This window comes from Aphelocoma coerulescens, chromosome 3 (genome assembly GCF_041296385.1).
Source record: "Aphelocoma coerulescens isolate FSJ_1873_10779 chromosome 3, UR_Acoe_1.0, whole genome shotgun sequence".
Taxonomy (NCBI): Eukaryota; Metazoa; Chordata; class Aves; order Passeriformes; family Corvidae; genus Aphelocoma; species Aphelocoma coerulescens.
Genome location: NC_091016.1, coordinates 23,568,146 through 23,640,234, shown reverse-complemented (window position 1 = coordinate 23,640,234; position 72,089 = coordinate 23,568,146). Strand labels below are relative to the sequence as shown.

The 72,089-nt window shown below is 41.3% G+C and overlaps 2 long non-coding RNA genes across 2 annotated transcripts; both read right to left on the bottom strand.

Annotated features, from left to right (window-relative positions):
* Positions 1–40,898: 40,898 nt before the first annotated feature.
* Positions 40,899–44,325, bottom strand: LOC138107795 (uncharacterized). The gene is made up of 3 exons (XR_011149704.1): positions 44,268–44,325; positions 41,226–41,284; positions 40,899–41,105 (listed from the first exon to the last, which is right to left on the bottom strand). It is a non-coding gene; the product is annotated as an uncharacterized lncRNA (long non-coding RNA).
* A 2,452-nt stretch (positions 44,326–46,777) lies between these two features.
* On the bottom strand, positions 46,778–58,007 carry LOC138107796 (uncharacterized). Its single transcript, XR_011149705.1, has 3 exons — positions 57,945–58,007; positions 48,168–48,278; positions 46,778–46,850 (listed from the first exon to the last, which is right to left on the bottom strand). It is a non-coding gene; the product is annotated as an uncharacterized lncRNA (long non-coding RNA).
* Positions 58,008–72,089: the final 14,082 nt, after the last annotated feature.

The following is a 72,089-nucleotide window of genomic DNA, read 5'->3' as shown; positions in this document are numbered from 1 at the left end:
AGTCTTTGTGAATACAGGGCATTGTTTCTGTGCTGCTGAGGCAGAATTGTTTGTGCATCCCTGAAGACTGTGAAATGTCTGCGCTGGGGCTGCTCATTTAAACTCTGTGCACTTACTGTACCCTCTCCGGAACTCTCTTCCTGGAGAAGCCAGCAATGACCTTCTCAGAAGTAATGTTAAACACATGCTGAGGAAGCTTGGCTCCTAGACAGGCCCTTTTAATTATTAGTTGTAAATTAGCAAATCTTTTTTTTTTCAGTTTCATATCACTGTCTGCTTTGCTGTGTGTGGGATCCTCCAGGTACACAGTCCCCATGTGTTGCCTGAAATATATATTGGCAGACTTACCTAGTAATGTCAGCATTTGGTGCTTTTTAAATGTATGTGATTATTCCACACACAAAAACTTCACCCCTTTGGAGTAATGACAGAGCAGAAATTAATGCAGAGGGTTAATTACAGTTAATAGTCACTGAGTGTTTTTTGAATGTCTGTCAAGTTCATGGGGAAAATCCCAGCTGTACAGAACACTCTGCTCACTGGAGAGCAGAAGGACAGAGGAGTAGCTTCATCCAAGGTTTACATACAGGACACAAAAACGTAGGAGATTTTGTCCTGCAAGATGCTGAGCGCTCTCTCCCTGGTCTTCCCAAATTAAGTGGACTCAATGTCTTTAGTGAAACTAAGTGGGACACACTGACCTGAAGAGACACAGAAATCCTGTGGCAAATTGAAGGGTCAAGTCTGGATTTCTTAGGCCTCATTGTAGTCTTATCTCCATCTTGTATGTGGATATCAATGGGTAACAATGGATAAGGCCCTGAGCAGCCTGGTCTAGTGCAAGGTGTCCCTGACCAGGGGTGGGGGTTGGGACATAGATGACCTTTAAAGTCCCTTCCAACTCCAAACATTCTATGACTCTATTATCTACTTCTATTGTCTTTATTCGTTCCTGGGCCTTGCTAAGATTTTCATAAATGCAAAGGGTGTTGCTGACATTCATAATTTTACTGAGGATGCTTGCCAGTTTTTTCCCAAAGCTCCAGTTTCTGGAACCACACTTATACGACAAACTCAGCTGTCCAGGAATATAAATGGTTTCTGATCCTTCAAACAGAAAGCCTGGAAAGACAACTAGGAATGCTGGAAACCCAGAGAGAAAATGAAAACACCTCTAATACATTTCCATTTATAACAGTCTCACTATTTCTAAGTCAAGATTGTGTACTTTTCAATTATGGTGTGGAAAAAGCTGGTTCTTGACTTTGCAATGTTCATCTCATAAGTAGCATCTGGAGGCCATGAAGGCTCGGGAGAAGGTGACCTGAGGTGGGTGATGGTCACGGCAGATGGGTCCTGTGGGAAGCCTGCAGTTTTCTAACCTGCCGTGGGGCTGCTGTGGGTGTGCCAGGCTGTGGAGAATGACAGTGGTGAGTGTGGAAGCTGCCAATGGACAAGGCAGGAAGCTCCTTTCATGCCTTGAATGAGGGCAATTCTTCCAAATTGTTCTCCAGAACCCTGAAGCTTTGTGTGCCACTCAGGGCATATTTGCATTTCTCCTTCTTTTGCTGTGTTCAGAAGGAGCCTGGGTTGCAGTGCAGAGAGGCTGACAGGGACTGAGGGAGGTGCAGGCAGCTGGACAGATGCTGCAGCATTAGCACTGGCTGATTGGGATGGGACGATGGCTCCACAATGATCACTTTTGGGGAATCTTCAATCTTCACACTCGCCCAGAGAGAAGGAGAGGGGGAGAGCAAACGCAAAAAGTCAGGAAGTATTGCAAGGATGTCAGCATGGTTGCAGATGCCAAGAAGAATGAGGAGAGAGGCATCTCACAGGGCTAGAGGGGACTTTGTTTAACACAGTCAGCACATCTGGAGATACATCACAGTCCAAAATACAAGTGCAGGTGTGAAATTATTCCCCAGATGTCTCTGCAAGCAGGGCAGGAAGGAGGCAAATCTGGATCCTTGCACTATTGGTTTTTACTGCCTCCATGGGCAAGTATATCTGTGATCTCCTCAGATACCTGCTGGAAATCACTGTTGGTGTGACCAGACCCTCAGGGGACAGCGTGGACATGGAAGATCACAAGCCAGCTGCTCTCAGAAGGAGTGAGCTTGATGCACAGGGTGGTCCAGGGACTCAACCTGTGAGACCTGGGATGTGGGAGGCAAAACAAGCCCCTGGACTCTGGAGCACATTCACAGAGCCTTTCTTTTTAACTTCAGTTGTCTCCTGGCTGTCTGGGACATCATCAGAGGTCTCCTCTTCTTCAGTTGCATTAAGAGTGGTCCATTAACAGCTTAGCCAGTCTCCATGGGTCAGGACCAAAGGAAAAAAAATTGTTTTAAAGCATGTTTTTAGAGATATGTATATAAAAACATGTATGGACACACATAGTGTAGCCAGCCATAGGACTAGGGAAAGGGTACCACAAAAACCATATCAAAGGACTATTGTCATTTTCCATTCACTTTTCACATAAAATAGAAAAAAGTGTTACCAGCTATGTTATGTAATTTATTTCTGATCTGGATCGCAATCCCAGTAATTAGATTTTTCTTCTCTTTAGTTTTTTTGTTTGTTTTGTTTGTTTGGTGTTTTAGAAGCATGCATAAGGAAAGATACACTGAGAACAGGCATCAACTCTGAGGCTTCCAGGACTGTGGTTGGCTAGGAATAGTCCTTTGCTTTCAGCTTTAATATTTCTGCTTTTATTGCAAAAGGAGCTCAGAAATGCCTCCTCAAACACAGAAAAGGTGCAGTTATTGTGGTAGGAGGTAGATGACTGCTCACTTGTACAGAATATTGCCTGTGAATCAAGATGCAGGAGAGCAGGTGAAGCCAGGGGTGATGAAAAGCAGGATTAATTATGGATGCAGCTAAAACTTTGTGTGAGTCTTTGTCACGCTTGCAGCAATTAATCTCCACAGTGATGAGAGACTGCAAATACAGTTCTTCAATGAGAGATGGAATTTGATTGGATAGGCAGGAGAGATAGATTGCTGCAACATGTTTTAACTGCTGTCTCCCTGGGTGCTTGCAGAGGGAAGGGGGGAATATTTTTCACAAACAAGTAAAGAATAAGAAAATTAATGAGATCAGTCTTAACAAGGCAGCATTAGAGAAGCCCTTTGTATGGGCACAAGTGAACAACAAATTTGGCTTGAGGTTGATGCATGATGATGACCCAGGAAAGGGAAGCGGTTAATATAATCTGAACTGAAAAAGCTGGATGGGTTCAGATTTCATGCACGTGTGTTTGTTCTTCCTCTCTCAACATACTTCTTTATAGCTGAATTTCAAGCTGAATAATCATACTCCAATGCTGTAACCATTTGATAAGCCTCTGCATTGCTTTGTGTTGGACCACAAAAAGCTGTCCAGGCACTAAATGAACTTTGCATAAGATGTGAAGCTGGCCCGTTTTACAGTCCTTTCTAGGGGAAATGAAGCACAAAAATTCTAGAGCTAATGAAAGCTTTTCTAAAGAAAAGGGCTAGTTAAAGGTTGCAGGCAAGAATTGGCCAGCTAGCAAATGGCACCTCAAAATTTTCTCTAGAAATTGCTTTTTTTTTAATGTCAGATCTTGATCTTTTCTGAGGGTGCACATAGAAAGATAAAAAAGACATGAGAAAAATCATATGGTACTTTCTAGTCCAGAGTGTTAGCTCAGTTTCTGAATGACTCAAAGACAAACTCCGAAGTAAAAGCCAAAACTGCTGCTTAATCTTCTCTGTGAGTGGTTCACCAGACCATACTTTCTACTTTCATTCATTAGTACTCATTGTACATCATTGCAGTTGGAAACTGGTTTGTCTGTGGCTTGTATATTTTCCTGTGACAAAGTTGAGGGGAAAAGGCTTCTTTCTTTCTCATTACAGAAATCTGTGTCCTTTCTATTGCGAAAAATCGGTGTCTGACGCTAAATCAACTTGGTCAATCCTTGAAGATATATATGTGAACATATGTATGTGACTGCTCCCAAAACAGATATTGCCACTGTCACAAAAAAAAAACTATATTAAATTATGACTTCCTGATGAGAAAGGCTCTCTTAAGTTTGCATTCATCATGTTAACTCATCATTGTAAGATATACATTATGTTCTTAATACCATGGAAATTTAGGGGAATATTTACAATTAGAAATAGTTGTTTAAAAGGTTATGTCTGAAGAATGCAGAGGAATGCAGCTAAAATCTCAGAAGAACTTTAATTTGCTATCAAAAACCAATTTATTCAATGTCTCCTTCCAGAAGAATATCTTGTTAGTTCAGCTGCAACTTCTTAACTTCATCATATTTTATGTATTTTGGCCATCATGCATTGCCACAAAGTATATTATACAGTGTGATTTAAAATGTGTTCTGATTAAGCACACAGAAATGATCGTATTCACCATGCAGTGAATGAGGGGGACATCATAAGTACCCATTGTTAAGGTGTAGATATATTTAACGATCATTTGTTAACTAAACCTTTTAATCTTATGCCTTGATTATGTTATAACTTTATTTATATTGTAAGGTATTATTTCAATTGCAGACATGAAGAGCAGACAATGTCTTTCATCTCCCCCACTCCCATCACAGAACCATTGGAAAGAAAAATACAGGAAATGTGTCTTCATGGAAGATGAAAATGAGAAAAAAAAGGAAGGCTAAAAAAGCAACAAGAGAAATGGATCAGCTGAAAGATGGAGTGAAAGACCTGGAGAGTGAAATAAGGGAGTGTGCTGGGAGTAAGCTGTTATTTTTACTGCTACAATGGTACTTATCCAGGACCAAAAATTTTGTTGCATCTTAAAAAATTACAGGTAATTTAGTAAATGTAGAGAAAAGGGCAGTATAGGCATTTGGAATCTTCTCTACAGGGAGGGATTATAAGGTCTTGTGCTCTTCAGCTCAGAAAAGAAATGGCAGAGCTGGAATCTGCCTGATCCCTGAGAAATGCTGAAGCTGGCAGAGAACATGAAGGAATGATTAGCCACAATGTGCTCGTACAAGCACCAGTGACAATGTGAGGCAGCAGTTCCAAAAGCAATGGAGGAATTCCTGGCTGCTGGCCCTCACAGAGACCAAAAGCACTAATGAATTCTGCTAGGGATGAGACAAATTCATTAAGGATAGGGCAACCAGTGACTGTTCAAAGTGATTGGCCATGTGTAACCGCTACCTCAGGAAATCCCAAACCATTGCTTCTCGGAAACCAGCCCAGTGTAATGGGGATGAATCACCCTGTGACACGTGCCCTAGCCTTGTGCTTTACCTAAGCAGCTGGTCCTGGGCCATGTAAGAAGTATAACACTTAGTCACATACACAGAGATTGAACTGACCGTGTTGAACGAAAAAGTCTGAGCCCATGTCCTGTGTTGACCAGTTTCTGTCGGTGATGTAACCACAGGAATCCTTCCCCTTCACAAGGAGCCTGTGTCATTGAAACCTTGAAGACAGGCTTGTATGATGAGCACTCCCTTCAGTGAAAGTATTGATGGGAAAAATATTAAGTAAGAAAGTATTGATGGGAAAAATATTAAGAAAAATGAAGCAAGCACAGATTTGGCCCTAGTGAGAGAGGCAGAAGTGTGCTCACACTCACAATGTGAGTGTGTGAGTGAATTACTATCAATATTTTAGTAAATGTGACAAAGGATATCTTGGTGCCCTTGCCAACTTTTTAAAACACAGAGAAACTAACCCCTTCTTCCCTGAAAATCTCCAACGTCTAAACCAGCAATCAAGACTTACAAGGGAAGAAAAGAGATTCTTTGGGAAAATTGTCAAAATAATTTCTTAAATGAACCTTAGGCCTTATCTTGCATGTCAGCCATGTTAATGCAGATGTTTCCAATTTGAAAATGAAGAGTGAGTTTTGTCTGAAGGCTATGTCTGTGGAGAGCCAGCTCTTCCCATAGGAATTGCCTCCATTTTGCAGATAGAAATCAGAATCCAGGAGGGTTAAGAATAAGAAGAGATCAGTGCTTAAGTTCTGATAATGAGAAAGGAATTTGATGAGGTTGGAATATTCGGGAAAGACATTACCATGAAGACAAAAGAAGAATGCAAAAATATGATCCTCATTGTTAGAAGCCTGTCAGATGTGAAGAGCAGCTGAATTAGACATTGTGAGATGGAGAAAGTGGAATCCAAAAACCTGAAATCATGAACAAAGACTAGAATTAATTGTCTCAGAAGAAGGACCCTGGTGTTCGACACCTAGGCACAATATGGGCTCCTCACAGCTCAAGCAGATGTCTCTATTGATTCCAGCCTCATGTAAGAATGTGGGAAAGGGGAATACTCCTGAAGTTATTGTGTGTAAGCCACCACTAAAGCTCTCTGCTATCAGTATGGGGCACCGTTGAAGGGGACAAACCAAAAACTCTGCAAATCTGCATCAGTCCCCAGAGATCCTGGAGACCCACACAAGGGAGAGCTTTCTCCATGTACTTACAACAGGAGCATAGCCAACCCAGGACAGGACAGTGCATTCCTAAGCAAGAGCTGCCCCTCCAGCTATCCAAAGACTGTGCTCTGGGTCACAGGGAAAATGGATACTGTCCTGTGGCTGCTGGGATCAATAATGTGGTTGCCTATTCAAAGAGAAGATAATGAACTTCATCTTACTCATAAATTAGGTATACACAGTAAGAAAGCAAAGAAAATTAGTTATTCCTCTCCAGCTGAAAATTCCACCCATTTCTTCCCTGCTCCAGGCCTTCCAGCTTTCTAACCTGATGAGTTATGGACAGTCATTCTTTCCAGCGTTGGCTGAATTCTTTTCTAATTATACATGTTCTGAATAGCACGAGGCAGACCTGCTGGTAGAACATTTGGTGCAGAGAGCATAATAAATTCCGCAGAGGGCTTGACGTGCTTCACCATAGATGCAATATTCATTTTCATCACCACAGAAGAGATGAGATCCTGAGCCAGAGTTTAAAAACACATTGTGCTCCTTTACTAGGATGTGTGGGTGGGATTAACTTTGTTTGTTCAGTTAAAAGTCTGTGTTGTAAGACAACTTCAGCAGAATTAATACCTAGGCATTTGTAAAGAAGATTTTACTAACACAAAAGCATGGAAGATGCAAATAAAATCAGATCTATAAGGTACAGAACCATCACAATTTTAACACCGTTTTGGGATAAAGCTGAAAATAACACATAAAAGCATAAACTATGTCAAGAAATTTTATCATGTGATCCTTTACTCAAAGATCTTCTGTCTGGAAATTAGGTTGTAAAGTGCTTACAATAAAAAGTAGCTCTGAAAAGAGTGGGGGTTTATTGTCAGGCAATGATTTACAGAACAAATATATTCAGATTTCAAGTAAAAACATTTCATTTTTTCAAACACCAGGCCTGCAAATCCATCTTGGGACCTCCAAGCAGATTCTTTTCTTGCTTCTCATGGATAGTAATAAAGTTTCTAGAGAACATCTGTGGAAAAGGCCCTACATGTATACTGAGATTGCAAACTGAGTATTTGGACTTTGTAAAAAGATGAAGAACATATGAACAGAAGAGGGAATTTAACTTCTTTTTATAAGTTATCATATCCCAACTAATGAGATGATGGGAGAATATTTAGAGAACAAATCACAAAAGAGCAGCAGAAGAAGGGAAAGAGAGGGGGTGTCTGTCTCGTGCCTAGTGCATTAGGATATGTTACCTGATAAATGTACAGCAGGATGTTGGTTTTAAGGAAGACCTCCCTTCAAGGAGAGGGAAGAATTTCAGCTCTTCCTTTCTCTCAGTTGCTGCTGTTTCCATGTATCACCACATGTTCCAGGGAATTTGGAGACTTGGAAGACATAATTTACTTTAGCGAACCGTGGTCCATATGACTGTGATTCACATGACTCTGCTTTGCACTGGATGCATCTCTACATTTTTGGCTTGGTCCTGTGGCCAGGGATGCAAGCAGTTTCCTTGCATGGCTGCTATCAGCAAGGAGGCAGCAGGCACATTTCATCCTCTCATAGAGATGTTACTTTTGTTCCCTCTAGCTTTGTTGTTTCCCTTTATATATAATACGAGTCATTCAGAGTCAGTGTAAATGTTTGTTCAGAATAGGGGATGGAAAAATGTAAGAATAATTCTGGTAATGGAAGTAGAATATAAACAAAGAGCTTAGAGAAAGTGGAGGAGCAGTGGGGAGGTTTCCTGTTTAAAAAAGGAAAATGGAAAAGTTAAAATGGCTACTTATGGAAAGGTAGAATAAACCTTCGACAGCTTAATGTAAAAGGAAGAATTTGGATCTGCTCAGAGGTCCAAAGGTATTTTAACAGACAGTGGCAAAAAGGATAATCTTTCTTCTATTGGAAAAATGACTTTTGTAGTACTTAAAGACACAGGATTTTCATACTCGTGAAGTAGAGTGTAAGTACTTGACAGCACAGTGGAGACACGGAGGTGTGTGCAGGTTCCACCACTCCTGACAGCTCTGGAGTGGGGAAGGAAAATGCACACATTTCTTTTAGTCCTTGCCATTACTGCTGGAAAGGAACCTCTCAGACACAGGCATGAAGGATATCAGTAACAGAATTCCAGCCATGGGTCCTTCCTTCTTTCTCCCTGATGTCTTTGGATCACAGAATCATCAAGGGACCTTAAAGATCATCCAGTTTCAAATCCTTGTCGTGGGCAGGGGCACCTTCCACTTGACCAGTTTGCCCTATCCAGCCTGACATTGACCACTTCCAGGGAAGGGTCATCCAAGATCCTAAGATCCTCCCAAGACCTTAGCCTTGCATCTCTGCAGGCTCGTAAGACCCTTGTTTTGGAGGCTGGAATGTGTTTAGGAGCTTCATAGTCACTCTGATATTGCTGTGTTGACTGTTTCTAATGTGCTAAAGGAAAGAACATTTCCTAGGATTATTTTTTTGCTTAAGTGCATGTGTTTCACTTGTTATTTCAGATTTATTGGTGTTTACTTTTTGCTGAATAATGAGCCTGAGGGTAATGGAAATCTTAATAGGTTAAAAAATTGGAGCCAGTGTCATCAAAAACTTCCTGTTCTCCGCTGGTGTAGTGTTGCCACTTTATTTGCTTACTCTGCAGGACAAATGTGTTTGTTACAACATTTTGGCTGAAATACTGATCACACTTTGAACAGGGCTGAGATTTCATCCTGTGAGCTCTGCCTGTGGGAAAATGTGAGGGAGGAGGCTGTCCCTCAGCCTTGCACCAAGCAGAGCTGTGGATATATGTCACCACAAAGCTCCAGGGATGCACTAAGTGATTGGTGTCACACAGCAGTGCTGAGCCCATGTTATCCTGAGCAAAGCTGGACACTTCAGTGGTGCTAGACAGGCCCAGGGGAACATGGTGTGAGTTGTGGGAAACCCCTGTGATGCAGTGGGGGCATGCAGAGGGTCATGTCATGGCTCACATGCTCTCCTGGTTGATGCTACCGCAGCCAAAATGTCACACGTAGGCTACAGATGTTCACCTGGTCAAGTCAAGGGGAAACTCAAATATTTTGAGGGCTGAATGGTAATTTCACCACCTGCTAAAGGCAGCTGATCAATATCTCTAAAAGATACTTCAGTTTCAGTGCTGCCATTGGCATCTGAGGGCGCTTGGTTATTTTACCTGTGTGTGTTTTGTGGAGATCACCAGCTCGCCACAACATGGCAATGACTTCTTGCAGCCAGCTGTGACACAAAGGGGATGTGCCCTGCACATTGCTTTGTGCTCCTCCGGGCTGGCTGACACCCCTGGGATGTGGGTCTCTGTCAGGAGGTTTCACTGCACACCTGCACTTTGGGTGCTCACTGGGGTGTCAGAGCAAGCAGTGCTCCCACCTGGCCCTGTGCACTGTGGCAGTTTGGTCTCCCAGAGGGAAAAACACAAACCCTTCCACCCATTCCTCTGACTGATCCAGTCATTTCCATTTGGTGGAAGAGACAGAGAAGAGGAAGAGTATACTTGCAGTCCTGAGATGAAAATTACTTTAGCCCAAAATTTTTTAACACATCACCCAGAGTGTATTTTCTAGCCCCTGGAGTTTCAAGTCTCTGCTAGCAAGAAGGTCTTCTGATGAGCAGCAGGAGTGCTTTGTGAAGGAATTTGCAGGCCAGAGGTGCTCACCATAAATTTCCTTCTGTCTACGATTACTATCATTGCATTTTTGAGGCACTTTTAAAATAAACTATGCAATGATGTAATGCACACAAAAGGGCTGGGGTGGGAGTGCAGAGAAAGGAAAAGAAGCAGCATCTGGATTTTGCCTGGTATCTTCCATAGAGCATCTTGATGTCTGTAATTAGTGTCATGTTATGAGAGCTTAAAAAAATAAAGGCGCCAGAGTTCCAAATAAAACATAAAATGGCTTTGATAGAATAAATGTTACTATCATTGTTTAAAAATGTTGTGACCTGTCTGCTATAGTTTCTGAGAAAGATATTTTCCAGTGCTGCTGCTCTTACTCTGACTCTTTTTAAAATTCTATTATTACAGATAAGGACAGAGGAAAATCCTCAAGACAGACTTGTTTTAAATCTCTGTAACACAATGCCAGCATTGTCTCTCCTCAGGCTGAACTTCTAAATTAAAATAGGCATGATCTTTAACAGAGCTCTGAAACACTCTGTTCTACAGACACTTTATCCCCTTTATTAGAGAACATTAATAATTCAAATGTTATGGCTTAGGTTAGGCAGACCCATTTGTCTGGTGTTGGAATAATTTAGCTGCACTCCACTCTTCAGAGCTGTTTTGATAGCCAGTGGGCCAAATTCTGCAGCCTCTATAAAAGTCATGGGAATTTTACCTGCATCTTGGCTATGTATTGGGGATGGGGACACAACTAAGAAGTCTTGGCAACCTTTTTCTTGACCTTTATCATTCTCAGAGAACATACAAGCATGCTCTCCCACCCCAATTTTTCAGACTGCATAAGGCAACATTTTCAGTTCAGCCAGCTGGATTTTTGCCTGAGAAAGGGTTATAGTTTTGGGATCTAAAAACTCTACGTAAATACACTTGAAAAAACATATGCAGCCCACCTTAGCAATAAGACTTCCCCCCAGCTTTAATTTTACCATGTGTGAAGCAGGATTTCTGCAGTGTGCATGTATGCCTCTGAATGCATCACGTTTTCAAATCACAGGGATTTACTGTGACTTTTTTGTAGACTTTAGGAGCTGAGCCACTTTCTGTCTGCAGGTTAGATGTAGAACTCATTAGCAACAGTGATTTCCATGGCTACACAGCTATGAAGTCTTGGGTTTAGCTCAAATCTGCATGTAGTGGCAAAGAGATCAGTATATAAGCTTAGTTTTTCAAGGTGGTATATTTCTTTGACATGAGACCACCTCCTGTATTTGAAATACTTAGGATATAGAGCTGTCTCTAACACTAATAAAACACAAGCAATGCCCTGAAGCTGTCTTGTTTTATCTCTTTCAGAAGAAGCCACATGGCTGGTGGAGCAGGAAGGAATAGATTCTGATCCTATTCTACAATTTAGCTGGGGTGAAAGGGCCATTAAAGCTCTCCTAATCTATGCTGGCCACTACATGAGATGGTGCAAACACCCCTTCCATGTAATTTTGAACCCTATTTTCTGTTGAGACGTTCTGTTGTTTCATGTTGCCATCCCAAGAGAGGTGAAATCATTATAAATAAGGGATATTAGCATTAGCTGTCTCAATATAGAAAGGTTAGAAACATATTAAATGTTACATAATATTATCTTATAATTTTGTGCTATCTATTACAGGGATTTGTTTAAAAGAAATGAATTTTTAGCTTCACCAATGTTCCACCAGAGCAGATAATTTATCTGTAATATAAGTGCAAGAAAACCAATCAGACAGACTTTCTCTTACCTGTTGGGCTTCTACATTATGAAACACTATAAACAACATACAATTACATTAGAAAATGAGGAGGAGAGCAAAAGTAGCCACATGTTTATTATTACATTCACTGAAGCCAGTCTGCCAAGTGCAACTTACAGAGAAATTTTCTCTATAATTGTATGGTAGAAAACCCATTTGGTTTTTAGTGCCTTCCATTGGATATAAGAAAACAGTATTCAGCTACTTTCTCATCCATGTGTTTAAGTGGCACAGACAAATGTCAAGCATAGTTCCAGCCAGATTTTGAAAGAGATTTGGGAACTTCAAGTTACAGTTGATTTCTAATGGCCCAGTTTGAAACCTACTGATGTTCTTGAAAATCTCTCCTGATACCTTTAGGTAGTCAAACACATTCATAATTTGACCCCATATTTCCCTGACCTGCAAAACTGAAGATAGCATTCTTACTTATTTTAAAGGTATTTTGCCAAGGAAAATATGTCAAAGCTGACTAACTGTTTCAACCATGGTAATAGGAGATTTAGACAGAAAAAATATCCTTAAAACCCTCACATGTAGTACACCAGCCCAAATAAAAACCTCACAGTAATGAAAATGATTCCAAGTTAGCCCCTTTCTGCATGGTTTAGCCAGACCTAGGGCCTGAACACATAATTAAAAGTTTAAATAGTTGTGCCTGGCACACCTGGCATAGGAGGGAAGGCTCCATGTGGAATTGCTGAAATGGGGGCAGGTCCAAGTGTGCACACCTGCCTTTTGGGAAGAATGTGTTTGACTGGCTGAGGTTGTCCACTACACGGCAGTAGATTGACAGAGCCTGACAGTTATGCTTGAGTGGACTCATTGACTTTTGTGTGACTTTTTAAAATAATGTTTCCACCTGTTTCTCTGAAGAACATCAGCTCTTCTCTGTGTGTTAACCCTCATTTCTGTGCCAGGACTTCTGGTGGGTTCTTTCTCTAAGTTGCAGCAAAAGCAGTAACATCAAAGTGCTCCTGGTGGCTGGGGCCACCAGCCCTGGGGCTGACTGCTGAGCTTGCCAGTAGCCCAGGCAAGGCTCCAACCCACTCCTCACCATCCTATGGTGCAGCTGAGGGACTCCTGCAGATGAGTTGACACTTGTGGCAATAACACAGAAATGTATGATGAGGCTCTGGTTGAAGAAAAGCAGCCACTGCAGTGGTGGAATGAAGAGGAAAGGGAGCAAGTGAGACCCTGAATTTGAGCCATGGTAGCCCTGAGGCCTGATCTCAGCCTGCCTGGTTCCAAGCTTTCCTGGGCCTGCTTAACATGTTCACTAAATTTCTCCATCCCTCAATTCTCAAGGGTTTTTTTAAACTAAGCCCTCCATTAGTGTGTGTGAAGTGCTGAAAGTGCATGGTTATCACATGTAAGCCTAAACACATGGACAGTAGGGAAAGGAGGCTGACACTTGCATATGCAATGTATAAGTCTCACAAATGAGTAGGCATATGCAGTTCTACTAAATCATTGTGGCCTTCAAATCTATTTAAACAAAACCTCTCATAGTCTGTTCAGCTGTTCCTCATAAATCATCATTTTAGTTAAAAATGAACTTCATATTTCTTCTGGGGCTTTGTTGTCCCATAGCCACATTCCTGGAACTGTTACAGCCTAAGGGAGTCTTCCCTGAGGGAAAAGAAATCCCATCCTTGGATCTGGGGACTGGACTCAGACTCTGGAAAGCACTCAGAACTGGGGAGGAGAACTCTGGGAGAGGGAGAGAAATGGGAAGGACACGGTGTTAGAGCTCTTATACAGAGAAACCTGTGTAATCTGCAGTGCTGTCTTGCAAAATGCCTGTAGGTATTTGGTAAATGGGATGATCTGATGGAAAGAAAAACACTTAATAAAAAAGTTAGAATCAAGCCTTTGTCCTGTTTGGAAGAGCCAGGTACATTTGCCAACTTTCCCCCCAAAACCTAATTTAATGTTTGTTTTGCCTGAAATTCTGTGGTTGTTTTGTGACAGCTGTGTCAAGCAAGCTGTGTTTGCACTTGTCTCTTTCTCTCAATACTTTACCCTGAAGTGATTCCCTGACCTGGTAGAGGCACTCAAAGCCCTGCCCACCTCCCATCTTTCTGCTCAGAGACCCACTGAACTGCCTGAACAGCCTCTGGAAGACTCATTCCTCAGCCAGGGAAAATGACTTCGTTTCCAGAGTCTTCAGATTTATTTGTGAACACTTACAAGGTTGTCAACACCACTGTGTTGCTCCTTCTTCTGTGACCTTTTGAAGGATAAGACCACAAATCACTTTCTCTTTGGTCAATCTGAGGTCATCGGTTTTTGTTCCTTAACCCAGGCCGATGTAAAGAGAAGAACTGGTCATTGTCCCTAGGGGAATCAATGCATTTTGCTGTGGCAGGTTACAGGACTTCTAACAAAACCTTTCCAATAAAATAACAATGGCTCTGAAACTGCATCACTAGCACACAAGTCTTGGGATCTCTCAAGACCGTGTAAAAATCCTGGTGTGCAAAACTCTTTTTGTATGAAACTCAGTCCTAGTTCCACAACCATGATGTCACTTTTCCCACTGGATTTAATTAGTTCTGTAAGTCAAACTAAATGTGCGTGCAGGAGCTGAGTTGCTGGCCTCCTTTGAGAGATGATGGAGCTGGCATGACAGGAGTACCAAGAAACCCTAGTGTGGTTCCATTCTGTCAGGTGCTCTATCCATGGCCACGAGCAATCACTAGTCTGAAGAATTTACAACCATGATGCTACAGCTGTTCCTGTCCTTCATGTTTACACCGATAATTTCAAGTGATGCTTGTTTATTGTCAACCTAACTCTCCTTCACACTTGCCAGTGCTTTTCACTGATTGCAAAACTGCTGATCCTCAACTCCTTCTTGTTGAAAAGTGGGTCCAGGTGTAAGTGCACCAAGAAATGAGAGCTTGTCAGGTGCCCTGTTTGGGGAGAGAGATGGAGCAACTTCTTGCAGCAGTTAAGGAAAAATCTAGTTAGTAAGTTCTTTGAAAATTTTGCTATATTACCCTTTATGAAGATGTGGCTCTCTGAGGAGATAAAACAGAAGTAGTATTAATCAGCCATATAAATGGTTGAAAATTAATCAGCACAATTTCAAACAGAGGTATTACAAACATGGCAAATATTGTGTTCTTCTGCAATTTCCATAGCTCTCATGGACAACCTCTTTAACTGCTCTCTTGTCCTTCCCTGCAGGAATGTCTCAGGTGCAATGTCTGCGAGTTGCTTCTCTCCAAACTAAACCATGAAATTTACTTCTTGCTCTGTTTCTGTTGCTCCTCATGTCCTTTGGCCCTCAAGCTTGACTCCATAACATGAAGGACTCAGTCCACAAGCCCTCCACTCTTTGTGGCTGTGGCTCTCAGTGAGAGACATCAGGTGGTCACTCTAGTGGTCTCCCAATTCTTGGTTCTCTGCAGCTCTTTCCATAGACCTCCCACTAAGCAAGTTTCCTCTTTCTTTATTTATTCACCCCCAAATGCCGCCACATAGTCTTAATTAGGTCCATCTGGGAAGCATATGTTCAGTTGCAGTGACTTTGGACCCACATTAAAGGGGCAAGTTCTTCATGACAGAACAAGTTAGAGACCAGGTCCTTAATGTTTGGAGGAAGACGAATGGGGGAAAGAAGAGTTGTCCTTTTTGCTGACAGTCAGGCATTCTCTGGATGAATATATGCCTCTGCTATCAAATAAGATGGATACAGATGAGTGAGAAGAACTGGCAGCACTGTCTCTCTGATGGCACAGTACCTTCAAGATCTCTTGCTCAATAACAATTCTGTCTGGTGTACAAACTTCGGCAAACAAGATCAAGTCACACAGGGATGTTCACTGACCCTGAAGGTTTTCTGTAAAAGCCCACCAGACTCTTCCAGTCTGGCTCTGTTAATAGCTATTACTAAGAAGAAGTCTACCTATGACTTCTAGGATGACAGGCTCTTCAGACTTGGTACATTGCTGCAGTTTCTGCTTACTTCCTCTTGTCCTATTGCTTGGCATGGTCAACAAGAGCCTGGATCCATTCTTGACATCACCCATTTGGATACTTATAGACATTGATGAGGTCCCCTCACAGTCATCTCTTCTCGAGGCTGAACAGGCCCTGCTCCCTCAGCCTTTCCTCATAACAGAGATGCTCCAGTCCCTCAATCATCTTTGTCACCCTACACAGAACCTGCTTCAGGAGCTCCATGTCTCCTGCACAGAACTTTTGCAATATAATTACTTTAAAGCAGATGCCTTGGCTATCTTTAGGAAAGTTTCTTCTGGTGAAATTCAATTGCCTTAACATCTCCAGTACAGGTGCCTACAGAGTAGTTTCCTACATCTTTCTAACCTCTTTCTGGAGCGGTATGGGCTTTATGAAGGCATGATTCATTTGGTCAATCTGTCTTGGAGAGATTTAAGTCGTGTTCTGGAAGAGCCTTTTCCCCATTAGGTTGATATTATAGGCTCAAGGAGACTAGTTCAGGGCAAATGTACCCTACCCTGACCTTCTAAATCAGCCTTCAAGATCAGCAGGGGTACAAGGATTTTCTACACATCTTCTCAGGCAAGGCATTACCAGGAATGAGTGCCTGGCTTTTCTGACCTCCAACACATTACAAAGCCTCTCTCTTTGTCTTGGCTTCCCTTAAAAAATAAGGTGGAGTGAGGAAGGTGTGAGTTTTTGTGGGATAGAGGGAATTCTTTTTTTCAAAGTCATCATTGGATCTATGTAGGTGTTTTCACAAAAAAGTGTGCTGTTAAAGGTCCACAAGTCTCACTTGAAGGGTTTAGTGGGTGATGTATCCATTACAGCTGCAAAATGCGTATCTTGATTTTGCAGCCCTTGGCATCATGAGCTGTCCTACACAGTGGGAAGGGACAAACCTCTGGCACTCTACCCTTTTTTATCAGCTGAAGGACTGGCTATATGTATGGTTAAGAGCCAATCACTGTGAGTTAGGGCTGTGAAATCACCTCCCAGAGAATTTTGGGAGAAGCCTCTTTCCAGTCTAAAGAACTTTCCTTAGGTCAGGTAGGAAAGCAGAGAGGGTAGAAAGTCCTGAGCCCACCCGCAATCACATTTCCTTGTCCAAGAACATCAGAATTTTGGGATATAGGCTGAAAAATAAAAACATCCTATAAGGAGACTGTTTAATAAGTTGAGGCAGCCAAGTATGTGAAAACTCCTGTGATCTTCTCAAGCCTTGTTGGGATTGGCAGAGAGGTTTCCGAAGCACATGGAGGTGGTCAGACACTTGAAAAGAACTGAAGTGCCAAGGGCCAGGTGGAAAAAAAAAATCTGTTAAATGTTATCACAGTATCTCTTCTTGGTGAGGTAAATTTCCAGGCACTTGTGACTTATTGTACGGTAACTTCATGCGCTGATTCTAGCCATGAGCAGCCTGTCTTTATTCAGCACGTCTGCTTCCGGATTTTATGCAATTCCATGTGAACTCATTCCATGAACCACACTCCATCAATATATGTGCTCTGCATCGTTTAAACCAGTGCTTTGTGGCATCTTATTCCGAAAAATAATTGGGTAGCAGATAACATCTTTCCTGTGTCTGCACTGCCATGATTTCTCTACCTGTCTAGAGGCTTGCAGAAACAAATGTGTAGAAGGAACCCTCTTTTCAGCTCTTATGGCTTTTTAAAAACAACCACAGACCACCTGAAACTGATGCTGCCTTAGATGAGCTGAGCTAAGCAGTGCAGTGTTCAGTACAGATGTGGTTGTATTGTATTAACCTCATCAATAAGGTAACAGCTCCCTCTTCACCTAAAAGTCTCCATGCCTTGCACATCAAAAACTCCTTTGGGCACTGCCAGGCAGTTGTTGTCTAAAGGCACAAATCCCAGTACAGGTGCTACCTTTCTGACTAGATCTTGCAGCACTTTTCTTTATGAATCCTCTGCCTAAATCTGCAAGATTTAATTCAGGGAAGACCTGTGGTAAGCACAGACAAGAAAAATAGACTCTGATGACTGCAGTTTATAATTAATGGATCTGTGAAAGTTCGTGAGGCTGTTTAATAAGTTGGAATGGTTTTGGTGTTGGTGTAGACACACAAGTTGTTCAGTCCTTTTACTGTAGTCTATATTGGTATGTAGTCTACGGGCAAGAACACTGCCCAGAATGCAAATTTTAAATTATAATTAAAGTGCTGAGAGTCAGTGATGGTATTTATGAAGATACAATGAATCAAGGAATTCAAGAAGCCATGAAAGTTACTGGCCTTAAGGAATTGGTTAATTCTCTAGTTTCGTGATCTTGATTTAACACTAGCCTTTCTTGTGCCTTCCTTTTGCAAAGATGAGGCCATCTTACTGAAAAGAACTGTGAGCAATACAGTTCATCAGGTTTTGAACACATACAGAAATTATACAAATTCAACAGTGCCTTAATAGCATTTAAGTTACTCCATGCTCCATATCACATTTTATTATTTATAATTTATTATTATTAACATATCACATATGTTTTAAGGTCTGGTTTCTCTGGTTCAGAGACAAGTTTAAGATCACAACATACCTCTCTTGAGATACTTGCACTGTCAGGATGATGCATAAACTGATCCTTCTCATAGAAGATAAAACTGGCTCTGTGGATCACAGTGAAATTCACAGGCTCAAATGCCATTCTGGTATTCAGAGGCACCCCTGCTGGAGATCCGACCTTACCGTGGAAACTGGTGTTTGCTATTTTCAAAGGGGAAAGCCTGTGCCGTCTAAAACATCTGGCTTGTTGTTGTAAACCTTAAAATTCCAGAGAGTAAAAGCCATTTTCAGGTACTCAATCACAAATCAGATTTGGGGTTATCAGTGTGTACATGTAAGGTTTAGGATACCTTTTAATCTATGTAAACAGTGTGCTCAAGAGCTGCATGTATTTATGTAGAGATCAAAGAGGTAGCAATGTCTATGGAGAATAAGCAGCAAGAAAAATCATAGGAATGGTAAATGATCAGTTGTGAGAAGGAAAACTTGAAAAACTTGATTCTAGATATGGCAAATAGGTTGCACTAAGATGTGGCTCTGACATGTGCACATGGGGGTGGCGTATCACCCACTGCTTGCAGCCTCTCATTACTGCGGCTCACTGCACTAAGTCCTGGGAACACAAAGCAGCTCAGCCTTCAGCTTTCCCCGACCAGCAGCTTCCTGCCTTTTCACCAGCTGCTGCCTGAGACATGCAGAGACTAGATGCACTCTCCCATGCCAGGGCTGGGCTTCTTTTCACCACCAGCTTTAGCCTTCTGTCCCAGAAGCATGAGCAGCTGTATGGTCTCTTCCCAGAGCTCCCACTTTTTCTACTGTCCTGTCTTCCACACTCACACTTTGAACTTGACCAAGGGCATGCTGAAGTCAGTGAGGAATCTCCTCTGGCCCTCAATTCCTTTCTCTGATGACTTTGGGTTGGTTCTGCAGTGGCCTGAGAATGTCCAGTAAAGCATCCAGCAACCTCCACATCCACGGAGAGCAGCATGCTCCCCTGCAGCCTGACTGCTGGAACAATACTGGAAATTGTACTGGGAATACAGCAGCAGTGGCTGGCTTAGCCCTGTGTAATGTATGGGACAAGGACCAGATCCAGGGACAACAACCTTTCTCGTCTCCACTCAAGCTGTTCAGTTTCTGGCTCCCTGAGAAGAGTCAGGATGAGGGAATAAACAACCTGCCTGAGGAACAAGAAGCCTTGGTTAATGACTGCTGCACCCCTTAAACTGAGCCTCCTCTTGCACCCACTAGAGTCTCTGGAAAAAGGCTCCACTTGCTTTTCCATGACCATTTGTGTCCCTTCTCCGTGCTGTTCCAGCTGCTAGAAGATTGTCTGGTCCATAGCAGTTCCTTTCACAGAAAGCTGAGGGTGGTAGGGCTAGTGTTATGAAAAGCTGATGAAATGTACTTTTTAATGAGAAAATGAAGTGTTTTCCATCGTGGTATGATTACTCTTTTTTTTTTTTCTCAAATTCAGCAAAAAAAGAGGAAACAAAAAGAGGAACATGTGTTCATTTGTTGTAACTGGAGTTTGTGAAATGAGGTCTTCTTGAGAAAGCTACTAAACATTCATTTCAAAGAATACAGACGTTTTGGCATCCAAATATTGTAGTGTGTCCAGAATATAATTAGCTCCTGAAGTGGTTTGAACTTGTAAATATGTCTTTAGATCATAAACTGGTCCAGTAGCTATGCAAGCTTTAAAGCTGACTCTTGGAAAAACAAGACTTGGAAGGAGAACTCAAGCCACAATAGACATACACTGGGACCCAAGAGAATTTTCTTTATGCATATGGTTCATCTATTTACATATTTTACTGTAACCTTTTCAAAACCCTTGTGCCTCAGGCAGTCGATGAGATTACTACTAGAACAACATAGGTAACTGTGGATGGTTTGAACTGTTTAGCTGCCAGTATATATTTCATTCACAATTTCGGCTTTAATTTTCACGAGGCAAGTGAGGAAGAATGAGAAACATCTGCATCTGTGTAGTAACTGTCAGAGGACCTTAGATGCAACATTGAAATTAAATCTCACCTCTGCAAATGAGGCTGGGAAACACGTTGTCTATTGGGTAAACGGAGGTAAAAAGAAGTGGAATGATTTCCTACAAATAGGCTCAGTGGCAAAAATAGAAAGAAGAACCCAAAAGACACAAAGGATATTCCTGCTTCTCTTTTCTGACTTCTCAGAGTTACTTTCCAGGCATGAGAGAACCAATTCAGATCAAACGAGCTGGTCCAGATCATTGCCCAGAACCTAAATAAAGTCTCTATAGTGCTTTCAAACGATGAAGTACACTGTAAGTGCTAAGTATTATTATTACATTGAATCAAACAAAACCCAAACCTGTTTGAGAGGTTCAAAAATATTTGCTTAACTTTTATGTATTTATTTTACATTCTGGCTTGACTCTGCACTTCCTGTTGTCTCCTGGGACTGAAAGTGCAGATACTCCAATGCCACAAGGTGGCTGTGCTAGCAGTATTTCTGAATTGGCTGGAGATGAGGTGCTCTGGAAATCTCACAAAAAAAGCCTTCTGTGAGACTCTCTGCACACAGCTTAATCCACCTGGAAAGTGCTGGGTGAGGCATTCGCTGCAGGAAAAGCCCCTGCTGAATGCAGAGCAAGCTGCTGGGGGGCAGCCAGGATGGTATTATACTTTCCCAGCAGGAGCTGAAATTTTGAAAGTAGATGTTTCCAGAGCAGGGAGCTGATGCAAGGGTTTTCAACAGGACCTAGATGACTTAGGGACATAGTTACCTTTGATTGCTTCCCTGCATTAGGGGTTTTAAGACTCTCACACAAGCTGTGATCAATGACTCCCAGCCAGCCAGCATACATCTTGGAGAAAGAGTGGGAAGAGCACCATCTGCACGAGACAACCTCTCGTGCAATTAGTCAAATCATCACAAAGTCTATCTGTTTTCCTCATTTGACAGCCGTCTGTTGGGCTCACCTCTGAGGTTTGTGTGTTGTTTGAAGTTGGATTGAGTCTATTAACCTCTTCACTGTTTCTGGCCCTACCTGGCAGGGCTGCACACTACACTGATTTCCTTGGAATGCCAGTAAAATGTTGGCAAGGGAACAGATGCTGGTGGGACCCAGCAGAGAAGTGGTTAGCCGCATGGATGTTGTTCAGTGCAACAGCCTGAAAGCTCATATTGTGAGAAGCACTTCTCACCATGTGTAAAGTCTGACACGTATTTCAAAGGAAAGCTTTTAATTACAGTTGGCAGGTTTGCCCCCATGCTGAAAAGTGACTTAATTTTTGACCCCAGCAGCAGAAGAGTCTGTAAATCAGGCTGCCATTGCGGCACTAATTCAAATAAAGAGCTGCAGCTTCATTGCCTGAACAGGAGTCCTGTGTGGGCTGAGAGTGACCTACCAAAATGACTGTTGAGCTACAGACTATAAGTGGCTTGAAATAAGTCACCTTATGCCTCAGTTTCCTCATTTGCAGAATAAGAAGAACAGGAATGTCCCTTCTTATAAAGTGCTGTAGGACCTAGGGGGGAACCCCCCTGTCCCAGCTATGATTAATTACAGTGGATTCAGGTGATAGGGGCCACAGACATGCCCTAACTATAAATCTAGGTCCAGATTTGCAGTAAGACTGAGTTCAGAAGTGTTTCAACTCCAGGTTCAGCCCAGTAATGTCTCAACCAGGATTAAAACTGAGTCTGGGTTACTCAGAAAGTGGGAAGTTCGGAGAAGAAGAATTTTGTTCAGGATTTCCTTGCTGTGGGACAAGGGGCAACCTCTTTGCAGCACAGCAACCCTCCAGCTGAGGTTTGAGCTCTAGCACACCTAGCCCTAATTGCTGTGGTGCTCAGAACAGTTTGACACCTCTCTGCACTCCACCCTCAGACCCCAGCAAACTCAGTAAAAACTGGAGACTTCATGAACAGCACTATGCCAATGAGAATTTGGACCCTTTTTTTCAGACATAATGGGAAACCCAACTTTTGGCTTATTTCACTAAAATAATCTGAAATTGAGCTATTCCTTTTTTTTTTTTTTTTTCCTCTATCTCTGCCTTGTGCAGAGCACCAACTTTTTCTCTAATAAAATTAGAAGAATGAATGCTGAAAAATTGAACTGATGAAGCAAGAAAACATTCATCTAGGGGAAAAAACCTTGAAGAAGTAACTTCTGAGAAAACTTCAGGCGCCAGCAAGCATGTTTTTAAGGTGTCCACCTCAGCAAGACAGAAATTTTGGGGATTTTAGACAAGCCAATCCACAGACTGACGGAGAGCTTGTTAAAACTAGGTTGTAGTGTGCAAGGGTTCTAGGAGCCCAGCCTATCCTGAAGCTTGCACCTTGTGGAGATTTATACCACACCACAGAGGTGAGGGCAGACACTCTCTGCCTTCTGTCACAGCTGTGATATTTCAGGCAGCCCAGCTAGTCCAGCGCTTCCCTGAGCTGCAGCCTTGTGTAGGGAAGCCTTCTGGAATTGTGGGTGCTCCTGGCCAAGGGATGTGCTAAATTTGGAGTCCTCAGGGGCTGCTGCCTGCAGAGCTGTGACTGGTACTGCAATGCCATGAGTGCTGATTTCTAAGCGCAGAATACTGGATGATGTAGGGCTGGGTGTAGTTTTAGTTTCTCCAGCTTTTTTTACTTGTCTTTTCCAAGCCTGTCTACCAGTCTGTCTCCAGAAATGAAGACACCAAGTAGTGTTGTCCATCCCTGCTCTGTCATGACTTGTAATTCTTATGCAGTGGGGTTCAGGCACTAGACTCTTCCTCTTGCCCTCCCACAGCCCACTTATTTGGCACCAGAGGAGGGATGTAGCATGGTAAATACACTGGGACAGACCTGGCAAAAAAACCCAACTGACTGACAAGAGAAGGAGAAGATAAATTTCTCCTAGTGGTTATCACAGAAATCTGATATGGTTTCGTTACTATCTGAGGAAGGAAGTAGCAATGCACAGAGCAAGACAAACGGCCCAGCTGGAACACCTGGACACCACAGTCACTTTCACCAGTGCTCAGATGGCAAAGCGAGCTTTCAAGCTACCACCGAGTATCTTTCAAACTGTTGTTCCTCCAGGACAAAAAGACTGGCTTTGCAAAAAGCCTGTAGATGATTTTGCACTCTGACTGTGGGGTATGTGTCCTTCAGTGTGCTGCGCTATGTACATATGTATATTCCTCAGGCACAACTTCCCATAAATAACTCCCTGTCAGCATTCCACTTCAAATGGTGAGTTTGCACCAGGAGCACCTTATCTCTCCACTGTGCAGAGCAGGATGGGTAGCTGCACGTGCTCGCAGCAGCACTCAGAGTGGGATGGATTACAGCAGGTATTCACTTTTAGGCTGGTATGTTTCTTCTCTTTCTGTTTTTTTTTTCCCAGAATATCCATGCCAGCAGGCACCATCTGGTCTTGATGGATTTTAAAAGGTGCCAGGAAGTAGCTGGGTAGACAGTGCGATTTGGCTGTTAAAGGTAAAGAAATGCCTAAACCTACAGATAGTTTTAAAATTCAAAGCCTGCAGAACTTTGGGTATTTAACATTAATTTGTTTCTCATGTGTGTGCAAAAAAAAATTATTTCGCAGTTGAGGTGCCAGAAGAGGATGCTGAAGGTGGTGTAGCATCATGGTCTCTGTAAGTGTCGTAGGTTTGTGTGCCAGATGTGCATCCCAATTTCCTTGCCCAGGGCAGTGAGGCTCTGAACTGCCAACAGGCAACACTGAAAGTGCTTTAGAGCTGAAACTTTGCTTTTTGTCCTTCTCTGTGGAGTGCTTCTCAAAGACTAGGTCCATTTTAATGGTCTCTCAGGAGAAACCAGAGGTCATTCCTACCAATTGCTTATGTGAATGCCATATGCAGGAGCTGGAGGACACCATCATAAATATTTGTGATAGATGCTATACAGGGACAGCACATGAGAAGAGTGTGAACTTAATTTTCTTAATAAAAATCTGTAAGTCCACATGAAAAAGTCTTTTCAGTTAGGAAAGTCCAACTCTGCATGGTGCAGTTTTATTACCATAATCACCCTTTCACTGAGTTAATTCCATGGTTTACAAATGTGTTAAAACCCAAATGAATGATCTAAACCATATCAAACCACTTATAACTCGCTGAAGCTTTTGAGAAAAAGCTGACAACCAAAAAAATCCCCGTTGAAGGGTTCCAATAAAAAAAATCCAACAAAACAAGAAATTAAGGTCAGTGTGGACAGCAGCCTACTAAATCACTGCAGCAAGTGTTGCTGTTGTGATGAACACCCTAGATAAGGTGCGGGTACTAAAAATAAGCCAGAGTTCCTTGAATAGCTGTAGTGCATGTAAATGATTTAGGAGAGAGGCTACATTTATTAACTTGTTTATTATAGCAAATCTGGTATGACTTCATGCTAAAATGTTGGCGGGGTGTAATTCTTCTCTATCTGAATATACTGAAGTTTATATGAGAGGCTGAGCTTTTTGGGTTTGAGCTTTCATTATCTTGCAAGCAATTGTAGCTATGCACTGACACCACTGGGATGATAGCAATGATTTAACATGATAGTAATAGCAATGCAGTCAAAGCGCCGTCAGAATTTCCATTTTAAACTCTGTTTGTTTAGAAATAATATTTCAACCAGTTAAAACAGCGTCAAGCACAAACTTGGCATTTGCAGTCAGCCTGGATGCCTGGATGTAATTACTTTCTTCTATTAAAAAAAGAGAGTATCTTGATTCTCCTCATTATTTTGAAAATAATGTTTTTCTTTGTTGTTGTTCTTGCTGCCATTGTCCAGATGAAAGAAGTTTAATCTTAAAAAAACATGACTTTGCAACCACACTGTCCATAAAGAAAACAAATTGCTTTTGGCATTGAAAACAGATGAACAATTTAGGCCTGGATGAAGCTGATCCTGGGGCCTGGGGATCAATGGGAGCTTTGTTATCCACGTCACGAGATGCAAGAGCAGCCTTGTGCTGTGGGAAATGGGAGAGCTGAGCTCCCAGTATGCACCCCAGTTTTACCCGATCCATACCTCATTCCCAGGGGGTGGAAAGGAGGAGGAACTCCCCACGCTGGGAAAAGGTTTTGTCTGCACACCACTAATACACACCAAAGCTCAACATATAGCAGATTTGGGTATGGAAAGCATTCCTGTTGCTCTTCCTGGACCTGTTGACGAAAAGATAATTCCAAATGCAGGATGCAAGTTTGGAGATTGTGTGACTATGGGGTCCAACCCACAGCATTTGTCATAATGGGATAAATTCAAATTCTGAATTGGAATTTGCTGAGTTTTTTTGAAAACTTCACAGTTAGCCCAACCTTTCAAGGATATATCTAGGATACATTCCCAGACAGGAAAAGGAACAAAATCTTACATCAAAATGAAGCCAAGATTGAGAACATGAATCCTTATTCAAAGGATGAAAAGCCCAATGTGGCCATACCTTAACTCAAGCATTGTAAACCCCAGTCATGACTACACTCACAACAAATCCAAAGGCATGAAGGAAAAAAAGGAAGGCAAAACCACCCAGGCAACATTAATCCTCTCTGAAATCAAGTCAAGACTGCTATTTCAGAGTTTATGACCTTAAATGAGAATGAATTGATATTAAAAGCCTCATTGCTTTTTAAAATTTCCCCCTCCCTTTTTCCCTTTCCATGTGCCTGGACTTCAGGGAAGAATTAAGGCTCTTCAGGTGCCTTGAAAGTATTTACTACCTCTGACGCATAACTTTAATTTTGATTTACCAGAGTTTAAAAAGTCAGTGCAGAGCTGATTGCAACAACTGTGTAAGGAAATGCACAAACTCTGAGCTCAGATGACTCATTTTTATGCTTGATTTGTGATTTAGCAGCAGCATATTAAAGTGGTGATACTTCTAAATGCAACTGGATTATTTTCTTTTCATAAGGCTGTTTAATATATAACAAAACACCATAGGAACAAGTGGGAAGCTTGTCTCATTGATTTTAACGGGCATTTGTTTCTCAAGAAGAATTTGCTGGTTCAGTATTTTCCTAGTTGTGCAAAAGCAATTTGCATGGAAAATAGATTTGACTTACTTGGGCTTTTGATGCTGCGGAAAGACGGAAAGACATATTTTGGGATTCTTGTGGGGCTTCAAAAAGCCAGCAGTCCTTTGCTGTGATGACTGCAGCATTTGCAGAGTTGCCAGCATTGGCAAATCAGGCAAGCGTCTCAGATCCCATGGTGGGACAAACAGCAGGAGTCACATTTTCAGGAGGAACTAACCCTGACCCTTTCTTGAACAGCTGGTCAGCCCAGGGCTGCAGGCATGTGTCTGGAAGGAATTGAGTTTGGGCATGGGTAGGGAGAGACCAAACATGTTTCCATCCACCTCAGCCCCTGCTCGACCGTACACACTGAACATACAGCCAGCAGAGTCCTGGGGCAATCAGAGGGACCATTCCCCTCTCTCATTTCAGACCACCCCAGCACACACCTATTCCAACAGTGCTCTAAGACTTGGAATTTGGGTTGAAATGCTGTCACAAACTGCTGAAAAATTTCAGGGCTTCCAGGTCAAATTTTTATAGGAGGAGAAAGAAGGTGTGCATCATAATAACACTGCATAGTATTGTGTAACACTCTTTGGAATGAAACCTCCTCTCGGCCCTAAATTATGTGGTTCCTGATGTGTTTGGTGAGAGTCACATCTTTCTGTGGACAGCTCTGGCAACAGCCACACTGCTGCCTCTCCTAACCAGCATGTCAGGCCCCATCCTGCTGATATCTGTGGACTTATGTCTTCCGTCATTTCTCTTTCCCTTCCTGCCTCCCCAGATAGAGACACGACCTTGACTGCATCCCACACCTACTGCACATCTACAGTTTTTCTGGTGCCAGCTGGCAGCAGTTTTCTCCTCAGTTTGTATTCATTCATTCTTTAGCCAAGTAAGGACTTCAGGCAAATATTGGAGCCTGGTAGAAGCAGCCTTCCCTGGCCATCAGCCCATTTGGTCTCTTCAATAACGTGCTGGCATCATCCCTCACCCCTTGCTGGAGTTGAGCAGGAGCCCTGGGATCATTCCTGCCCATTGTAGCCCCAGTTGTGCCTGTGCACACCCAGGACATCAGTGTGGTTCCCTCCTTCTGTTTTGAGGACAAATCCACCAAGTAGAGCGATACTTCCGCCTGTGGAGCTCTGCTTCCCACCCACTGGCATGGCTGACAGCACTACTCCCAGTTTCCAAGGGGCTGTGGTTTTAAACAACTCTTCTTTTCATTGTAACTTGTTTTATTTAATTTAAGACTTAGTAAATGACACTGGTGTGGTAGTTAATGGGCAGGAGCAGAAGAGATGGGTAGAACTTCATAACCTTTGGACTTCTTTCAGATTTGCAAGTTGATGAAAATCCTGGGGGAGGTTTTCCAATATTGTTTTCATACTCTGTGTAACTGGAAAAGTGAAATTCTTCTGAATGAGCAGGATGAGGAAAATACTTAGCTCTGATGATGCTGGGAAAATTCTGGGGTTATTTTTATCCACGCATATAATTTCTGCTCGGAAAAAAAAATTGCCTCAAGAGTTCTGAATATGTGAATTTCTTATCTTCTGTTAGAAAACATAAGCACTGGCAGGAGAAAGCAGACTTTCTTCATAAGTGCCAGAATATTTAACATAGGTTCCTCAATATGGGAAAAAGTAGTCAGAAGAAAAACAAGAAAAGTCATTATCTGTTTTTTTCCCCTTTTAATAACCTTTTCAGTAGCACAATGCATTCAAAGCTAGGCACATTCCCCTCAGTGCAATATGGTCTCAAGACATGATTTAGATGGAAAATTTAAGTAAGATTAATGCAATTTATTATCCGCCAGGATATCCCTACAAACCACAGTGCTTGGCTGAATTTTTGATTCTCAATCTAATATTTCAGATGAGATTTCCAGATGGGTGTCTTATTCCTCTATTAGTATAGTGAGGGTGATATAGAGTTTGTAAAACAGGAGAGGTTAAGCTAGTTTTAACACTTGATTAATCATTTAAATTACTTTGTTACTGTTCGAATCCATTGACTTTTGTTTACCAAGCAACTCCCTGAAACCCAAAGCCAACAAAAACAGCAGGCAGCTTTCCAAGTTGTTAATTTATTCAATGAGTTCTTCAAAGGAGTTCTAAAAGGGGAAAAAAGGAGCAAATTTATAGTTGCATTGAAAGCGTAGAGCAATTCTTGTTCATTGCTTGCTAAAAATGTCTAGGGTTTTATGACTCAGAAAAAAAAGCCAATATTCAAATATGCTGGCCAGCTCCTGGAGCCATATATTTTTAAGCAAATCAAACAAGTGCTTAATAGAGCCTGACTGCATCTTCATGCAAATTCTGATTGAAATAAAATCAGCTTGTGTGACAAGCCACACATTTCTCTGCTTTTTATGTGCAAATGTGACTTCATCTGAACTAAGATTCTGTTCCCCCGCAGGAAAATTCAGTGGGAGCAGGATCAGGCCCGTAGAAAATCAAGAGCACAGGGACAAAGCTTTTTCAAAAGCAAGTATGAATGGGTGATTAAAAAGCCCCCTTCAGTTGCACAATATACATGTGTACAGTTTGCAATTGTCCTCTGGGGAGAGGGGAAAAAAAAATCCCAAGCCCTAAATCATGAAAAAAACTCCAGCTTTCGATTCTGCGTATTACAAAGTCCAAGTTTGGTAAATTGATTACAATTTCTTTACAGAGACCTATCAGGAATAAACCACTAAGTCTTAGACATAAATTTGAATTCCAGAGTCTCCAGCTAACCCAGCTCATAAATGAATTCCTAAATGCTGACTGTGCCAGAAGACCCAGTGCTGCAAAACCACTTGGCAGAAGCCATTAGTTTCAATGAGATGAACTGCTCTATTTAGCTCGCATTCAAAACTTTACAGAAATGCCAGATTTCCATAAACACAGGTTTCCTTGAATTTCCAGGGCTTTGATTAACTGGTAGATGAGGGTGTCTTACAAATATAGATTTGTATGCAGAGTTCAGCTCAGAAAGCAAGAGAGACTGGAAACGGACTATAGGCTTTTCTTTCTTTCTGACTTTTTCTCTTCCTGAACTAACAGAAAGCAGGAAAACTCCTTTAGAATATTTTGGAACTGAGGCTTTAATAATTAATAATTACTCCGTGGTTTAACAATGTTGTAGGTCATTTTCCTGCCATTTATATAATTGTGTGTTAAGCTTTTTATGACAGATTAATATCCTTCAGTTTTTACAGTACGGTTTTAAAGTATTGAAGCAATGAAAGACTAAAAGAAAAAGAAGAAAAATCCTTATTTTTTCCTCTTAAAAAAAATCAATTTGTGAAATCTATTAAAGGTAAAAAACTACCTCTTTTTTCAAAGGACATTTTAATTTTGCTTCTTCTTCTCTGTACTTTTTGTGACCCACCAGTCAGTCAGGTGTGGTGAGACCAGCAATGATTTTTGATACATTTAAATTTATGTTTATGCAGGTTAGGTGAGGAGCAGATTTGGTGGTTTATTTGGTTTTTGTTTTTTGCTTACATTCTAGGTTTGGGGCCAAGTTATGAACCAATGACTTTTATAGCTTGGATGTAGGAGCACTAAAGATTAGAAGATTAAGTCCCTCTCTCTCCCCGCATGTCATTTTTTCCCTCCACCAGCAAATATTCCTAAAAAACACATAATCTCTATGGTACTATGGTGATCATCATAAATCTATGAATAAATGGCATTACTAGCAAGAGCAGCACAGACAATAATATGCAACTATGGTTTATTAACCTGAAACCCTCTTAAATCAGTCATGGAACCATAGCAGCCAAGAAAACTATTGTGGTCAAACACCATGAACTCCAGCTTGCTTTTAACACTAGGAATATTTCCCCTCTTCTCCAGCTTTTCTACAACATCTCTGCTCCCAACCTGAGTTACTATGATAAAAAATTGTAGTTTATGTGCCTGTTTTTTGGTTAGGCTCTGGGAGTCTGATTCAGCATTTTAAAATCTTTTTCCCCTTTTTTAGGCAAGAGCTGGCTGTGTGGGTGCTGAGCCACGGAGGCTGTGTGTGGCCCCGCGGCTTGGCGCCCACACAGCAGAGTCCTGCTACAGCTGGCAAAAACTGCTGGGATTTCAGAGCTGCAAAGCTCTGCGTTGGGCCTTGGCATTACCCCACCCTTCCTGAGCACTGCCTTTGAATAAGCCTCTATCCTTTGGCCATCTATGGATAACGGGCTTTCCAGGGCATTCTGCTTGGCCGACGAATGAAAAAGGTCGCTGAAGCCCGTACGTGCAGAAGTAAATGTGGTCTGGCTTTTCATTGAGAATTCCCCTCGTTTTGCCATTGGCTTTTCCTATGGGGCTAGCTACCAAGAAGCTGGGTTTGCATGTAGGTGATTGACAGGAATTGTTATGGTGACAGAGGTAGAGTCAGCCAGTGAGGAGAATGCTGCCACTGGAGCAACCAAAGCAAGCACAGCAATATCAACGGGAAACCAAAGGCAAGACTAAAGAGCATTAAATTAACCAAACTATGCAAAAGATGCTAAGAAGATGAAGACCTGAAAGGAACTGGGAAAATAATGAATGATCCTGCTGAAAATGAGAGCTGCAACGTGAGGATTTCAAGAACTCCAAAAATGAGCTGAGAAGTTTGATCTCAAACAGAATGGAAAAATAATGTTTATAGAGCACTTAGAGTCATGACATGTATTGGGATACAAAATCCATGCCTCAAATATTCAGACTTCAGGTTGGGATAAACATAGTATTGAGTATAGACGTCAGTTTGGCTATTGAAACTACATGGTCTTATTTACCAAGGAATGACTGGTGAAATAGAAAAAAAATACCTAAACCCCAAACCCCAAAGATAATTTACTACTGTTGTATTATTTCTCCTTACAGAAAAATCTAACAGGAAGAAACCACTGAAACATAGTTTAGGTCTGAAGAACCATGTTTCTTGAGTATCTGTAAATCTATGAACATCCGGCTGCTTTGACTGGTTTCTGTGAGCCCTAAAGCCCCAGCTTTGATGAAAGGCCACACACAGATCACAGACCCTGCAGGAGAAACCTTGCCTTGGCATGGCACAGAGGCTGTCTGTCCATCTGAGACTCGATGTCTGAGAGCCAGCCACAAACCTTGTCTTTTGTAAGAGAAATGGACCATTTTTTCTTTTAAAACAGTCAAAATAAGTCCTGCTCCTATAGCCTATGGTCTGGTGTGCAGAGCACTCAGACTGGGGGATCTCTAGCAGTGCCTTCCTCACTTGGGTAAAACACAAACCTGTGCCTCCTATGGACCCTGGGAGCAACTTCAACAGGGATGCTGAGGTTTGTTGTCAGAGTGAGAGTGCGGGAGTACAAGAGTCAGGCTGATCTAAGGGCCAAAGAGCAAAGGCACATAAGGGAAAAACCTAATCCCATTCTGAGATTTGGCTGCAGGTTTTCCAGTAAAAGCTTCCCTCGTGCTGCAGTGGTACAGGCAGGATTGTGAGCATCATCCATCTGTTATCAGTAGCCAAAACACTCTCTGCATTGTGGAAGCAATGAGTACTGAAGGGTTCTTTGGAGGAGTTTTGAGGAAAGGCGCAAATCGTGTTCTCCAGTGAGCAGAAACATGTGGGAACCATGATCAGGGTATTTAGTACATCATCTATAGCACCCAGAGGTGGCATAGATGCCACAGAATTTCTTTGACAAAAATATTGTGTCTCCCCAGGATTAGGGGACTTGTGGAGAACAGAGGGAATGGAGAATAAGAGAAAGGCAGACTTGGCCACATATCATGTCCAATGAGCCATTATTTCACTTTGTATGTTAAATCTTGTGCCCTGACAGCTGCAGTCTCTCCCAAAACTAAGGGCGCCTGACATTTTACACTTATGTTTGCAGAGAGATGCTGGTGACAATGGATTATTTTTATTGTGCAAGTGCACCAAACCTGGTGGAGTCCCACAGGGTACGGGCAGGTATGCAAGAACAGAGGCACGTGCACATACACACAGAGATGGAAATCCATCAGTGGGGCATTTGTTTGAGAGGGGGATCCAGCTCACTGTTTTAGGAGAGGGTTGGGGACGTTTTCACATGTAACTCTCTCTAAGCAAAAACTGCTTCAGTAAAATTCACACAAAAATGTATGCATTTATAAATGGTTCCTAGTGAAAAGAAAAAAAAAAAAAAGAAAGCCATAATTTTCAGTTTTTCTTGCACACTTGAGTACATGAGGAATTCTGCCAAGAATTTTTTATTTCAGATAACGGATTCCAAGACCCCATTATCAGTGTGGAGGAATTAATACCCTCTGTTCACATTTTTGCCAAAACCAAATGTGGAAAATACTCAAACCACACCTGTTTCAGTTCTACAGCACATACACTTCTGCTTGCCAGCTCCCTAGCTGTTAAAATTAGTTAGGGGATTTCTGATACTTTTTTTTTCTATTTTGTTTTCTTTTTCAAGGCAGTTACAGGACAACAGTAGCAAGGGTATGTGGTTAGCTCATAGGGATGTGAGAGGGAAAGCAGAAACACTTTAAAACTCCAGCAGCAGTTACACAGAGGAAGATTTGGCTCTCATATCGAATGCTAGCTAGTGTGAGGGTGCTAGGTCCATGCTGTGGGCATCAGCAAGGGAATGTGAAGTTACTCACCTGATCCAAATGGGTTTGCTCAATTCTCTTTTGAGGTATTGCCTGATGGGGCTCAGCACAGCACCTGAGGATATCCATGTTGTAAAGAAGAACAGAGAAGGAGAGGGTCTTTTGAAAGAAATGCTCAGTGTAAGAGACAGCAAGGTGAATGACAAATGGTGGTGTCGTTCAGATGCTTTAGGGAAACTGATGCTTTTGGCAATGCAACAGCAGTGCTCATTTCAGTGTCCTCCTGTCCCCTTGGGAATGCAAACTTGAATTTAAAAATTACCCTGTTATTATACCCCCAGGCCCTTGTATCAGTCAAGTGGATAATCATTCCATTAGCACCCTGGACTGCTGCTCAATTCTCTACCAGCCAGCCACTGGTCTTCCTTGCTTCTAGTGAGCAAGTGAAATTTCCCTGGTGACCAGATTTTAACAAACTCTGTGCCACATTATATAACAACCAGGGCTTGTTTTGTCACCCCCCTAAAAGTTTCTGTAGAATATGCACTGTCTATAGAATCTGGGCTATGAATAAAGATTTTTATACAGCTACTTTTTACTTATCTGTAAATATTTTTGTCTCTGTTACACAGATTTCCTGGTTTAAACTTACAATAAAATCTGGTCAAAAATGCACTGAAATGCACAACATCAAGGAACAATATTAACCAATGAATTACATGTCATCTACACTACATTAGCACAATACATTACAAAATCAGTATTTCTGCTACAGAAACAATGAATAAAAACAGCTTCAGAAAAAAATAAACAACTTTCCCAGGAACTTTTTTTTAATTTAATTGTTGTCTTTAGTTTGCTCCATGATGTCTGCTGGAAGTATTCCACTCTCTTTCACTTTTGTTTATACTCATTCTCAGGATTTTCACAATGGTGCTGTGATTTACCCTCTCCTATGTGAGGGACCTTTTGCTATTTTAAAATTAAAACACAAGGTGCTTCGTGCTCTCCTCCACAAAAACCCCTTCTTATTTTTGTTTGCAGTGTAAGCAGTGTTTGCAGTGTAAGCAACAGTAAATATAATGAAAGAAGCTCATGATTCACAGGTTATGCAAAACTCTTACACAGAAATTTACTTCATGTTTCGTGAAAGAAGCATAATAAACTCACAAGTCTGCTACCTGTGAAACACTGAAGGAAAAGTAGGGAGCATCAGTACAATGGTATTATAAAGGCAAGGAAGACATATTTTTGCAGAATGATTTTCAAATGGTGTTGGCATTTGAATTCAGGAAGTTTGGACCTAAAGAACAGCTCTAGGAGCCAAACAAAAACCTTTCTGCATTCTTTAATGTTTATTCCTCAAACTAGCAGGTCTTTTTTCTAATTTGAGAAACTGAATCTCGCTGTCTCTTCAATGACTTCCCAAAATGGTAATTTAGAAATAGCCAAGGGATAGTTTAATTACCATTGTAGGCTAATGAGTTTGGGGCTGCGTGAGTGATACTCTTTGCAGATATTTAACAGGCTGTATAAACACCTGGCTAGTTTTTTTCTTTCCTGAAACACAAAGATTGCAGCAGTCAGCCTCTTCTCCTGACTAATCAAAACAGGAATTTAGAGCACCTCACCTCTGCCCGTGCCCTTGATGATGACTGCTTTTAGGGCACTGATGTTTATTTGGCTCCTTACACCATTCCGTACCTCACATGCTCTATTATATTGTGTAATTTTTGAAAGCCTAAATGTCGTGCAGTAGTAGTCAAAAGCCTTAAAATCTCTCATATATTTATGCAGTAATTTTTATCAAGAAAGTTTATAATCTCACCAGAGGATGTAATCAGATCTGTCCGAGGAGACTGATGTTCGTAAAACAATGTTGGCTAACATTATTTCTTTTCCAGGCCTTTACTTCTTCTTTGATTATATCTTGTGTCAGTTTTATTCCTGGTTCTGCAATTGGAAACCCACAATAACAGTGCTATAATGTTTCACAAATCTGCTCATGGTCAGCTCTCCTGTTGATTCAAACTGTGAGCATTTAGCTTTTTTATATTCTTTTTTTTCCCCCAAGTATCCAGAAGTTATTTAAGTAATTTAGGAATCCTCTCAAAAAATGTATGTAGAACCAAAACAGGACACTATGTGCTGGCATACAGAGATGAGTTATGGCAACAAAACAGTTTACCACCCACCCCTTGACAAGCTGTCTGTGCACTGTGACTATGATGGGTCTGTCCTGAGGTTAGAGTTACACCACACAAGCAGGATGAGTTCTCAGCTCAAGCATTCCAAGGTGGTTATAGTGTTCTGGCTGAGGAATGGCAACTTTGTTATGGTGTTGCCATGGCATTGTGTTGAATCTGCAACAAGGGGTCACCTATAAAAATGGGGCACAGGCCCCTAAGTCCTTTAGGTTCATTGAAATCTTATCCACCACCTCATTCAGTGATCCAAACTCACACACACACCTGCAGATACTCTTTTTTTCCATCGACAGTCAGTCAGGCTGTGTAGCATAAAGCTCTGGTAGCTCTGCTACTGACCAGGTATGTCCATGAGCCAGCAGAGCACACCCTGCACCGGCTGTACAACCAGATGGCTTCCAGAGCTCTCCTGCATATGCACCGTGTTTATCAGAACTGTGAAAATCACAGTGGTACTTTTTAAAAATCTTGTTTCCCTTCTTTTCTGGCTATTTATGCAAACAGCATTTTGAAAAACACACAGAAACCATTCTTTCCTGGCAAAAGTGTTGGAGTTTTTAGTGTTTTTTATATTCTATTGGTTCAGGAATGCTTTTGCACTTAACACCTCCGTGAACTTTTTTTGTGACACAATATCTCATCTGGTAGGTCCATTCTGAGATGGCTGGCTGGCGTGCCAAATACAAGCTCCAAACCCTATCTTCTCCAGGTGCTAAATTACCTTTCCTGATAGTCTGACCAAAATCTGGGGAGGTGTTTGGTTTAGGCTTGAATGGTACACTCAGATCCCAGCCATTCCCTCTTCTGGACACCCAATAGCCCTGTGAATATTGCAAACTGATAATGTCAGTCTTGAGCGAGAGGTGGTCTGAGAAAGCACTTTTCCCTGCATTTTTTCCTGAGCAGAGATCAAATGCGGATGTTGTAGGGGAAAAATAAAGAGCAGAGGTCTGTGTGGAAAGTCAGGGTTGTGGATGGGCTCAGGCCACAGCTGCCCTCAGTGTGTCTCCTGCTGGAATGAGATAACACATTTTGGGCATTCACTTGAATGTGCTCTGCCACTTCGTATACAGCTTGTTATGACTTCTAAAGGGCACCTCATGGCCCAAAATGCAGCACAGAGGCCATCCAGGAATGCCACCAGCAGACCAGGAACTTAGCCAGGACAGTTTTAGCTGGCAGCCTCCTGGTGAGGAGGCCCAGCTCTGTGCCCTTGTACCACCCCTGCTCTCTGCCTCAGCCCCTGCAAACCAGCACTGCTCCTTCTCCTCCATGGCACAAGAACCTCAGGCCAAATCTAGTGCCAGGTACCCTGGGCAGTGAGTCATCCAAACACTACCAGAACCCAGCACTGTGGGTCTGCTCCCATCTTCTCGCTGGGAAGAGATGAGATCATTGGTCCTCAGGCAACAGCTCACCTGAGCATCTGCCCTGATTCTCCTTGTAAAAAGTGGAGACTGCTTTGCTTTCATTCTTGGTGTTTTGTGCTCTGTTTTTCCTTCACTAGTGTTTCATGCTCCAATACAGATGTATTTCTCCGGAAAAGCTCCTGTGCATCAGGATTTCTGTTTTCATTTATGACCTTAAGGGAAAACATCTGTTGCTGTTGCTCTCCTACCATTTGTCTTCAGCTTTCCTCGTAATTGTTGTTTTACTTGTGGTATCACCATTCTTTCTGTATCCCCACTATCTTTCTGCACTGTATCTCCCTGTCTCTCTGATAGGTCACATGGTGTCAGTGATTTCTGGGACAAAGTCAATTTCTTTATTTTTAGGAGGTGTTTAAGTTAATCTCTTGTCTGTTACTGCTCTTTGGGGTTTTAATGTTCTATTATCTTTTTCCAGACTAAATTTTCTCTTCTGAAATAGTCCCAGAGAGATAATGTGCCTCAAAATTTGATTTTTCTTGTTTTTCTCTACAATGGACAATTGCTGGACTTTCTCTGGCTTGTTTTTTAGCTTTTTTAGCTGTATTATTGATAACTTGGTGATGTTTGTTAACAGCTGTTGTAGTAAAATATTGTAAACAAAACAGAGGCCCAGATTTATCTGATTTATTCTGTCTCTCTAAGTGCCTTGTCATTGTTTTATAAAGCCAGTGCGGAGAAAAAGAGGACAACTGAGATCTTAAGTGAGTGAATTTGTCCTCACTTCTCTTTTGAATAAACCACCACCAAATTACATAGCAAGACTGCAGCGCAACCCTGCTCCTCACTGAGGCAATTCAGGAAAGGGTTAGAGTTCGATGAGTGTCAGTCAAACCACAGAGGGAAGATATAACCCTTACCAAGGGTGCCACTGAGGGGCTCATCAGCACAATAACCCTACAGAATCTCTCTTCTGGGTTTTACTCTGGTAAAGAAAGAGCAGGGAAACACAAAGACAGGAAACCTAAGATCAGCAGTACCACCAGCTTGAGTTAGTTCTGTTTTACCTTTAGGTGACTTTACTTGAAATTAAATGGTGAATTCGATGCAATTCCTTGACATCTTAGGTGCTACCACTGAGATGTGCACAAACCACGTACATTGAGATACTGTCTGGGCTTTCAGTGGGGGATACAGACATTGATTTATTTTCCAAGCATTTATGAAGGGCTTAATATAATTAAGCTACAATGGTCAGTGCATGACAAAATCAGATTCTCTTGAAAGAATATTATTATATTCTCTGAAGAATAATGTGAGTAAGCAGCGTGCTTCTCTATTTGAGATGGTAAACTATAGAAATTTGGGTTCATGAAGTGCAGTGCAATCTTTTTAGATGCACAGGCCTAGGCTGAGTATAAACAAAAAGGGACATTGCTTGGAATAGACAATATTGATATTGCAGATCTTTGAGAGATCAAGAGCAATGACAAGGCCTTTCAAGACAGCTCATCTACAGGTCTCTGCACCTCCCGCATTCCCTTCAGCTATCTACCATTCTCTCAAACTATAAAGGACACTTGTCCTCTTCTGATTACAACATCCTTATAAAAGGCATAATTTACAAACCCTGTTGTGCCTGTTCTACAAGGGGAATTGTCAAACGTCACACTGCAGTGGCCTTTCACCTCTGGATGAGCTGTGGGCTAAGATTAGATTTTTGTCTTTGAAAACGAGCAGAGGCTTTACGTGGGGTTTGAACTCCTCCATGTTTCTGTCTCAGGGGCTCTTTTTCTGTGAGATCAAATGCTTTGCAAGGCTGGTCTTCATGTTATTTCCATCATTAGATGTTGCTTGTGCTCTGCAGGCTCCCTCTAGTTTTTAATTCCACCCATGATTCAAAAAAAGGATTAGATTCCAGTGGAAATCTAGAAATGCTCATGTCAGTCCCTCTCTTCCAACAGTTATGAGGAGAAAATGACAGATGCTATTGCTGAGACACAAGCCAGTCTCTGATCTCGGTATAGTAAATGTTTTTCTAGGGATCTCCCACAGCTTTCATACAAAGTGTTTTCAAATTTCAAGCCTAAGTTGTGAACAAAAATACTTTTCTACATTTCCTAGATGGGAAACCCTCTCCTTTACTGTAAATCTCTGATGGCCTATCCTTTTCTCTCTCATAGTTCAGCAAAATCCACCTGAGTGGTGAAGCAGAAACCCCCCCCCCCCCCAGTTTTATCAAAACAAACCTATGAAACTCTTTTAAAGGTTTTAAAAATCTTTAAAGGGGAGAGACACCTGCATTCACTCAAAGAGCCCCAGCTGAGTAAAAGACACAGATTGTGTGCTGTGGAAGCTCAAGCCAAGCAGTGAATGATGAAAAAAACCCTCATTTAATTTCTTGGCTTCTACAGCCTTATCAGAGTGTTCTGCCCAGCAGAAATGAGCCCTGTGAAAAATGTATATCCCCAAGTTCAAATGTGCAGTGTAAAACAATATCTAAAAGAAGTTAATTCCATCGCTTGTTCCTTAAATAGTTTTCAGTGCGAGAGATGGTTTTATAATCATGTGTCTATGATCAGAGACTTTTGGATCGACACCAAATCAAAACATCAGCAAAGAGAATGGGGTGATGTGGAAAACTGATTTATTCATTCAGAGTCAATAAAGTAAGCATGCAGTAGCTGGATTGTAAATAGCCCTGTGGAGAAGATTTATAAGTCTTAACATGGGGAGACAGGTTTATCCTGGTTAAAAGCACATTTTGACTGGAAGAACCCTTCACCATGTTTATAAAACGGGGCCTTGCATGCAAGATGTAACCTTAGGCCTGTGTGAATTTGAAATGGGCAAACAATGTCATCTGCAACCATGTTTTTCATCTCTAAAGTGGAAAGCTAAAATCGACCTTAAAATATAAACCAAAGAAAGATAAAAATTCTAAGCAAAATAATTCTAGGCCTCAGCAGTAATATGTACAGTGTTAAAACTTCCCTTTGCTCCAGATTGCTGTATTTATAAATCAAAATTATATGTCCAGTGGGGAAAAGGGAAGTAAAACTGCTTCCAAATGAAAAAAGGACCAGTGATTAATTTCTGTTAAAATCATAATTGAAAATACAGAACGTACAAATGCTCTTGGTTTACTCTTGTTTTTATTTGTAACTTTTGCTTTGTTGCAGTTAATATAATCAGGAGACTGAAAAAGAAACCATTTAAAGAAACCATTTGCCACAGTAAATCTTTCAACTATTTGAAAAATAATACACATTGCAGGCTTTCTACACCCTATAAAATAGAGCTTCATCTTTACCAGGGATAAATGCACTTCCTTCGATTTCCTGATAGAACAGGCCCTTCCAGTATTTCATTTATTAAACAAAAAATATCTTTATTGACTGTAGTGTATAAACAATTCTGAAGAAACCCTAGTGAAATCTAATGAGGTATTTCCCTTTGCAGCATGACAAGGTTCAAATATGTGCATATGTGCTGTAAGGAAAATAAAATTGACTCTGACAATCAGATACCCCAGCGAGCTTCTATCTTTGCAACAAATGTGCTCTAAATTCCAATGTGCTTTGACAATCACCATTTATTTCAATGCATCCTCCCCAGACACTAATTCTTGAGAGCCAAATTCCCGTCTCGTGGAAGCCAGAGGGAGGTTGGCCACAGGTATCAGTGTTGGAAAGATTTGATCCTTACTATGTTTAAAAGCAATCAGATGGATGCAAAATGAAAGGAAATGAATGCATTTACCACTTGAAGTTCCGAGGACATGGAAAAAGCATATGTCTGGTATTTTTATTTTGGAGCTCTCACATGCTGACAGAATAGCAACTGCCCTTCACAAGTTAGCAAGATGCCTCCTCAAGGCCTTCACAGGCCATTTAGGGGTGCAGACAATTATCTTGCAGTGCAATAAGTCAGATTTGTCTTCCTAGGTATGACATGCCCTTCTGATAGTAAAATATTGCTCTCAGAAGTTCATCTGTGCTAGAGACTCTCCTAGGGTTTTGGCCAGACATAGAATGGAGATTCTTGGATTTAAAGATGTGCTGCAAACATAGCCCATTGCACCAAGAGGTGGATAAGACTCCCTGATGGATAGGGAAAACTTAAAGCAAAAGAAAAACAGAACTGTTGTGGGAGTCTCTGGACAAAAGGGGGACAATATGTGTGAAATGTGAAATGAGTCCTTTTGAAATTCAGTCACTCATGTGACTCTTATTATCAATAATGAGAAGCTATTAATAATTGTAACAAAGAGATAAGGCAACAAAAAAGAAAGATAAGGACAACTATATTATCAAAGGTTAAATTTAAAAAAATGTTTTAAACGTTAAATGCTGAAAATAAATATAGATTCACATGTTAAACTCATTTAAACATTTAAATAGGTATCACTGGTCTTCTGAGATGGTTGTGTACATCAGCAGGCTTAGGTCATGGGTTGAAGATAAAGACTAAGCCATCAGATTAATGCCACGGAGCCAGTCATCCTATAACTCTGGGAAGTCATATCAGTGAAGGACAAAAATCTCTCAACTCCCAGTGACTTTGCCTTGCAGGATCAGCTCCTCACTTCCTCCGTGTGGCATCCATGACTGGTCACAGCTCAGCACTGAAGGAAAAATTTTGGACGTTTCCAGTCAATTCAGAGAATAAAAAAACCACAAAAGAATTGTGATTACCCTTCAGGCAATCCCACAAATTAGACAAAAAATAAAGAAAAATTGCTTACTGTACATGGATCACATGGCCCTGGAGAAAAACCAGTTTTCAGGAAGAGAACCTGGATATCTGTGAAGAGGTGAAAATAGAGAAAAAAGAGTTCTTGCCTTTTAATACAGAAAAAAGCCTTGAGCAGCTCTTGAAATGCAGTGGTGCACTGTTGATTCTTATTTCATGGTTTTCATAAACTCTGAAGGGATCGTCCATGTGTCTACTCTTGCTCTACTATTGCTGTGCTGTTGAGACAACACATAAAAGTGTGACAACAAAGGAGGAGAGACTCCCTTTCCCAGATGTCATGTTAGTACCTCCAAGCAGCCTCTTCAGTTGAGGCCTCTTGTTTTATTTCTATCCCAGCTGTTCCTCAGAATGATTGGTGGAAAGGTGTGACTCCAAGGAAGGCTCGAATTGCTCCTCCAGATGTTGGGTTTATTATCTACATTTTAACATGGGCAAAGAGAAGACCTTCTGTGGCACAGCTCCAACATGCTGGTTCCATCCAGCAGAGTGCTGTGCACTGCACTGTTGGTCCCCTGCACTTATCTCAGACAAGCTGTGTAATTACTACATGCCTGACAACACTTCCCATTTCCTAGAACTGCTCCAGTTCAGAGTCAATTTCTTTTCACAAAACTAAGAATACAATTGGTAACACTTTCATCAAGTTGTTACCACCCACCAGGGTGACATGAGCTCCTGGAGTGGTAGCTCAGAAAGATACCAGTTCCTTGCTGTACTTGCAAGTAGCTAAAAATCTTTTTGTGGGTGAGTTCTGGTTACTCAGACTGACTTTTGCTGTGCAACTCACAGCAGGACATTAATAAGTGTGCTGTGGATCAGGATGTGCTTGGCAGGTGTGACAGTAGAGATGCTTTTTCGGAGAGCTAAACAGAAATGCTTCATTTTTTCTCATAGTCAAAGCACAGATGAGGAACTGGGTGACAGAAAGATTGCGTGACTTAGCCAGGGTCATACAGGAAGATTGTGTCAGTGCTGGAAACTGAATGTGAAATTTCCAGCTCCCAGCTAGCTCGTTAATTATTTTATCATCTTCTGCCACAATAGGAAGATTACTGAGAGTGCACTCATTCCTCAAATAACTGCTGGGAATGCTGAATGATTCCAAGTGTACATAAATACACAGGGAAAGAGTAGATTTGAAAAAGACATGTAATAAACATTGTACCCTAATCTGTGTTTCCTCATCTATGTCTTCAAGTGGCCTGGTTGTAATGGTACTAACACTGCATATCAAAACCCATGGGTGGGAATCCAAAAACTCTGGAACGCTGCCTCCAATATGTTTTTATTGTCCTCTGTAGATGGTAATTTCTGCTCTGATAAGCTTGTGGCTTGTTTTTTATTTATCTGTAGCAACACTCCCCTCTCCCTGAAAATATCCTCTTATTTCTCATCTTCTACTAAACAAACCACTCAAAAAAGTGAGAGCTTGTGGCACCAGTCAGCTTTGAAGGTGAAGCAGTTACTTCAGACTCCTACCTTATCCAGCCTTCATATTATTTATTACTTTGCATTTCCTTCTTGATGTTGCCACCTTTATTTTTGCTTTGCTTTAACATCGTTGCCCACGCTTTTCTAAAGGTGAATCCATTCCAAATGTACTTGGTGCGGCTGTGCTTAACTGGCACTGTGTGCCAGTGGTTTCAACAGATTTGAAGTAGACTTGAAGTGTCATAAAACCAGAAAGGATGAGCAGACTATCCAGTCTGACTTTCTGGGCAGCCCCTACTGTAAAATTTCACTTACCAGTTCCATGACACCCAAAGTTCTTAACTAAATCTTTGGGATTTTTGGTAAACCAAACAAAGCCCCACAGAGGCTGCCTTCTAATCAACACTCCTATTCAACCACGTTGTCTCTTGCTTTACCTTTTACTTTCATAGTTGTCTTTGCAGAGAAACAGTAATAAACAATGCACAAAGGCAGAAGAGTATCAGCTGAAAAAGGGTCACAAGTAGTTGCACTGTGATATATGATACTCCCGAAAAAAAGTCAAAGCAATTTGGGAAAAAATGGTATGATGAATTACAGGAAGTAGTAAATTACAGAAAAGTGTATTCTCTGCTACTTTTTCATAAATCCCTTGAAACTATTGTCATGAGATGATGATTAGAAATTTCACTAACACAGTGGTAGAAGCAGCCTGACTCAGAGACTGTATTTTTGGTTTTGTCTGCAAAACTTCCACTGTTGTATGCGTGGAAAGTCAAGAAAGCGTGTATATGTGAATTAACATTAATCCATGCAAACAACAAATAATTTAAACATTGTCAATTGTCTTCAGATAAATTATTTGTAACTTACAAGCCAGATCCATGGAGCTGCACTCATATAGAGATCAAATTTGGCCTCCTATTTTCATTATAAGCCACAATTACAGGTAGCTGAATAAAACAGTGTAAATAATTTTCTCTATCGTATGCCTTCAATCCGCCAATGTTTCCTTGAACACAGTTTTTTATAGAAGCACCCTTAGCATCTTGGCCATCTAAGTAATAGCTACCAACCAAGATTTTTCCAGTGCTGCCAATCCAATCTCTCACCATTTACTATGCTTTTATCTACTGTTGTGCCCTTTTGTAAACAGACAGAGATTTACAGTCCAGTATTTACTTTCTCGATCTCCCATGCAGCAATGAACTCAAGTAGATAGTCCTTAACATGCATTTCTGCTGGGGTCTGAAGGGCAAGTCTGCAGGGCTTTGTCTATTTACATGGCACAAAACTCCTACCAGAGAGGTGCCTTCTGCATGACAGTAGATTCCCCATTTTCCCTCTGTTTATTTTCACCCTTCAGGATCTTATACAGTACTCCCCAAAAAGGACAGAAAGACACCTATTGACTAACTGGGTTTTCTGTCAGGCTCCAGGAAAATGAGGAAGGCATATTGATTTTTCGGTTTGCTGTTAAGACACATTTTGAAACTCTGTGGTTTTGGCTGACACTGTAGCCTTGGCAGGGGGTTCAACCTGCAAAATTAAAACCTAAAATGTGCCACTTCCCCAACTCACTGCTGTTCATTGCTCATACCAGGACTGCTGTGGTTCTCCGACACAGTAGCCAGCAGCCACCCCAGGCAGATTTTCAGCTGCTGCCGTGGCTGCTCCAGACCCAGCCCACTGCAGGTCTGCCTTGCAGCCTCCAACACCGGTTACACTGCATTCAAGATGATGGCAGCAAGTGTGGTCTGTCACAGACAAAAAATAATTTTAACACATTCTATTTTTGTAAAGGAGGAGATTTCTGGTATTTCTCACATCAAAATTCCAGCCAGCTCCCAGCTTCTCCTGAAACACTTCACTTCACTGACTCTTAAATGACTCAGCACACGACAACGCCCACAATAGCATTTCCAAATCTAAGTGCCAGTGCTGAGATCCTGGGAGAGGTTGATGGGAATTACGCCCTTAACTTCCCCCTCCAGTGAGACATGACCACATAATTTGCATTCCTACAGCAATCTCAGCTCAATTCCATGTCTGTCACTTTTAGGTAACAAAACCTCAAATCCAGCACTTCGCTCAAGCTTATGCTTAATTTATAATTATATGAGTGTTCTGATTGCAGTCTCTGCCACAGCCTGAGCCTCTCATATCACCTGTTATTTTAACTGTGCTGGTTAAATTTCAAAGCCAGGCAACCAAAGAAATTAAAAGTATGGTTTTCACAAATGCTCCAGCTGGTTCCCTTTAAAAATGAGGCTACTTGCAATGCATGTCTAAATAAGGATTATAGTGGGTTGCTATGGGCACCAAAATCTGGAGATGTTGGCCTAAATGACTTAGATAAGGAGAAGTGTTTTTTACATGAGGTGTTAAATAAAACTCTTGAGTTTCAATAAATAAACACAGCTATTTAGGAAGTGGTGACAATGTGCAATCTGCAAAAATGGGAAGCCTCCGAGGTGCTGTGGTAATAATGCAGTTACTTGAAGCACATTGAAGATACAAATATCTCTGTGGTTTTTTATTTGCTTCCACTCTTGGAGTCATTCTGAGAAACTTCACAAAGCTGTGCACATTCCAGTTATGGCCAAAGCATGATGCACTCCTCACTGCATACAAAAAGCTTTGCTCCAGGAGACTGCAGAGTGGGCTGAGAAGAAGTCTTTTTCCATGCACCGGAAAATGCAGATTTGAAGCACAATGTAATGGAGAACTTTGTTTCATGTGTATAAAAGAAGAAGAAGAAAGGCAAACATTCTTGGCACAAAGAGACAATTAAAAAAATAGGGAAGTAGCTACTCTCAAGACTGAAGCATTTCTGTCATAACATGTGCTGCTGAAGTCACCAAAATGTGGTGATGGTGTGGCTTTGTCCTAGCTGGGGAGAGGCTGCTTTGAGAGTAATATTTTAAATATTTATTACAATCCCTCAGAGGGTTTACCTGAACCAAAATTAATTAATGAAACAGCAGTTCAAAATAATTTTGCATCTCCTGATTTTGAAAATCAAGGATTGGATCCATTAATTTAATAGATTAAATTAAATTAATTTCCAGAAGCTACTCAAGACCAAGGTGGCACTGGAAAGGAGATGATTCTGCTCTAGAAGATTCAAAGACAGAAGAAAACTAGATACAAATATCTTCAAATAAAGCAAACCACCAAAACAATAAACATGTTTTAGTTTATGTTGCTTAAAAAAAGATGATTTTTTTTTTTGCTCTGGATGCACTGTGAAGCAGCTGTCTAGTTAGTGATCAGGATTGTTAGATTATAGATCTAGATCTGCACAAAATCAGCTACCAAGCGCTTCCTAATGCCTCATTTTACTCAAGGCCACCGAAAAAACCCCCAAACAACTCATAAGTATATCCAAGAATCGTGGGTAAAATAATCAGCACAAGAAGAGATGCTCATGATCATTACTAAAAAAATTTTCATTCTAGTCTACTGAGGTCCACAAGACCCTTCAAATCTAGTCAGAGTTTGCATTAGAGGTCTGACCATGCCTGCTCCTGCTCCTGTCAGTTATTCAGGCTTTTTCTAGCTTTCCCAAGGGAGGTTGCTAAACACTCCCAACAAAGTCTGACTCTTCCCTCACTTTTCTCTGAGCCATCCATCTTCCAGCAAGCTCCATGCTGATACATCCCTGAGGTCGTCATAACCCCAGAAAGAGCCCGAGGCTGCCATGCACATACAGGAATCTGCCTGGGGAAGGCAGGGTGGTGGCATCGCAGGAGGAGGGTCTCACAGGTCATTTAAAAGACCAGCTTGGGGGATGCCTTTGAGCCTAAAAGGAAATGCACTCCTGTGTAGGCAGGTTAATATCCAAGTTTGCAGAGGAGCTCGATTCTCAAAACCTTATTGGTAGCAGTGCTAAGTACCACACAGCATTTCAGTGAAACACCAAGAAACTTCTTTAGATAACAAAGGCCAAGCCTAATTTTCAGTGCTTGCTGGACCAGGCCCAAAAGCTGAAATAAAGGCCTGACCCCTGTGACATACACATGTGACCCATTCCTCTGACAGCTTGTGGAGGAAAAGGCTGGAGGTATTGAGCACGTCAACACTTACCTAGGTTTGGAGGGCAGGGTGCTTTCCCATAATCAGAGGGAAGTGTTGGAATGTGTTGTTGCTATGTTTTTTAAGTCCTTTTGAAACTGTGGCCCTAAGGAAATGAGGAAATACTGAGGATGAGGTTACATTGTTATTATTATTATTTCACATTTTTTGAACACGGGATTATATGGCTGGATTCATATTATATTAGCTTTCTAAATCTTTAAAAACACAGGGCCTACAGTGCACACTCAATGCTTTATTCATTAAATTAATGTATTTCTATTTTTAAAAAATCCTGTCTATCTAGCAAGCATTCCTTTTTTGCTTTCTCCTGCTCTCTCATACTCCTTGTAATATTTTTGTCTGAAAATACACATGTGTAATCTTTTATACATAAAAAAAATAATTTTTGAGTAATAAATCAGTTTTCTGTGCTTTGCTTAATTTTTGACTTGATGTTAACAGCCAGTCTCTGACCAGGTTTCCCAAAACTCTAATAGAATGAGGAGACATTGCCTTAAAAACAAGTGGGATCAGTCCCTCCAGACATCCAAGTGGCTGTCCTGTTTTTCAGAGATGTATTATCCACACAGGAATGTGTTGCCAGGTGCTTCAAGTAAAAGAGGTAAGGAAGGCATGTTTCCCCTGAGAAAGGGAGCCTGAGCCTCCATCCACATACATCAACTTACCTGATTATCAGGTTTGTTGACTACAGTGGAATTGTTCCTGAATTGTGACACTCTCAGGAAGATCAGAGAAAGGCTCATTAGATTTGCTGTTCCCTAAATCCCAGCACAAGAAAGATTATGATATTGCAACCACAAGAAAGAATCTGTTTGCCACAATGACTCTGCATTGTCTCTCCTTCTGGTATTTTTTTAATGCAGATGTTAAACATTCCTGTACTGATTTCTGAAATAATGTCTTCATATATGTATTTATTTTTAAAAAACTCTTACATGTGTTTTATAGTGTACAGTACATGGCAGAAAAGAGTTGGAGAATCATCTCACTAACGTTAATTAGCCAGTCTGGCCCTGTTTCTTTTCAGTGGAAGACCAGACTTGGTTGACTGCCTTAAAACATTTCAATGCTGTTGCTGTATCTTCAGGTAGCTGCAGGGATAAATGGAAATGACAAAATATATCAGGTATTTCTTCTGACAACTGGCCTAGGAGCTGTTAGAGATCATCGCTTTTCTGCCCTAAGATGTACAGGCTTATAGGGCAAGAAGACTTGCCCTCTTGGATATCTCTTTTTCTTCCTTTCTGACTATTGTCTTATCCTCCTGACAGCTGTATTTGTCCTGATTTGACTCCTTTTCTCCACTTCTCCAGTTCCCAGGATTGCCATCACTAGCAAATTTAAATTTTCTGACAGCTCACCATCCATTCCACCAGAAACACATTTCTTCAAAAATCACCTTTTTCTTCACTCATTTTCACAGATGAGTGAGACAGTGCAAACTAGCTGACTTCTGACTGCCATCACAGTATTTCTTTCACGCTCCTTAGGCAACCACTTTTTTAAAACACTGTAAATAAAAAAGAAATTGTTAAGATGATTTCTAGATTCCAAATAATTGTCCAGTACCATACATCATGTGCAAAATGCCATAATAAGGTACACTCCATGTTGTTGGAGCAAGAACTACATGCACAAGTTGATGCTCCTGCCCAGCAGAATTTCCTCCATAATACATGGGAAATTTCACAACATCCAGAGGAATCACTTCTCTGCTCTGCTGCTCCTTGAATAGCTACTGAATAAACTCCTCGACTCATCACTGTGAGCTGAGCAAAGAGGATGCCCAAGCAGCACTGGAGTGCAATGCTGTGCCAAGCACCCTTTACTCTGTGTCACAATGGCCTCTAGTGGATTAGCAGCAATTGACAGACAGTTGTATCATCCACCCCCACCTAAATTTCCTTTATGGTTTCCTTCGGGGTTAAGGGAGGGCACCACGCAGACACGTGCACCTGCTGCATTTAAAGTCAGAGCTGCAGCAGGGGTGCCACAGAAAGAAAACTACTGTCTTCTCCCAGATGCTTTATCAATATCCCCTCTTGCTTTATCAATAGAGGACAACTGTCTTCTTAATGAAAAAGAAAATAAAATAACAAATTCATTTCTAACAGGCTTATTTGGCTTTGACTCCTGCTGTTTTTAAGGTTGTCTGATGCAATTCCATTGGTATTGCTTCTTTGAGTTTGTTAAGAACAATGAGTACAAATTGAAGAGATGAGGAAAAATTCAAAGGAGAATGTGTTTTGAAGTCAGCAAATGTTTTTCACAATACTGGCTTTTAAAGGTCCACTGTTTTGTTTGCGTAATTTATGCTTCCTGCTTCCTAAAACGCACTGCCTTATCACTGGAGGTTTTGTGCTGCCATTTGTCTGGTAATGACAGAGCACGGAAAGCGTTGCCAGCCAGATTCATCCTGAACTTCTACCTGTTAATCTTCCTTTCAGGAGTCAGCATGGACTTGTTTTTCAATAGTGGCTCACCCAGGGTACAACCAGCACCATCCCCGCCTCCAGAGAGCTGCCACAAGCGTAGCTGAGACTGGGCATAAACAATCTTGAGGAGCTTTCTAATATGGGTTAGGGAAAATAATGGCAACTTTTCAGAAAGAAAAGTTGAGTGAGCAAGCCCCTGATTGTCAAGGTCCAACCTGATCAGCTACTGCAGTGAGGAAGGTTTTTCTCCCCTCAAAATGCAGTATGACATTCCAATGCACCTGGTATGCTTACATAGAAACAGAGAAGAAAAACCCTGGTTTTGTTAAAAAAAGAGAATGCTTTATCATTAGCTTCACTGAGGTCTTTGAAGGCATTAATCAGTCTTCTTGCAAGATACCAACATGACTGAAAGAAAGGAGAACTAAGCTGCTGCTTTTGCAGTGGTGTCTCCTTTCTTTGGCTGCAGGATGTCTCAGCTTGTTCTTAAAAGTTTGAGGTACAAGTCAAGGTGAAGTGTTGTCCTCTGAAGAACTGTGTATGGTCCCTCCCACAGCACTGCCCACAAAGCTCAACACCAGGGATTTTCTATGGGCAAATTGACCACAGAAGTGGAAGAGGGAGCAGCAACCTCCTTTAGGAACTCCTGGAGCCTGGTGTAGTTTATAGTGCCTTGTAGGCACACTCAGGCAGATCTCAGTCTTACGCAAAGCCCTCTGCATTGTTCAGATTCAGGCAATGATCTACAGAAAAAGGCAAGCCTTTAAGGAAAAATGGCTTTTATCTTGGCTTCAGGAGCATGGAGGGGCTAACAGTTCACCAGCAGCTGCTCCTGTTCCACAGTGACGGTGATGGACACAGGGAAGGCAAAATGATTGCACTGCCTCTTTTCCTTGGTAGTTTGTCTGGCTTATAGAAGGTGGTTTTCATTCCTGTGCAACATGCTTAGATGTAGGAGCCAGTATAAACACTTATAGGTGAAGCATCTGATGTGAGAAACCCCTTACAGCAGGTATATTGGCAGGGAACATTTTCACAGACCTATGTCCTGGGGGAACTTGCTCTAGCACAGATGCTCTCTATTTCCAGACATCTTGGGAATCCCTCGGAGCACATGAGGGTCCTGGTGCAAGTCAGTGCATGGAGCAGCATTTGGACTCTGCAAAGAAGGCTGCCATGCAACACAACTCCTTTAGACACCTCAGATTGCTTGCAAATGAGAGAAGCTTAACTGCTTTGAACAATTATGCTCCCGTGTTTGGCTGTTTTGCTACTGAGACAAGTTCTGTGCTCTGCTTTACCAAGGAAATGAAAAACCTAAAGCCTTAATTTTCTATCAGAGGGCCTCCACAGCAAAAAGATAGAAGAGGAGAAACAGAAAACACACAATACAAAGGCAGGCTTGTGTCTTTGCTGAATATTTTCATTGTTTTCCCTGGGGGGCCAGTGGGTTTTTACACACAGCACTAGCACATTTCATTTTGACAACAAGTCAGACTTTCCAAGTCACTACACCTTTCACAACACGCTGCAAACTGTCAGTGTGGTAACTTCCTTAAGTTTAATGAAGTTACCTTATGAAATCTCTTGACAGAGCTGGTCAAAAACAAAAACAACCAAAAAAAAAAAAAAAAAAAAAGAAAAAAGTCATATGGCTACTCAAAAAATAAGAGGAGTCCCTAATGAAATGTGATACATGCAATCTGGAAAACTTTTGAGGGGAGAAGGAAGAGTTGTGTGCTGACAAATGGTGCAAACTTCTGGCTAAGATTAGATTTCTGCAGGCTGGATTTAGATAACTGGCTCAATTTTCCAATGCACTGAATGCCTGCCATCTCCCAGTATTGGCCTCCCAAGCCACAGGTAGATCACTAAGCTTGTGAAATCCAGGCACTAAATTGGAGCCTAAATAAAGTTCCAGGGCCGATATGTTCTAGAAGGCTCAAAGAATTGTTGCTATTTGAAGCCTAAATCTCTGGGAGGTCTTTTTGCACAGCCCCAGAACTGTTTCTAAGCACCCATTTAAAAAAAATCAAAGTCAGTCTAAATTTTTTTATGGTAGCCACAGGGTGAGCGTAGAGTGGTATCTTACCATTCACCATACAGCTGAAGAAATTCCAGGATAACAGTGACCAAAATGAAAGCATGTCTGTCAGTGACTAAAAGCAGAGACACACACTTAGACCAGATTAAAAAAACATATATAATTTAAGGATTAGCAGGCTAGCAGAGTTGGAAGGATTTCAAGCTCTTTACTGGGCTCAGGAGGAAATCTCTTTTAATATTCTGTGTCATTCAGAAGTAGTCAAGGATTAGTGGTTTCAGAGGAACAGGTCAATACTGATGCATGAAAATGCTGAGGAAGGTCAGCACTGTTTGTCCTGGGTGCTGCAGAAAGGAGCAGGAATTGTATTTTTATCTGTACTGTTTGAAGCCAAAAAGAATGTGTAAAAGGAGAGACTCCTTCTGACAAGCTTTGTTTAAACTGGAACTTCGTTAATTTACAGATGTCTATGCTGAGAAAATCTGCTGCCTGCTCTTCAGTGTTTTTTTGATGTTCTCTCCATTATGGTCTATTTTATTTTTTTTCTGTAACTTTGTGTAGATTATTCCTACACAAGAGATCATCTGGGTAAATCCACATTTTGATCACTTAAGGACTGTTCATGTGCCAGATCTCCTTCTCCTCCTTGTTGCCTTCAACAACAGCAGGTCCAGGGCCCTGTTCATTAAAAGCTAGTTGAAAACTTCTAGCAAAGAGGAACTTTAAAACAAACTCAGTCTTAGGGACAGTACTTGAGGTTGCTAGCAAATTAAATATGGTTTTGGTTTTTTGGAGGTTTTTGTTTTGTTTTCAGTAATTGAAACAGCAGGGCTTGGTAGGCTGCTTTTTCTGGTCTTTGACTGTGGATGATTTTGCTGAAATAAAAAAAGTATGCATTTTTTCAGAGAAAAAGAAATTTAATTTCCTGAACAGTTCTATAAATGATTGCAGATCCTGATCTGGGCTAGAGAAAAGCCCTTTGGACTAGTCAGGCACAAGTGGAGAACTGAGCCATCTTCCTGATAAAGTCCGCTCAGATCTTGGCAGGTGGTTTGTGTACCTGGAAATCAATCCCACACTCTCAGGTTTTTATGTGCCAGCTAGTGAAACCAAGAATACCATGTTTCTCTTAAAAATCTTGTGCTTACATTTAATCTCTGTTGCAGTAATAGCTGCTAGGAGGGGGAAGGAGAGGTTAACAGATGAGCACGTATCAAAAATGGCTTTGAAGAAGGCACAATTGAAGCCCTGATTCTGTGCTGCTGAAGTTTGCAGGAACCCAGCCTAGGGGGATGGAGATGGAGGCATTAAAGACATGATCAGCAAAATCGAAGTTCACTGTGCTCAGGAGGCAGAGCTTTTTTAAATCTGAAGGAAAAGTAAGGGGAAGGAGACAAGAAATTCTATGAGTTTCTAAGTAAGGTGCAGCCCTCACTTTGCAGCTCTGTATTGCTTGAATCTATGAATTTATTTCATATCAGAGAAAAACTTTGGGTGGAAAATAAGGTGAGACAGCTTTCTCATCTGCAACCATCTGATGCCAGGTCTGGTCTTCAGCAGCTGCTTTTTGAGGAGTTTCAAGTCCATTCTCAGTTTCTAGTCACACATCTCCCTTTTGATGCTTTTCTGACAATGACAGCACAGGCACTGGAAACTCCTGGGGGTTGGGATGAGTTCCCTTGGCAAGCAGTGAGTAAGATGTCTTTAGTGACCACAGCCTTTTCTGTGAGCCACTCTGACTTTCTGTGGGTAAAAGGAGTCACAGTTTTGCTGTTTAAGCAGCAATGAAAAGGCTGCCTGTGTCCCAGCTGGTTGATACTTGAACAATTAGACTCTGTATTTATCTCCTTTACTAAACTCAGTCATCCTGGGTATGATGATAAATAAACCCTGATGAAATACTGCCTCATTTGCTAAAAGCTTGTTTTAAGCATAGAAACACTTTTGTCAAAGTGCTCTTTAACCATAGGGCTGAGCTCCCAAGCTAGCAATATTTAAGAAACTTTACCTTCCCCTATTTTTTTAAATCAATATCCTCTATTTACCATACTTATTCACATGGGAAGGACTTAGTTTTATAACTCCAATTTAGCATAGAAGAACACTGCTTTTGAAGCCAATGTCAAGGCATGGCAGAAATGGGACATGATCAAGCTGTTATTCCACATGGCACATAATCATAGCTGCTGCTGTGGTGATAGTACTGAAAACAAGGCAAAGAGGACAGAAGATAGCTGCCTAGGGGACTATTTGTTATTGTGTGCAAGCTTCCACATCATGTGGTACAGAGCCCAGAGATATTGCTCTGATGGAACTCTGACAGGGGTTCTGCCAGGTAGATGCTGGGACAAAATCTGACACTTGAAATATATTTTCTACTGGCTGGCTCCAGACACCTTCAGCTTCCCCAAGTTAACTTGTACTTTCCATTTTTTGCTTCACTAATCCTTCTGTCTTCCTCTTTTGTTATCTGAATGAATCCAGTCCATGACACTGAGATCTGGCCAGATGGATTAATTCAGGAGTGTGTTTATTTGTATGCAAAAGTCTCCGTCCATAAATTAAAATCCTCTAAAAGAAGCATGTGCAGACACACATGCTCTCACACACTTATGATTTTTCACACCCTGTATAAGAGAATCTCAAGCACTTTACAAATCTTTAAGAGTGCATTGCACTCCCTTAAAATGAATAATGACTGAGAATATATTTGTAGGACCACAGTTTGGCCTGCATCACAATCGCATTTCCATGTCTGCTCTAGGAATAGCCCGGTGAGATTCAAGAAGTTCATTTAGTCTGGTAGTCAATCAAGCCAATTACTAGAAGATGATCAATTGGCCCTTTTGAAGTATAAAGAAATGCAAAGCACCAATATTCTTTATTCCTTCTATTAGTTTTTAAAATTATTATTTCTTCTTTGTGTTTCTTGTATTAGCCTTTCTCCTCTAAAGAGAACAGTTCCAACCTTTTCAGCCCTTCCTATCTGGAAGTCTTCCAGTAATCACTGTCCTCCTTTGAATAATGTATGCATGTTCAGCATCAAGTTTAAATTTATTAGGATGTGAAGAAAAGATAACATTTCTTAAAAAAATTAAAAATATATTAATTTGGTATACAAAGTCGGTATTTATAGGGCATGCTGCAGAATTCTGTAGGAGCCACAAACTGAGGGAGTGCAACACTAGCACTTGGATGTTGTACAAACCATCACTCTTTCAGAATCAATTTGTTAAATACCTAATTCATGACTTTTGAAAACCTGGACCTAAGTGTTTGCCTATAGATCAACAGAGGAAATCTGCAAGAGAGTCTGAAATAGATTTCCAGTCTTTTCTTTCCATTGCTTGCTGTCTCTCCAAAGCATTTGCAGCTCTGAAAGCCCAGAGACAAACTTGTAGAGAACTCTCCCTCTCTCATGGCAGCACTTGACCATAGAACCAGTCTCTCCAGGACAAAATGAAGATGGGACACGGTGGTCCAATATATCTGAGCCTAAAATGGCACCTGATTTTTTTTTTAATTAATATTTTTTATCTCAAAAAAAAGCATAAATGGAAGATGAGCTCAGTCTTTAAGTACTTCCAGGACAGTTCCATCTCATCAGAGTTGGTGGAAAAATTCTTAAAAATAAGTATGGAGTTAAAGTGACATATTTATGAGGCGAAAAAATCCATGGAGAGACTGTCACAGGGATCCCTGTTTATTAGGTAAGTGTTCTCACGCTCTCATGACACATCACATTCAGGGCTCACTCTGGGGAAAACCCCAATTTGGAATCATGATGCACTCCTGCCTATTACAAGAAACCAGTTTACCAAATCTTACATTCAAGATAAGCCTTTTGTATTGTTCTTCTTGGACTCAAAATGCCCAAGGGACTTCAGCAGGTGTTTGCTCCATAAATGTGAGGAACTTCTTTATATTAAATTTTGAGGGAAAGATCACAACAGAGCCAAAATCAAGACAAAGTCAGGGCAAATAAAGCCAAAGCAGACATACTAGAGAAATCTACTCAGAAAGATTTAAGTGGTGTAACCTTAGGTACCAATAATTACACATAAACCAATTTAGAATAGATTTAAGAATTTGGGCAGCATGAGGGCTTTGAACAGCATAGATGGACTTGCACGTCATGTTTTGATCTGCTAGACCAAACGATGACATTTGGTATTGCAAGTAGTTTTAGGGAGCAGCTTTGTAGCAGAGTAAAATTTAAATGTGGTTTCTATAATGCAGCTTCTACAGAGGTGTCTTCTCATTCCTGCCTGTGTGTGACCACCATGGACCTTCAGTGTGAGTACCATCTGAGTTTTTGTGAGGTACCACTCAGGTTATGCACATCATGTTGCCATGGTTAGAGCTGTGTGGTACAAGGTTCTAGGCACCAGGAGAACTGAGGCCATTCAGCATTTTGTAAGGGTGCTAAAAGTGGAAAATTAGGCTTTTGTTAAATGGCAGATAGTAAATCTCTGTTAGAGAAGAAGCCCTGCTCTCCTTGTATTTAGAAAACTCTGAAGTTAGTCCTTACTTAAGCTTCATGCAATATTGCACTCACGTTTGGATACTTCTTAACACTTGAATGCAAAGTAAGATGGAATAAATATTTATATCCACTGCAGTGCAGAACTGTGAGTAAATTCCTACCCCAGAATTTGCCTTAATGACCCTTCTCATGTCACTTGACATTTCTTACCCTATTTCTTCATCCAAAAACACTGCAGATATTCCTTTTCATATCACTTGCATTGGTGTAAATTTGTCATTTACCACAAAGGTCTTTTGCAGTGAGAGAAGCATCAGTTTCCTCCTGCATTTGTAACTCCACTTTCTAGTTTGTCTCTGCTTGCATATTTAAAAGAGGAAAATGACCCTTTATTTTTACTACCAAGGAGCCTGACAAGTCATGAATGAAGGGTAAAGTCAAAGAGCCAAATGAAGGCCTTATTAATAAAGACCCATGGGGCAAAAGTAATTTTTTTTTTCCTAGGGAAAAGTACATCCCTGGGAAATAAGGATTTCAGAGGAGTTTTGTCACTCATAAAGAAAGCGTTCCTTTCTGATGAAAGGCGATCTTTCCAGCAGATGTGCTACAAGGGTTGGTGAAAAGACTTCATATCTCTCTTACTTAACAGCATTTTAATGCATGTGAATAGGTAAAAAACACATTTCAGATTTTGGTGACTAAATATTTTTGGATAAAACAGATGAATAAATCTCTTGAGTCTGAGCCTGATCTTCCATCAGATTCACACTGATATCAGCAGAGCTACTTCTGTTTTTTGCCAGAAACACAGTCACATAGCTGTAGCCAGAGGTCTGGAAAAAAACCCTGAAAATTTTCAGACAGAAGCTAAATTCATTCTCTGGCCCTTATTTCAGTTATCTTAGCTTTCACAGCTGTATTTGGATTCCTCTTGCTTTCCATTACTCCTAATGCCCTACACTTCAGTAGTAAGGGAAACCCTCGGTAGTCCCCCTGGTGTCAGATCTGCCTTGGCAGTGCCCTCTCCCTTGTGAAGCACATGAGCTGAAAGAATGTTGTGGAGATGACAGGAATGGATCTAGCCTTGAGATCAAGGCCATAAAATGAGGGTAAGGCACAGGACTGTGGTCAGTTTATAAACAGAAGAGCAGCAGAAGCAAGGCAGGGCAAAGAGAGCAGTAACTGAGACTGAGTGAAGGGGCTCCTGCACCCGGGCACAGTATTGGTGCCTTGCACGGGTGTAGGGTACCCACTGGGACCTCCTGGAGGCACAGCACCCTGTAGGAACACCTACCCTACTTCTTAGGGCATTCTCAAGCCTAGCTTCCAGCATTGTACTTCAAGTGGTTCTCCAATACAGGACTGGCATTGCTCAGACTGAGTAGAAGGCATGAAACCATGTACTGGGTCCTTTATTCTTGCATCACTCCCCTCTTGGCCTGGCATATCCATGTGAGCCAGTGCCATAAAATCTTGTTCATAATTTTTGAAGTGGCAAATCTCTGGTAGCTCTACTTGCATACATACACATATAATTTGTAATGAACTCATATTATCCTATGACTTCACCATAAACTTAGGTTCACTTTTAGCAAGAACTGAAATTTGCATATTGCAGCCCATTTTAATCTTTTTCTCTAACTGTTCCCCTAGATGTAAGTTCAGGAGGAAAAAATTCCACAGCATATAAGAACTTTTATTTTTTTTATATGTGTGCAATTTCTTATATTTATGGTGCAACTCAGTAAGAAGAAAAGATTCTTTAAGAAGATAAAAGCTACTGCATAAAAGATTAATTTGCACAAATGTTTATCATCTGGAATATCATCTGCCTTTCCCTTTTTTTTTTTGATACTTTCAGTGCAAACAGATGTCTAAGGAATCTCCCTTTTTTGTATTTTTCAGCAACATGTTATAGATATTCTATGTGCAGTGAATGGAAGAAAAGCAAAACTGACTTTTGGCAGCTTCAGTCTATCAAGTTCATAAACTTTACTGTGTCTGTCTTGTCCAAGATTAGAGACAACCTGCTCCAAGTCAGTTTCCCATTTGCACTTAATTAGGGAGTTCATTTTAGAGGTCAATGAAAAATAGCAGAATACGTTTTCATAGTAACTCTCCACACAATAAAATTATTTCTCAGGCACTTGTCCAATTTTCTCTGGAACAAGGGCAAAAAAAGTGGGGACACAAAATAGAGTTATTGGATACCTTATCTGGAACTACCCAGCACGTTGTCCATTATCCAAGGAACACATAGTACATTCTGGATCTGAGGAAAGAAGCCAAACATTGCATCTTTTCAGACAATTTTCCTATGCACACAGCTTCATTTTCTCTAACAACTGGGACAGATATTTTGGAAATGTTCTGAAAGGTAGGAGACAGTCTGCACAAGAAGTTCCTCAGTATCAGCCATACTTCCATACATTAGGATTGCTGTGGGTAGCAAGGTGTCCTTGTGGGAAATGCTGGAAGGGTACTTGGATTCATGAGGATGCAGCAGTGAAGAGAGAGTTGAACAAAACAGGGTGGCTTCACGCTGCATCAGGGTGGTGGCATGGTTGGCAGGAGGAGGAACAGTTGAAATGATGCTCATTAGCCACTTCATAAAGTTCCTCAGAGGCACTTTCTCATGAACTTACTGTTATCAAGCAGATGGGGGAGTGGCCAAGTTTTGAAGATGTACCTGAATGTCTACTAGAGTCTAAGGGTGCATTGATCCTGGATTTTGAGCTGATGTCAACTCTGTTTTACAAGTTTTCTTGAATAAAAACTATTTTGTAGAGTATGAAATGTCTCCTTAGACCAAGACATTCCCAGCAATTCTTGGTCAGACAGATTCACCTCATGCACCCAGTCAGTAGAAGAAACAACAAAGTGCAGGAACTTGACATGAAGTACCTTGAATTTGATCTGGGTGTGGGGCAAGGAATAAGATAATTTATGCTTTGTCATAACCAATGGCCGAGTGGTTTCGGATTCACGTACATGTAAGTATGATTTCTTGGACCAAAATTTGGCCAGGTAGGTACAATCTTCATTTCTCTACTGTGGTCCTTGCAACCGTGAAGAATGTCATACAGGAAATCTCTATTTGTGCTTGGTCTTTGCATATTAAGTGCTCTAATTAATTAATTTTGAGTTAAATATTTTTAAATTGAATGTTAAAATTAACCCATCAGCCCAGGTACCAAAAATTAAGTTCCATTAATCACTTGTACACCATAAGAGTTATCTTTCCTGTGTTTACTGTATGCTTCTACAAGTGTTTTAAGATGTTGGATGTATTTTAGTACTTTTTTTAGGTGTTTTTACTTGTACTTTGGTTCCAAGGCAGATTTCAAAACCCCAGTTCCAACAAACAGCCCAGCCCCCACAGCCATTACCCTGTAAGTAAGCTCCATGGCAACCTGAATTTTAATGACCCTTATCTCAACTAATACCACCCCTCTGACAAGGATGAGCCATTGGTGGACAGAGATAATCTGTCAAAGGGAAAACACCAATCACCTTGAACCGAAGGGGCGGGCTGTGGGCAGGCTGTGGGTGGAGCAAAGGCACTATAAAACAGGAGCATGAGAAAGGCACGCCCCATTTTTTCTCTCTCCAGCTTTGGTGAGGTAGAGGTCAGTGCTGGGTAAGCTTTACTCCTTTTAAGGAGCCTTTAATAATTTTTACCTTTGACTTTTGGATTAGCTAAAAGTCAGCCCAGCACTGCAAGTTCTTCCACCAGAGGTCCAGTGCTGTCTAAGCCTGAAGATCTCTAATCCCTGCGCTCCTGGGGGATACCTCCTGAGCCACTAGGATCCCAAATTTTTATATTTTTCTAATTTCTGTAATTTTTCAATTTTTCCATGTTTAATAAATTGTTTTAATTTTTAACTAAGAGTTGTCTCATTTCTCACAAAGAAAGATGGAAAGAACTGAGAAAAGCCTATTGGTTAATAAAAAAATTGAGCAAAAGTGAGTTATCATTTTCATACATGCATGCTTTGACATATGGATTACGATTTTTTTTTGGCATTACAGGAGATACATTTGACCCGTGCAGAACATAGAATCACAGAATGGGTCAAGCTGGGAGGGATCACAGTGGGTCACCTGGTCCAACCTGTCTGCTCAAGCAGGGTCATCCCAGAGCACAGGGCACAGGAGTGTGTCCAGACAATTCTTGAATATCCCCAGTGAGGGAGACTCCACAACCTCTTTGGGCAACCTGTTCCAGTGCTCAGTGACCTGCACAGTAAAGTCAGTTAATAAATGCTCAGACAACCTGCACAGTATCCAGATTACTGATTTGTGCTACAGTGAACATTTTACAAACACATTTACTTGTCATTTTAGATGACATTCTTTTCTAAAAAAACTAGTTTTTATGTCATAGAAGGCATGAATCTTAATTCACTTTGGGCCTCATTGTTTGTCTCTTTGCAAAGACCATAGCTAAAAGTTCCAGTTACCTGGAAGCACATGAAACATAGAAATAAGTGTAACTCATACCACTGTCTCAGACTCCTGCCTGACAATAGTTTGCTCCAAAATGGAAACACAATTATGTATAAAGAAATTCAGCAGCAAAGGCCTCAAAGATAGATCACCTGGGGACAAAGGCAGCCTAATAAACTGTGGCCAGAGGAACTTACTTGGTGGTTCCTTTATTTTTCCTTTTTATTTTGGTTTTGTTATGAAATGGAACACAACATAGTAGTTTTGTTTAGGACACTGAATCAAGACAGGCCATAACTGTTGTAGGTGCTTCCCTTAACAAGGTTTCATTTTCTTTTTCGGCTCAACATATTTCCTTCTGAAGAAATGATGGAAGATGTAAAGAGTGGTTCAAATCATCTTGCAATGCTGTATCACATTCAGTCATTTACACTCTCAGTCATGTCAAGCAAACAGACATTTCAAATTGATCAACACAGTAACTGAAACAGTAAAAAGAACTGGAGGTTATTTTGTCAGCAATAGTGCTCCTTATGAGACTGAACAGTAATGCCTTAAAATGAGATGTATCCAGGGAAAGCAAGCTTCCTGAAAATGTTATAGCCATTACTTTAAAACAATATCATTTAGCCTTCACTCTCTATTCCTTGTGGGTTTTCAATTCCCTAGAAAACCTTGTTTCCAACACATCTTTGATCCTGGTCTCCAAACCTTGACATTTTCATTTTGCGAAGACTGGATATACAACGAACTAGTCAAGAATAGAGCTAGGTGACCCAACTGGTGCAAATTGGTGCTGCTCCATTGCCCTCCACACTGATTTACAGAAGACAGGGATCTGGCTGAAAGCCTTCCAAAGCCTGGTTGCTCTGCTTTGCTGTTTCATGTAAACACTTAGGTCAGTTTTAGTCTTGCCTCCTAAGGACATGGCATTTATGAGATTGTGTTCTCTGCATGTGTTTGGGGGTGTCAGTGCACAAGTGAGTATTTGCCTGTCCTTCCCATCAATAACTTTTGAATCTGGCAGTTCAACTCAATAGAAACTGGAGAGGACAGAAACTTTAAAAGAGACAAAAATTCCATGCTAGTGCTCTTATAGAGGAAAAGCTAATTAGCTGAGTCCTTGTAGCATTCAAAAAATTTGCACTGGCAAGGATGCCTTGGACTTGACTCCATCAATTCTGGACCTCTTGAAGCCACTTTCTCAACTAAGTGGGTTTGCCACATCAAAACTTGAGCATTCAAAGCTCAGATCAACCCTGTTTAACTGGGCCAGTGTTTCTGAAGAGCTTGGTTAGCCTGGCTGTCTCTATTTGCATCAGAGCATATGTACACTAATTATCACATCTGGCTGAATTCCTTAATCCTCACCTGGCATTCACAAGTTTAGCACCACCACTGAAGCCGCTCCCTTTTCTTCCAGCTGTTGAGCAAAACAAAATCAGGCACAGCATTTCCCATGGTTTTGTATTCAGTTGCATTCATTTGCTTCTGGTCATGCCAAGGGTCTCACACAGAGAGAACAGAGGACAAAGGGAAAATTATGGATGATAATTCACAAACATCCTCATAAAACTATCCATATGATTCCTGTAAAAAAGCAACAGTACAGAATGATAACTACTTCACTGTCAAATCTTTGGGACTAAGTGATCCTTGTTGGGGGGGCTATGTAGACGTAACAGGCCCATTGCTTAATGGACTGATGCATTTAGAAAGGGTAAAAGAGAACTGGAAAAGAGAAGAATAAAAATTATGTGAGAGAAAAATCTTACCATTTGCCAAATAAATAAATAAATAAATAAATAAATAATCTTTGTGGTTGTCAAAAAAAACCCACCCCACACCAAATAAACAAGACCCAAGCTGCTAGTTAAGCTTTAAGCTAGTTAAGATAAATGGGGAATGGGGAAATTATGACAAAATATAAAAATGGAAATGTAGGATATACTTGAATAAAATATGATCTAGAACTGAACAGTAATCTGGTATGCAAACAATGCATTTATGAGATTCAAAAGACCGTGGGGAGAAAAGCAATTTTTTATTCCCCACTGAAAAGAGAAGAACAGGTGGAGCTCTTCAGCAATCCTTTTTATTTACTTCATGACGTAGCTTATGTGAAGAAAACACTGAGAGCACCCTGACCCACAGAAGTACAAAAGGCTCTTTCCATGTGATCAAGGCAGCTCCTTTCTTTATGAAGCAGCAGGTAATGACAAACTCAACCTATGATACTTCCACATCCTGAAGTGTTTTGCCGAACTGGGAATCAGCATCTTATGGAAACAACATTTAGATCGCGTGTATTTTTTTTAACCTGTGGACACCATTAAATTAAGGCTGAAGCACAAATTAGTCCTCTTGTGATGACTGCCTGATGAGGAAATGGGTGTGCAGTGGCCAGACTGTGATCCTCTCTATTGAACTTACCCCTCTCCCGATTCAAGCAAAATGTGAACAGATCTTTTTCTTGCATAGCAAGACTTGCTGATTGCTCATGGTGACCTCATCCATTTGGCAGACAGTTAAAACTTTTTAAAGGGCCTACAAGAATAGTTTTATGAGGTTGTTTGTGAATTAGTATCATTCCTTTGCTCTTTGCCCTCTGGTGTCCTATTGAGCTTGGGCCTCTGGTTAAGAGTTGGACAAAAGGAGCTCAAGTCAGCAGAAACCCCTGGGAAGTGCTGTGCCTGCCTTTCCTGCTTTCTACAGCCATAGGTCTCCTGGTTGTTAGAGTTTTGAGGATGAAGCTATGCCTGTTAATACCAGATAAAGATGTGGCCCTTTAAATCATGATGCAAAGTTTGTGAGTACAAACTTTCCTGTATCTTTCGACACAAACAGGGGTACAGAGAAAAAACATGTGATCTATACTGAGATGTGCCAGGCCAGATTTGACTGAACCATTCGTTGTATCTATAGGTAATCAGTACTTTTATAGAAGATTCAACATTCTCACTGTTCAGAAAGAGAAACTGAGACAGAGGAAGCTGAAATGACTTGTTCAGCTTGGTCTGCATGTGAGCAGTTCCTATTTCAGAAAGAACAAAAATGTTTGAAAATAAAACTGAATGCAAACAAACTGCAAAACAAGTATTCTATATCTCTTTTAAAAATAAAGAAATGCAGGGGGGAAGTGTAGTGCTTTAGCCTCAGAGCTGCCTGGACAGCTGGACATTCTTAGGATGAGGAAGGTACAGCTGATGCAGGTGTTTGCCTCACCTGAGCTGAGTGCTGAGAAACCTCAGGTCACTTCTTTATTTTGTTCCTGATTTTCTGGGTAAATTTCAAGACCTATATTTGTTCAGCTCTGCAAACAGGTTTGAAATTAAAGGCACCAAAATACTCAAGGATGTGAGTTTTCACTTCCCCGAACCTCGGCTCTGCTTGGGTGTAATGGACATAGATACACTGCTGTACCTCACAGTCATATCAAGCTCAAATATGTTAAAATACATTTTTTTAACCTTAGATTTGAAACCTACAAGGAGTTTCACATTGATAAGAAATTTGCAGGAATGAAGGCACAATTCTCCACAGTTGTCCAGTCATGGTTGGATATCTAGGGATCTTTCATCAGCAAATATTTAAATGCACATTAACAATGCAGGGGTGCTTTGATGTGACTGAGAACCTTAGGGAAAAAAAAATATGAATATTTGTCCAGATAATCCAAATTACTTGGAACAGCAAAACTGAACTATAAATTGTCAAAATTTGGTGGACAAACTTTCTTGCAAGATGTCCAGTGTTCCCAGGAAGAGGAAGAAAACAGACTGTTTCCTGTTGTGGCTGTCCTTGCAAAGCAATGCAAATGCTGTAAGAAAGCTGGTAGCTTGCACAGCAAAATACATTGCACAGCAAAATAGATTCAGTTCTGCAGGAAATCTCTGAGATTCTCTGAAAGGTCTATTTAGATGAGAAAAGATAGGATTTGAGTGAGTTAAAAATATACTGCGGAATGCAATCAGTGCAATGTTATTCATTTTGATATTAAACGAGATTTATTTGACAGTAACACCATATGCTCAGTGGTGCTGTCCACAAGATGACAATTCCATTTTGTAACAACTGTTGAAGTTCAAAAATTGTTTTCATTCGGCTTTGGAATAAAAACAAAAAAGCCTTTTAGATCTTTATGGAATGAAATTGCACTGAAATGGTTGATTTCAGATAAAAACTCCAGCCTTTTCTTTTGTAAGGACTTTTTGCTTCTAATGGGTTCCTTGGTCACCCAACAGAGGACAGGAGGAAATGGTCTCAAATCACAGTAAGGGAAGTTTAATTGGATATTAGTAAAAATTCTTCACTGAAAGAGTTGTGAAGCATTGGAACAGGCTGCCCAGGGAAGTGGTGGATTCACAATCCCTGGAGTTATTTAAAGGATGTGTAGATGTGGTGCTTACAGACATGGTCTAGTGCTGGTGGCCTTGGTAGTGCTGGTCTAGTGGTTGGATTAGATGATCCTAAAGGTATTTTCCAATCTAAACGATTCCATGATTTTGAGGGACAGGACCTTGGAAGAGGGCTGGAAGACCAGGGGCTTGGATAACCTGTAACTTTTCAGAAGCCCTGATACTATTCAGGGGCATTGCTTGGTGAAGCATCAACCTGCTGAAAGTATTTCCATCAGCACTAGTATTTGGTTCTTGGGACTACTAAGATTTTTTCATCGATTAGGCATGACTGTAGTATGTGAGCTTTGTAGAGGATGAGAGTGGAACCCTTTTTTGGTGGGAAGAAGAGAAACTGACGATTTTGGCAACAGGAGAGCTCTGGAAGCAGCTGAAGTGAACATGGCAAAAGTTGTGTGCTATTGCTAAAATGTCCAGCACTGAATGTCTCACAGTGCCAGTGCTCAAAAACATCAGGACAGTTTTAGAATTCAGTGGATGAGAGGGAGGCAGTCTTTACTCTCTCTGCCTGAGATTTTCTTTCACGTTGATTGCAGACTGAAAAATGTAGGCACAAAAATGTGCAAATACCATTTTTCCATTAAAAAAAAGTGGCAAAATACTTTTTTTCTCATAGACAGTTGAAAACCTGAGTTTTCATCTAAAATACCTCCAACTGTGAAAACCTCTGGATTGGGGGGTATTGGAAAGAAGGAAGTTTCAATTAGGAAATGCTGCTCTGACATCTTGTGGGGATTAGTTGCCTCAGGTATCCATGTGTGTGAATGGATGAGCACATTCCCAACTGACTGACACTGTGCATTCCTCCCAACCTGCAAGCACTCCCTGTCTTGAAGGAAGGATGTCATGGTGCATTGTGGCAGTCCTTCCTGAGGATGATATTGGAGATGGTGTTTAACTGGGACTTCCAAATCCTTGACAAGATTGAGGCAGACAAATTACTTTTCCTGTGAGCTGCCACAGTAACATCTTTTTAGGAAAAGATTAGCAGAAAGTATGCATTGTGACCAAAAAAAATGGTTAACATACAGTCTGCTACTGAAAAAAAATGTTTGACAGGAATCATCTTTTTTTTGACCAGTTCTGCAAATAATTGGAAATCTGTGCTATGGGATTTTGCTGATTCTTGTAGGATGCCTGTAACCAATGAGCCTTCAGCTCTTTGGGCTCTCAGCAGTGCCCTTTGCCTGCAGGATTGTGCCCTTCCCCACCTCTCTGCTGCGCTGGTGCTGCTCACAGTCAGACACAGGGTGCCCTGTTTCCCAGAGCACTCACAGGCACAGGTTCTGCCAAGTTTTTAGCCAGACCAGTTTGACACTCTTGGCTCTGGCTGTCTCAAAATTGGGCACATATGGTTAATAGGCAGCAGCACCAGTGGAAGAGTGGTACTTGCTTTGAACTGGCAGGTGACAGGAGCAGAAGTATTTGGCAAGAAAGGCCCCTTCTGATGGTCGTGTGTGTGTGTGTGTGTTTGTGTGTGTGTGTGTGTGTTCCAATACTGTGTTCAGTTTCTCAGCAAAGCACACAGACAGAGGAAGATGCCTGTACAGCCACAACACCCTGCACCCCCCTGACAGGGAGCTGGGATATTGCCTGGCCCAAGGGCATCAGACAGAGGACACTGTCACTGGTACCCAAGGAAGTCCTGCCCTTGCAGGTGCAGAGGTGTGAAAATTCAGTTTGGTTGGTGGAGAATGTGTGTGTGTGTGTGTGTCTCGAACTGCCTAATAAATACATTCATCCAATTAAGAGGAACAATGATTCATTAACAAATCAGGTACTAAAAAATTACTCATTTAGGACAATCACTGCAACTTCCTCAGCTTTTCACTTCATTGCTGCTTATGCAACTAAAAACAACAAACTAAATGGAGACCTTATGGGCACCAGGGACCAATTAATGCCACGTGACTTCCTCCCAGGCTTCCATGAAAATAACTGTATTATAATGGTCTGTGATATTAATATCGGCTTTGGGAAAGTTAGGCAGCAGCTCCATAGGGAAGGATGTAGCATGAGTAAGCACTCTGGAATGTGCAGTATTTGACAGAAGTGGTATCTTTTATAAGTTGCATCTCTTCTTTCTATTGAAGCAGAAAAGTCAGCTAGAAAAATACAATTGCCTGAGGGAGTCTGAGCAATTATTTTGGGGGGGTACCATTGCAGTATCTGTTGCAATAAACTTCAGAGCCTCCCTGCTTTTAATACATTTATCAATCTACAGATTAGGTCTAAAGATTAAATTCTGAGGTGAGTTTGGGATCCCAAATTTATATGGCTTTGGAGTTTTACTTTTCAGGTTTTGCTCCCTCGCAGCTTAAATAATTGTGTGGATTTGCTTTTAATCTCGTGGCTATGTGGAACCCCACCAGATTTTTGCTGCAGAGTATGTGGCTCATGGCTGTGAAGAAGCAGCACCTCAGCAGATATAACTGCTAAGCTGTGTGAGCACTGCTTCACAAGAACTTACTTTGCTTCTTAGGCTAGCCTGGCTGGTTTGAAACACAGTTTTGCTATTTCAAACTGCATCTTTCACTGAGACATGTGAGGGATGGAATTTAATGCCCTTCTTACATTGGCGATGCACAGGTGATGCAGAGAAGCCCTGGGCACAACCTGTGGATGCCAGCGGAGTCAATGTGGGGTACAAGTAGTAATCTCCCCATCTCAGTCTGCCCCTTGGACTCCACATTTCCTCCTCTGTTCACTAGGCACTGTGCCTGTGGGCTTGTCCAGCCATGGCTTTCTCATGCTGGACTTTTCTTGAAGTGGAGGCACACACAGAGACCACCCTACCCCTGCCACCAGGGCTGGGCAGTTAAAAGGCAAAGGCACTGGGTAAGAGCCACCAGCAAAGCAAGAAAGCACCACAGAGCACTGAGATCAAAGGTCTGGCACAGAAAGAAGCAGCCACAGCAGCCTGGGAGGGTGCAGCTGTCCAGCCCACATCCACCCTGCTGAACCACGTACCTGATTGCAAAGGACAGACAAAATAGTTTCATGTGCACGTCAAAGCACTGAGTGGAAAGAGTACAAGGAAAGCAAGCAGGAGGAGAGTGTGTTTTAATGCCTTTCATGATAACTTTGGCCTCAGTTTCTGCATCCCCACAGTAGGAATATTAACTCCAAAGATGCAGGTTAGTAAGCAAGAGCAGACAGGGTGAAGGCAGGCTAATAACTGAGCATGATGTGGGTTAACTGGAAAAGTGGATCTAAATAGCATCACATTTGGAGGAGTGATTTGGGTTAGAGGTTCAGTTCAGCTCAGCTCTGGAAAGTTCAGATACTGGTTAAACTTTGGATAAACTTTTGACCCCTTTTTCTTGTAGAAATCAGACTGGAATCACACAAACACAGACTCTCTTGTGAGCTTTCCAATACTGCTTGTTTTTGACTGAGCCAGTAATAGAACAGATTTCTTCATGATACTCCTGTATTTCTACTTTCAAACTCACCCAGTTTCTTTTTCTTTTCCAAACCTGAGACATTTTTCATTCTATTCCATATAAGATTTGGATGTTAGCTGAGGGCAAGTCCAGCTCTATCCTGACTGATTTTCTTATCTCTGGGAATAACTGTCATCTTTGTTGGCTTTTTTCCCATCCAGTGTTAAATATTTTCATTAATGACAGGAGAATTAGTCCAAAGACAGAGATTTTGTTTCCCAGACATCAACTGTTTCTCTCCTCCCTACCAGAAATGCATGGCTCTGGTGGCCCTCATCCTGGGCAGCTCTGCATCACCTGATGCTCTATAATTTTTTCATTCTTTCTCTCCTAGTCTTCCTCATCTGGAGACTGCCAGCCAGCTTTCCTGGCTCTTTATGTCTTCTGCTCCTTTCTCTGTGCCCCTGAGTCCTCTCTCCTCATGACTCATGAACAGAAGCTCCCACCAGTTACATGTGCTTTCCCTCACCATTGCTAGCCAAAAGGGGAAGAGGGAAATGTCTTCTGAAAATATCAGCACTTTCTTCAAACCCACTCAGATCATCTGTTTGCTGATTCCTATCCTGTAGCCTGTGACCTCAGCAGTGCAGGAGTTTTAGTTCTGTTTTCTTCATCAGACTGATTACATTGTCAGCACTTAAAATAAACAGGAATTAATAACAGTAACATTAATCAACACTTGGGAGTGTAACCACCCTTATAACTGATGGAATCAACTGGTAGGTGATAATTAGAACCAGCCGGAAGATTTTTCTCAAAACTTACATGTAAACTTCCTCCATGTTAGAAGCCACACATTAAAATACTCTCCCACAGCAAGAAGATTTCCTTGTTCTTTTTTATATCCTCACAATGTGGAAGGTCCTGTATAGACCACAAAAACAAAGTAAGGGTATCCAACCCTCACCAAATATTGCTTTCACATATTTCTGGCTCATCCAGACGTAGAAAACCCCAGAAACACAACTGAGCTTGAACTTTGGAAATTCTGAAAACTGTTTTTCAAGCCCAAGAGAGGAAGGAGGAAACATATCTGAGCTCTTGGGTTCTTCTTCCAAATGGATGTTTCTGTGGTTTCTCTGCCAGGGAATGCTGCAGTGACTGGGACTGGGTGCTGACATCCGTATCCCTCGTGCTGCTCGCTCCACCTGGGTGAGGAATTCAGTGTCAACATTCAGCTGGGGGGGGAGGGCCCAAGCCCAACACTATGCTGTGCACCCATCCCTGCAGCCAGAGGCCAAGTTCAGCTGTGCTGGAAGTACATTAAAATTATTTAATGATTTCCATTGCATCCAAGCTGTGTTTGCCATCAGAGTAACCCACGTTGTTCAATTGTATAAAGGACCAGATTTAACTGAGGGGGTTCCCTCAATGGAGGTCAGGGTAGTGACTAGAAATGGCTTTGATTTTGTGCTTCTGGATCATTTTCTTTCCCTTCTTCTTCCTCTCTTTAGATAAGGTTTTTTGGCACTGCTGTTGGTTGACGTGAGGAGCATATTTAAATCCTACAGGCAGGAGCAAGATGTGAGCAGCCTGGCTCAGGAAACAAGTGTAGCAACTTTGCAGTGGTGCAGGGAACATCATCTTCAGAATGACTCGGTGTTGTGGCTTTGATGATTTCTTCAGACACTGTAAGTAGACTGACAAATTGACTTTCAAGTGAAAGGTCATTGAAAAGAATTGTGGATAAAAGCATCTGGATTTACAATTGAAAAACTACAGAAGTTCGGTTTACAACTCTACAGGGTTCTGTGCGTAGGAGTTTCTATCATATAATTTGGCAGCTTCTTCTGCCTCCTGATTGGGGTTGCAGAAAATAAAAATTCCTTGTGGTTTCTTTCTTTTTTTTTTTTTCTCTTTTTAAACACAGTGGAGAGTTGTGGTGTTTTGGCAAGTCTGATACAAAGAAATATTGTACTGGCATTGTCTCATATTGTAGGTGACCTCAGGCCTGAACTATACAAGGGAAAAAAATAGGTCTCTGTTGAATAGAGCACACATGTGCTTGAATCAGATTATGGAGGGAGTGTGAAAAGCAGAGCACACACACACACACGATACATTTATTACTGATGTTGTAGGCTTGAATGTAGCACCCAGTTCTCATCCTGGGATGCAAATCAGGAGTAGATATGTGGTGTTAAAGCCTGCTCTGCTCTGGTATATGAGGTTCCTCCTGATATTCCTCTCCCTAAGCTCACAACTATAATAAAAGGGTATTTGCAAGACAATTAGGTGGCTGAAATTGCTTAATCTGTCCGAACACTCACAACACATAACTCCACCAGTGGGGCGGTTGCCTTTCAGAGTGTTTGTGACAAGAAGTTTATGGACCACTTTTTTTTTTCTCCCCCTTTCAGGAATCAGGATGGGAACTTAAATCCTGGAAATCTTACCAATAAAAGCAAACACTGCATGCAGAAAGGCTCCCTAGCACTTCCTCCTCCCTTCCCCTTCTTTGTGGGACATAAAACTAAACTAAACAGAGATTTGTGCCTATCAATATTGACTTGACTGATTTCCCTTTTCCTGACTTCTCTAATCCTGTGGTAGATTTTCTGTGACATTTGCTTCCGGTAGCAGATTCATATGAATGTTCACTCTAGAAACAGAACATTTCCAAATGTCTATTAAAAAGCAAAACAATGTGGTGAAGAATATAATGGGGAATGTTTTTCTGCACAGTTTAATTTCAGCAGCTTCCGCTATTTTCTTTCTACTTGAAAAAGTAGTTTTTCTCCAGTATGTAAGGGTTTCCTTGTATAAGAAAATTTACTCAATAGAGCTATTAAGGAAAATAGTGCACCAAGGCTCCTTGCACTGTCTTCTTTGCAGGAATTAGTCACCCAATATGCCCTGAAGTCCAGACTGCAGTCATTAGCAGAAGCCTGACAACGAAGGTTAGTACCTAGGGTGGAGCTGAGACAACTGCACTCATTTCCTTCTCTCCATCAAAACATTGCTTTGTCCTCAAGGAATAAGACAGGGAGCTGCCCTGATTTTGCTTCCAGATGCTTCTCTTGGTCTTTACGTGACAGGAACTAGGCCTTGGAGCAGAACTCCTGCTGTTGGATAAGACCTGTCCCTGTCACATTAGAAATATCAAGTTGTTGCCAAAGTGGAGAACTGGATTCTCTAAGTTCCTCCACTGATAGCAGAAGAAATTTGAGCAAGGTGTTCTACAACCACTAGAGCTAGAGTGGGAGAAGTCCGCCTGCTTCCCCTTCCTCTCCCTTGTTCTCTCTCCTTTTGATGCATTCACATTGCACAATGTGTGCTACATCTGTACTGCACCCAGACTAAGTGAGAGGGAAGAACTGATGAAAAATTTTGAAATGTCAGCAAAGAACAAAGCACGAATCTTTTCTTGTTTTTTTAAAGTTTTGGTGATTTTTTTAAGCAGTACATCCCTATTTTGTTAGTGAATAGTGTAAATATGCCCAGAAGTGGAACATTCCCTTTTTCTGTCAGCTCAAGATCTCTTGTGCAGGACCTATAGTGATACAGCCCTCAGAGAGAATTTGGTGGTCACTGAAGGACCATGCTGCACATCCTTCTCTCTTCCAAACTGTTGCACACAAACCCTGGCTAAGTCCTTTTTTCTAAGGAAGCAAAGAGTGAAATATTACCTTCCTGCTCCGAACCAGCACTGCTGGGAAAAGATGCTGTCAGTCACAGGGCACACCAGCCCTCCTGCAATCCTTGCCAATCACACAGTGATGTGCCCACTGCCAGGAGCAAATGATATCCAGCCCTTAGAGCTGGGGTTGATCCCTCTATGCATGAAGTTGCAAGTGTCCCAGCTACTCCGCGGAGTCGTGGGAGCATTAGGACCACGTAAGGGTCTGTGAGGCTGGCACAGAACAGCTGAAAATGAGATATTTTTTTCTCAATCCAGCAGATTTAAATTTAAATCCTTGTTGTTATGCAGTGATACACTAAAAGGCCATGCTTTCACTGAGGACCCCAAATATAAATAAAAATTGCAGTGATTTCATCAAAAAGAGTCCTGTGGGCTTGAAAATCACCCTTTGAGATGAAAG